The 72,089-nt window shown below is 33.0% G+C and overlaps 1 protein-coding gene across 1 annotated transcript; it reads left to right on the top strand.

Annotated features, from left to right (window-relative positions):
- The first annotated feature begins 22,533 nt into the window (after positions 1-22,533).
- On the top strand, positions 22,534-67,641 carry LOC100920607 (cytochrome P450 2C23-like). Its single transcript, XM_031956673.1, has 9 exons — positions 22,534-23,268; positions 31,812-31,974; positions 32,139-32,288; positions 33,035-33,195; positions 37,440-37,616; positions 56,076-56,217; positions 58,915-59,102; positions 65,009-65,150; positions 66,389-67,641. The coding sequence occupies exons 1-9, from the start codon at positions 23,089-23,091 to the stop codon at positions 66,574-66,576; spliced, it is 1,491 nt and encodes a 496-aa protein (XP_031812533.1). The 5' UTR covers positions 22,534-23,088; the 3' UTR covers positions 66,577-67,641.
- The last annotated feature ends 4,448 nt before the right edge of the window (positions 67,642-72,089 follow it).

Raw genomic sequence — 72,089 nt, 5'->3', positions numbered from 1 at the left:
GAGGAAGTGGAACCCCTTGCCAGGGAGACCCACCCAAAGGCTTTAAAACATGAATAAAAAGATAAAAGAACAATGACAGTTCTATACAGAAAAAGAGAAACACAAAACCAAGAGACCCCCAAACAGCAAAAAATCATCAGATGTCCTCCTTACAAATTGCTCTCTAGAAGAGACCTTAAAAGTCCTAAAAGAGAGTTAGAAGATAAATGGGGAAAGGAAAGAAATTTTAAAGAGAGCAAAATTCCTGAAAAGAATTGAAAAGTTAAAAAATCCCGGAAGTGCAGGGAAACAAAAATTTGAATTGGAAAATAAAAATTCAGAAAGAAGAATTGTGAATTAAAAAAAAGAATTACTGAAAAGAGGATTTGGAATTGAAAAGACAAAGAATTACAAGAAAGAGGATCCATGAATTGAAAAGACAAAGAACCAAAAGAAAGTAGGATCGTAAAAAAAGAAAATAACACTAAAAAAAAAAAAAAATTGGAAAAAAAATTCCACAGACCAAAACAATACATTCAAAAACCCAATTGAATATACAGAAAGAAGTAAAAAAGCTAATGAAGAAAAAATTTTAAAAAATTAGAATGAACAAATTGAAACTAATGATGCATTGAGACAGCAAGAATCAGTCAACAAACCAAAAAATGACAAACTGAAAACCATGAATTATTCTTAAAAATGAAGACTTGGAAAAAAGATCTAGGAGATAATTGAGGATTATTGACCCAAAACTAAGGAAAAATCAACATTTTACAAGAAATCATCAAAGAGAACTGCCCAATGTAAAAGAACAGAAGGAAATAGGATTGAAAGAATTCACAACACCTTCTGAAAGAAACCCAAAAAAAAAAACCCGGAATATTGGGCAAAATTTCGAACATGATTAAGGAAAAATTTTAAAGCCAAAAACCATTTAAATACTGAGTACAATAAGGATCACCCAAGATCTCGCCCACATTAAAGGAAAGAAGGGCCTGAATATGATATTCCGAAAAAAGAATGAGGCCAAGAATAAACACCCAGCTGTGAGCATTTTCTTCCAGGGAAGAAGATGGAGTTTAATGAAACAAAGAATTCCATTTGTTTCTGAAGAAAAAACCAGAACTAAAAAAAAATTTGATCTCCAAGAATAGAACCGAGATGCAAAAGGTAAAATAATCCTTGAGAATTGTATTTTGTTGTGTATACAAAAAATACATGTAAAATTTGATAAATTGAATAACAAAAAAAGGGAAGTAGAATGGAAAAGGGATGATGGCAGAAAAGGTGGGGAGGGAAAAGAGGAAACCAATCCCAAAAGAGGCAAGGAAATTATCTATCTGAGGGAATGAGAGGGGAGGAAATTGTGTGAATCTTGCTCCATCAGAGTTGGCTAAAGGAAAAAATAATTGAATTTGTTTTAGAAAAATTCTCCCCCCCATTAAAACGGGGGGGAAGGAAAAGGAAAGAAAAAGAAAGGGAAGGAAGGGGGAAAGAATTTGGGGGGAGGAGGGATTTATAAAGAGGAAAGATCGGATACAAGAGGGATACAGTTTTTAAAAGGGGGGGGAGGCAAAAAAGAAGCCAACTGGGGTTATTAGGATGGCAGGAAAACAGACGGTAACCAACCAAATGGAATGGGATGAACCTAAAGAGGAGGGAAGGACTGATTTCAAACCCCAAATATGTTGTTTACAAGAAACAAACAGGGGGGATAATATAGAGTAAAGGTAAAAGGCTGAAAAACTTTAGCTTCAGGTGAAGTCAAAAAAAGGGTGCCATCCTATCTGATCAACAAAAGTAAAATTGACAATTAAAGAGATAAGGAAGGAAACTACATCCTGCTGGGAATAAAAACGAAGCAATAATATTAAACATATATGCACCAATGGTATGGCACCCGTTCCAAAGGAGAAGTTAAGAGAGTTGCAAGAAAAATGAAACAAAACTGTAAAGTAGGAGATCTCAACCCAAATTTAGAATTAGACAAATAAACCACAAAAACAAATAAGAAAGAAATTAAAGAATAAATATAATATTAGAAAAAGGTATGTTGATCTTGAGAAATTGAATGGAGATAGAAGAGAATATACTTTTCCTACAGTTCATGAACCTATTCAAAATTGACCATATTTAGGACATAAAGACCCTTTAAAACAAGAAAGCAGAAATATAAAGCCTTTTCAGATCATGACAAAAAAACTACATTCAACAAAAAAGTTAGGGGAAAAGACCAAAAAGAATTGAAACTAAAAACCATCTTAAAGAATGATTGGGTGAAGAGCAAATTATAGATACAATTAATAATTTCATAAGATAATGACAATGATGAGAATCATACCAAAATTTGTGGGATGCAGCCAAAGGGTAATGAGGAATTTTATATCCTTAGAGGCTTACTTGAATAAAAAGAGAAAGAAAAGAAATGAATTGGGCTTGCAACAAAAAAAACTAAAAAGACCAAATTAAAACCCCAATCAAATACTAAATTGGAAATTTAAAATTAAAAAGGAGAAATTAAAATAAAAAAAAAACAGAACAAAAAAACTAAGAGTTGGTTCATGAAAAGCCAATAAAATAGATAAGCCTTTTGAAATCTGATTAGAAAAGGAGGGAGGAAATGAAATTAGGTCTTAAAAATGAAAAGGGAGAACTTTCCACCAATGAAGAGGAAATTAGAGAAATAATAAGAGTTATTTTGTCAACTTTACCAATAAATTTGATAACCCAAGTGAAAAGGATGACACCTAAAAAACAGACTTCCCAGACTAAAGAGGAAGAAGTAAATTGTTGAATAGTCCCATTTCGAAAAAAGAAATAGAACAGGCAATTAAACAACTCCCAAGAAAAACCCAGGACCAGATGGATTTAATGTGAATTTACCAAACATTTAAAGAACAATTCCCAAGTTATATAAATTATTTATAAAATAGGGAATGAAGGAGTCCACCAAATTCCTTCTATGACACAGACATGGTATGATACCAAACCAGGTAGGTGAAAACAGAGAAAGAAAAAAGACCAATCTCCCTAATGAATATTGATGCTAAAACTTAAAAAGATATTAGCAAAAAAGACTACAGAAAATCATCTCCAAGATAATAATAGATCAAGTAGGATTTATACCAGGAAATGATTGGTTCAATATTAGGAAAACTATCAATATAATTGGCCATGTCAAATTAACCAAATTAAAAAACCAAGATCATCCAATAGATGCAGAAAAAGATTTGATAAAAACCAACATCCATTCCATTAAAAAAATTGGAGTATAGGAATAAAAATGGACTTTTCCTTAAAATAATCAGAGCATCTATTTAAAACCATCAGTAACTAATGTAATGGAACAAACCAACCTTCCCAATAAGATCTGAGGAAACATTGCCCACCATCACCGTTACTATTTAATATTGTATTGAAACGCTAGCATAGCAAAAGAGCTGAGAAAGAGATTAAAGGAATAAGAATAGACAATGAGGAAGCCAAATTATACCTTTGCCGATGACATGATGGTATACGAGAACCCAGAGAAAAAGTTATTAGAAATAATCCAAATTTAGAAAGTTGTTGGTTAAAATAAACCCACATGTCATCAGCATTCTTATATATCACTAAAAAATCCAACAGTCAGAGTTACAAAGAGAAATTCCATTTAAAGTAACACTGATAATATAAAATATTTAGGAATCTACCCAAGGGAAAATGAAATTTATAGAAAATTACAGACCATTTTTCAAAAATTAAGTCTGATCTAACCAATTGAAAAATATTAAAGTTCTTGGATAGGGCGAGAAATATAATAAAGATGAAAATTTAAACTAATCTATTTATTTAGCCATACCAATCAGACTCCCAAAACATTTTAATGACCTGAAAAATAACAAAAAAGTTATATGGAAAACAAAAGGTCAAGAATTTCGGAATTAATGAAAAAAAAACAAATAGGTTTTAGGTACCAGATCTAAAACTATACATAGGAGCAGCAGTTACCAAAACTATTTTAAATTGGCTAAGGAATAGATTAGGATCATGGAATAGATTAGGTTCAAGGGAAAAACAGTCAACAAAATAGCAACCTAGTCTTTGAAAACCCAAAGATCCGCTTTGGGATAAGAACTTACTTTTGATAAAAAATTCGGGAAAAATTGGAAACTAATATGGAGAAACTAGGCATTGATCCAACTTAACGCCCAGCCACCAAGATAAGGTCAAATGGGTTCAAGGACCAGGCATAAAGAATGAAATTATTAATAAAAGAGGAACAAGGATAGTTTACCCTCAGACATGTGGAAGGGGAAGGTTTTTATGACCAAAGAGAACTAGAGATCATTACGATCACAAAATAGAAAATTTGATTATACCAAACTGAAAAGTTTTGACAAACAAACAAGCAAAAGATTAGAAGGGCAAAAACTGGGAAAAATTTTTTACAGTCAAAGGTTCTGATAAAGGCCCTTCCAAAATATAGAGAATTAACCAATTTATAAAAACAAGCCATTTCCAATTGAAAATGGTCGGTATGAACAGACAATTTCAGATGAAGAAATTGAAACATTTCAGTCATATGAAAAGATGCTCCAAGCTTATTAATCAAGAAATGCAAAAAGACAACCTTAAGATACCATACACCCGTCAGATTCAAGGACAGGAAAATAAATGTATTGTTGGAGGGGATGGGAAAAACGGGACACTGATTCATTGTTGGTGGAGTTGTGAAGAATCCAAACCATTTTGGAGAGTAGTTTAACTATGTCGTTACAAACTGTATACCCTTTACCAGCAGGATACTGGGATTATATCCCAAAGAGATTATAAAGAAGGAAAGGGACCTGATGTGCAGAATGTTTGTACCCTTTTTGTAGGGGAAAGAAACTGAATGGATGTCCACGTTGAGAATGGCTGAATAAATTTGTATATGAAAATTAGGAATATTACTGTTCTGTAAGAAATGACCAACAGGATGATTTCAGAAAGGCCTGGAGACCAACGAACTGATGCTATGAAATGAGCAGGAAGAGATCATTTATACCAACAAAATACTGATGATGACCAGTCCATGGATCAGGGCCACCTGCAAAGATCAACCAAATATTTCTAATGGAGCAGTAATGAACTGAACTAGCTATACCCAGAAAAAGAACCTGGGAGATACAAAACCATTACATTGAATTCCCAGTCCCCTTTTTATGCCACACCTGCATCTTTTGATTTCCTTCCAAGTAAGTAAAAATTCAGGTCTATTCTTTTGTACAGCAAAAATGTTTTGGTCATGTATACTTATTGTGTATCTAAGTTATATTTTAATATTTAAATCATTCATCCTGCCATTTAGGGAGGTGGGGGGGTAGAGGAAAAAATTGAACGAGGTTTCAATTGAATGCGTAAAGACCCATGTATATATCCTGTAAATTAAAGGCAAAATAAAAAAAAAAATAAAATAAAATAAAAAAAAAAAAAAAAGGAAAACAGAATTGATAATTTTAAAACATAAATTGAATGGAAACCCCCAAAAGAGGAAGTAGTTAGGAATGGAAAAAGCCGAACCTTAAATATGTTATTTAAGGAAAACACCTAAGCAGGGAGATACATGCAGAGAAAGGAAAAGGTTGAGAAACCTACTATGTGGTGAAGTCAAAAAAAGGAGGCATCCTGATCTCAGATCAACAAAAACAAAAATTGACTAATTAAAAGAGATAAGGAAGGGGCAATATCTTGCAAAGATAGCAAGATAATGAAGTTATTAAATTAAAATATATGCACCAAGTGGTGAGCATCTAAATTTTAAAAAGAAATTAATGAGCTGCAAGAAGAAATAGACAGCAAACGATAAAAGGGAGATCCAACCTTGAATTTCAGAATTAGATAAACAAATCCAAAAAAATAAGAAAGAAGTCAAAGAGGTAAAGAATACTAGAAAAAGACATATGATAGATCTCTGGAAAAACGAAAATGGAAAAAAAAAGGAGTAATTTTTTCAGCAGTTCAAGACCATAAAAAAAGACCATATATTAGAATAAAAAACCCCAAACCAAATGCAGTAAGGCAGAAATAGTAAATGATCCTTTTCAGAACACTGTGTAAATAAAAACCAAAAAACCCAGGGACAGTAAACCAAAAAATAATTGGAAACTAAATAACTTAATTAAATAATGATTTGAAACAGCAAACTAGACATAATTAATAATTCACCCAAGAAAACGACAGTAATGAGACATCATACCAAAATGTGTGGGATGCAGCCAAAGGGGTAATAAGGGGAAATTTAATTCTAGAGGCCTACTTGAAAAATAGAAAGAGAAAGTCAAATAAATTGGGCTTTAAATTAAAATGCTAGGAAAGGAACAAATTAAAACCCCAGTCAAAACTAAACTTGAAATTTAAAAATAAAAGGAGAGATCAATAAAAAATGAAAGTAAAAAGTATTGAATTAATTAAAATAAGAGTTGGTTCTATGAAAACCAACAAAATAGACAAACCCTTAGTAAATCTGTTTAAAAAAAGGAAAGAGGAAAATCAAATTGTTAGTCTTAAAAATGAAAAGGAGAACTAGCCACAACGAAGAGGAAATTAGAGCAATAATTAGGAATTACTTGCCCAACTTTATGCCAATAAATTGACAACTTAAATGAAATGGAAGAATACCTTCAAAAATATAGTTCCCCAGATTAAAGAGGAAGGTAAATATCCTAAATATCCTAAGAGTCCCATCTTAGAAAAGAAATAGAAAAGCTTATTAACAACCCCTAAGAAAAACCCCAGGACCAGATTTTTAAATTGAATTTACCAAACATTTAAAGAACAATTAACCCTAATGCTATATAAACTATTTGAAAAAATAGGGATTAAAACCTACCAAACTCCTTTAGACACAGAATGGTATGATATCAACCAGTAGGTGAAAAAGAGAAAGAAAAAATATAGATCAATTCCTAATGAATATTGATGCTAAAGTCTTAAATAAAATATTATCAAAAGATTAAGAAAATCATCCCCGGATAATACACTAAGACCAAGTAGGATTTATACCAGGAATAGGGCTTTCAATATTAGAAAACCAAATAATTGACTATATCAATAATCAAACTAAAAAAGCCATATATGCTCTTCTCAATAGATGGAAAAAGCATTTGATAAAACCCAAATCCATTCCTAATAAAAAACACTTGAGAGTTTAGGAATAAATGACTTTTTTCTTAAAATAGCAGGAGCATATTTTAAAACGTCAGTAAGCATAATGCAATGGGGAAAATTGAACCTTTCCAGTAAGATCTAGGGAGGAAGTAAGATTGCCTACTATCTCCATTATTATTCAATTTGTATTAGAAACAGTAGCCTGCAAAAGAGTAGAAAGAGATTAAAGGAACGAATAGGCAATAAAACCAAACTATAACTCTTTTGCAGATATTGATGGATACTTAGAGAACCCATATATTCTACTAAAAATAAAAATAATTTATAACTTTAGAAAGTTGCAGGGTATAAAATAATTCCCCAAAAATTCCGCATTTTAACATCATCAACAAAATCCAAAAAAGAGATAAAAGAAATTCCATTCAAAATAATTCCAAAAATTTTTGGGAATCTATCTAAAGGGAAAGTCAGGAATTAATGAGCAAAAAATAAAAAACTTTCCACAAAAAAAGTCAGACTTAAATAATTGAAAAATTAGTTTGATAGCACAAATATAATAAAGATGACAATACTCCCAAATAATCTATTTATTTAATGCTTAACAATAATTTCAAGAAAATATTTTCAAGGATCTCGAAAAAATAAAAATCATATGAAATAATAAATGGAGAATTAAGGAATTAATGAAAAAAAATCAAATGAAGGTGGAGCTTAAATTTGATCTAAAACATATTATAATCACAGTCACCAAAACCATTTGGTATTCTAAGAAATAGAGGATCAGTAGAACAGGAGGTTCAAGACAGAAATAACTTAGCAAATCTAGTGTTTGATAAACCCAAAGATCCTCACTTTTGGGATAAGAATTCATTATTTGACAAAAAACTGCTGGGATAATTGGAAATTAGTATCGCAGAAATTAGGCATGGACCCACACTTAACACTGTATACCAAGATAAGATCAAAATGGGTCCATGATTTAGGCATAAAGAACGAGATTATAAATAAATTAGAGGAACATAGGATAGTTTATCTCTCAGACCTGTGAAGGAGGAAGAAATTTGTGACCAAAGATGAACTAGAGACCATTATTGATCACAAAATAGAAAATTTTGATTACATCAAATTAAAAAGCTTTTGTACAAACAAAACTAATGCAAACAAAATTAGAAGGGAAGCAACAAACTGGGAAAACATTTTCACAGTTAAAGGTCCTGATAAAGGCCTCATTTCCAAAATATGTAGAGAATTGACTCTAATTTATAAGAAACCAATCCATTCTCCAGTTGATAAATGGTCATAGGATATGAACAATTTTCAGATGATGAAATTGAAACTATTACCAGAGTGTTCCAAATCACTATTAATCAGAGAAATGCAAATTAAGACAACTCTGAGATACCACTACACACCTGTCAGATTGAAGAGTTAAAGGAGAGTTTCTCCAAGGATTTTCAGAGCTTCAGGGTCCCCTCTTCAGTGCCTTTCTCCTTACTCTAACTTTCTTTGTTCAATCTAACTTGCTAGTTAGTGGCTTACTCCCACCTCATGGAGTATTTCCTTTCTCAGGGTTAATTAGGAATTCCCTGGGGGAATTTGTTTTGTTTTGTTTTGTTTTCCTTGCTAACTATATGCTCTCCCAACTTTATTTCATATTTTCCACTATTGGTTCCTATTTTACCTCCTATTTTTGTCTGTAACCTATTCCCCTAAATTCCTGTTTTTTGTCTATAACCTATCCCCTGCCTTTTGCCAATGAGAATGGCCATTATAAATTTGTATTTTTGTTTTTTTAACTAGATTTTTTTTTATTTTTATTTTGTTTTTTGAACTAGATATTGCTATCTTGACATTATCATTAACAATTTTCACTTTATGGATGAGTTAATTTCATTTACAATCAAAATTATATTTATTAGTTCTGTATTTCCTCTATTTCCTCATTATTTATTCTTCTCATCTAGTTTATCCATCCTCTTCATGTGTCTAATTTACTTTTAATCACAACCTTGCCCTTCAGTTCTTTAATCTACCTGCACTTCTGCACTTTTAAGAATCCCTTCCTTAACATTTCTGCCTACTTTAGAAAAGTTCCTCCCTTATCCTGACCTCTCAGATTCCCATTAAAAATAAATTTATAATACTTTTAAGACGTTATAATAATATTGTCATATTATCCCTTTTAAACCCAGCTATGATGTGAGTAATATTTCAGATTTGACTTGGATCATTGTATAGCTGAGAAAAGCCTCAGACCAGGCCCTCTATCTAGTATTAAAGCCGTTGTGCTTGACAGACAATTGTTCCAGGCCTTTTCTTCCTGTGTAAAAAGAGGAGTTTCAAGGAGATCCTTTAAGGTCCCTTCAATTATTACCTTCTCTGATGAAGGAGATGAGGTGAGATCAAGACAATTGTGAAAATCAGTAAGGCTTCATCTATTTCAAAGTTTGAGTAGGCCTGAAGAACTTTAAGCATCAAGTCAAAGGCATACTTAAGTTCCCTCCCTGCTATCCCCTAAGGGCATACTTAAGTCCCCTTGTTATCCTCCTATGACATCAGTGTCTTTCTGTTAGGTCAAATATGGGCAACTATGTACTTATTGGTCAAGTTCAATTTCTTGGGTAGTTCCTGAGTTTAGAATGTAAGATACTCAGCCAATAAGGATGAGGGTCAGTGGTGGGAGGGGGTATTTGCGTTAGGGATAAAAAGTGTTGACCCTGCCTCCTACAGTGCCTCCTCCCTTCGATTTTCTGCTCCATGGGTGGGATGCCCGAGAACATATAATAAACCTTGCTTTGCTTCTAGAGGATCTCTCCAGCGTTTTTATTAAATGCTGTCTGAACCACACATCTGACTACATTATTCTCCTTCTCTGTGAACAGAAATGAGAAGTTTACTCCTTAGCCAAGAGAGAGTGATGGCTATGCATTAGACTGGGTCCTATTATCCTAGAGAGGCAGGGAATTTGATAGATGATAGATAGATAGACAGACAGATAGATAGAAAGATACATAGACAGACAGACAGACAGATAGATAGGTAGGTAGATGATAAGTAGATAGAAAGGTAGAGAGATAGATGATAGATAGATAGATAGATAGAGATAGAGATCACCTTACAATGTAGCTATGACTATGCACACAAAACATTTCATTTTCCAAGTTTTTATGAAAGAATCCCATCCAACATTTGGATGTTGTTCTTCATTCTCAATGAGGACCAAAGTGAACTTGCTATGTGACTTATCAGACCAATACAACACTTTGAAGTCTCTACCACAAATTAGGCACAAATAACCCATATGAACATTTGTGGTTCTAACTTTGCACATCTCACATTTCTTCTAAGCTATTTCAATTTTGTTTTGCTCATAGAGCATAGTACCTTCTGTGATGAGGACATGATATGGGGAGTAATCTTATATCAGTGTCTCCCATGTAATGCAATCAGTTCTAAAATTCTTAAGAATATTCATGCGTCATTGTTGGTGGAGTTGTGAATGAATCCAACCATTCTGGAGAGCAATCTGGAATTATGTCCAAAAAGTTATCAAATTGTGCATACCCTTTGATCCATCAATGCTGCTACTGGGCTTATATCCCAAAGAAATACTAAAGAAGGGAAAGGGACCTGTATGTGCCAAAATGTTTGTGGCAGCTCTTTTTGTGGTGGCCAGAAACTGGAAAATGAATGGATGCCCATCAATTGCAGAATGGTTGGGTAAATTGTGGTATATGAGTGTTATGGAATATTATGTTTTGTAAGAAATGACCAACAGGAATACAAAGACCGTTGGAGAGATTTACATGAACTGATGCTAAGTGAAATGAGCAGAACCAGGAGATCATTATGCACGTCAACAATGATACTGTATGAGGATGTATTCTGATGGAAGTGGATTTCTTCGACAAAGAGAAGATTCAATTCAGTTCCAATTGATCAATGATGGACAGAATCAGCTACACCCAGAGAAGGAACACTGGGAAATGAATGTGGACTACTTTCATTTTTGTTTTTCTTCTCAGGTTATTTTTACCTTCTGAATCCAATTCTCTCTGTGCAACAAGAGAACTGTTCGGTTCTGCACACATATATTGTATCTAGGATATACTGTGACATTTTTAACATGTATAAGACTGCCTGCCATCTAGGTGAGGGGGTGGAGGGAGGGAAGGGAAAAGTCAGAACAGAAGTGAGTGCAAGAGACCCATGCATATGTTCTGTCAATAAAAAGCTATAATTTAAAAAAAAAGAATATTCATGCATCACTTTTCTAAGTGCTTCCTTTATATGTCTTTTTGTTTACTATTTTTTTACATTTTGTAAATTTACATTTACATTTGATATTGAGACAATGTGGACAATACAATGGAGTTTGTACTCTATAGTAGAATTTGAATTCTTAGCAGTTTAGTTAAAACAAATTACCTCAGTATCTGATACCTTATCTTTCCAGGTAATCTTTTGAACCTTTCTAAGACAATCCAAATGGAAATGATTCAGTTTCCTATATGGTACTGGTATATTGTCTGGGTTTTACAAGCTTACAACAATGAAACCATCACAATGACTCTGTAGATCTTCAATTTAGTAGTCAGTCAAATATCTCTATTCTCCCTCATTTTCCTTGGAAATCTCCCAAACATTTAGGCAATTGGCAATGTGTGTCTCAACTTCATTGTCAATGAGGACATCCCTGGAAAGTATACTTCCAAGTAAGTGAATTTATCCACAGCATTTGAAACTTCTCCATTTGCTGTAGTATTGTTATGGGCCAGAACTAGAAACAAGGTGCTAACTCAGTGAAATTGATAGAGACAATGGTTATTTAGCATGGCACTTAACAATTCTCTAGTTCAGTACATGTACTTAGTACTGACTACAGTTTTACAAGATTCACACCTTTAAGAGAGCATATATAAGCTAGGAGCCTCAACCAAGATTCATTTGGGGAGATTCAGAAGCCAGAGAAGGCAGGCTAGAGCTCTTGGAACCAATACTACAGAAGGCCTCTAAGAAAGCTAACTGGGCCACAGGAAAGGAGAAAAGACTTAGAAAGAGACAATAAAGGATTTGGACTTTAATGCCTGGCTGCATTTGTGGTGATTACTGAACTGCTCCCAGAAGCCCCCAAAAAAACCTGCTCCCAGAGAACATTACATTTTAGAGAGAATTTTACAGAATATCATACAGTATTATGGATAATATGGTGCTGGCTGATGAATACCTATGATTTCTTGGTGTTGTTAGGCAAAAATTAGCACAAGCAACAGAAAATCAATCAATCTTTTGTTGCATTTCAGCTTTGCAGCTGCATTGATTGCACAATCATCGGCAAAGAAAAAAAAAAAAAAAAAACATGTACCAGCATGCCCTTCACTTTAGGATTGTAGCCTTTTAAAGTTGAAGAATTTACCATCAGTGTAGCAGCTGATATTGAGGTTATGTTCATCCCCATTGAAGGCATTTGATATGGTTGAAAACATCTTGCTGAAAAGCATGAAAGCCAAACTCACAGACTTAGATCATTCTATTGATGACTGGAGAAATGCAAGAGAATTAGAATCCAGGCAAACATTCTACTGTGAAAATGACACACAATATTGACAAACAAAATTTTCCATAAGCCTTTGTAATTAATAGTGTCAATGACCTTGGTCAGATCTTCAAATGTTGCATGTAGATCTCAGTTCTTCTGGCAATTCTCCTGGAGTTGTTGGACAGCAAACACTATAGCAACAGTTTCTTGGCCCCCTCCGAATTCACACTGGCTTTCAGGTAGATAAATGATCTTCTTCCTAGTGTAGGATCAGCCTATTAGGAAGACTTTGGCAAGAATCTTACCAGTAGTGACTGAGAGACATGCCCTCCCCTCTCCCCATGATTGTCACAGGATGATCTATTTCCTTAACCTTTATAGAGATGAACAATGGAGGCATCTTTGAATTCTTGGGGTATAACCTCGTCTTACCATAAAATCTGGAGAATTTCAGTCAGCTTTTGTGTTGGCAAAAGATCTCCCACTCTGTAAACCTCAGCTGCTTTGCCACACAAAAGGGCATTCAAAACCTGTTCTTCAAATGAAACTCCTGCAAGGGAGGGATTGACTTCAACCTGAGATAAATAGTAAGTGGCTACAGCATTGATTGATGATGGTCAGTTAAGAACATTAAAAAAAAAAGAGTTCAACCCTTATTTTATAATTCTTAAAGTATTAATAATGATCACATGCCACAATGTGTTCAGTTATTCCCCAATTGATAGGAATTCCCTCAATTTCCAATTCTTTGCTCTGCAAAAAGAATTTTTATAAATATTTTTGTACATAGAAGTTCTCTTTTTTGTTTTTTGTCTCTTTATATATAGATGTGTTGCACTGAGAAAAACAAAGTGAGACTTAGTGACATTTCAACTGGAGTTTATTTACTGATGGCTGCAAGAGGCTAGCAAAATCAAACATCCTGGACAGCTGGAGCCAAGGGTGTACAAAGGCTAAAACCACAAGCTAGAAGGTCATTAATTGCATAAGCAGGAAGATACAGAAGCAAACATCAGTAGTTAATTATAATCTTATTGAGAGCAGGGGAGTTCTGAGAACAGGAGTACAGGAAGGGGTACTCAATCACAAAGCACAAGGACATTGCATTGGGCTTAGACCAAATGCTTAGACCAAACAGGAGGTGGTACAACAATCCCCATATTTCATAGGAGAAAGTCAAATCATTGACTCTATGTTACTTGGATCATTAGGATCTGGGAAGAAGTCCTGTAAAGGTCACTATCTGGGTCTCTTATGAGAAGGAACTTAACTGAGTTGATGAAGGATTGGATTATTTATGTCAGATGGGAAAACAGACAGGGTTCTACAGTAAGGGCAAGACCAAGAAGTAAAAGTGGGCCTAAAAGTGGAGACATTAGAGTAGTCAGCCAGAGGGATGTTCAGAAGAGGCTCTGGTATCAGTTCTCTGCATTTCCTCTCTCCTTTCACCTAGTTTTATTTATTTTATTTAATTTTTTATTTTTTATTTTTTTAGAAATAGAGTAGTTGATCAGTGGAATAGGTTAGGTTCACTAGACAAAATAGTCAATATAATCTAGTGTTTGACAAATCCAAAGACCCCAGCTTTTGGGATAAGAATTCATTAATTAATCAAAACTGTTAGGAAAATTGGAAACTAGTATGGCAGAAACTAGGCATCGACCTACACTTAACACTGTATACCAAGAAAGGTCAAAATGTGTTCATGATCTAGGCATAAAGAATGAGATTATAAATAAATTGGAAGAACATAGGATAGTTTACCTCTCAGACCTGTGGAGGAGGAAGGAATTTGTGAGTAAAGAAGAACTGGAGATCATTAATGATCACAAAATAGTAAAGTTTGATTATATCAAATTGAAAAGCTATTGTACAAACAAAACTAATGCAGACAAGATTAGAAGGGAAACAATATACTGGGAAAACATTTTTACATTCAAAGGTTCTGATAAAGGCCTCATTTCCAAAATATGTAGAGAATTGACTCTAATTTATAAGAAATCAAGCCATTCTCTAATTGATAAATGGTCTAAGAATATGAACAGACAATTTTCAGATGAAGAAGTTGAAACTATTTCTAGCCATATGAAAAGATACTCCAAGTCATTATTAATCAGAGTAATACAAATTAAGACAACTCTGAGACACCACTCCAAACCTTTCAGATTGGCTAGATGACAGGAAAAGATAATGCTGAATATTGGAGGGGATGTGGGAAAACTGGGACACTGATACATTGTTGGTGGAACTGTGAATACATCCAGCCATTCTGGAGAGCATGGTAGAACTATGCTCAAAAAGTTATCAAACTGTGTATATCCTTTGATCCAGCAGTGTTACTTAGATCTTAAGTGTTACTTAGAGATCTTAAAGAAGGGAAAGGGACCCACATATGCAAGAATGTTTGTGGCAGCCCTTTTTATAGTGGCTAGAAAGTGGAAATTGAGTGGATACTCATAAATTGGAGAATGGCTGAATAAAATGTGGTACATGAATGTTAAGGAATATTATTGTTCTGTAAGAAATGACCAGCAGGAGGGTTTCAGAAAGGCCTGGAGAGACTTACATGAACTGATGCTGAGTGAAATGAGCAGGATCAGGAGATCATTATATACTTCAAAAACAATACTGTATGATGATCAGTTCTGATGGACATAGCCCTCTTCAACAATGAGATGAACCAAATCAGTTCCATTTGTTCAATAATGAAGAGAACCAGCAACACGCAGTGAAAGAATTCTGGGAAATGAGTGTGAACCACTACATAGCATTTCCAATCCCTCTGTTTTTGTCCACTTCATTTTTTATTTCCTTCTCAGGGTTAATTTTACATTATTTTAAAATCCAATTCTTCTTGTGCAGCAAAATAACTATATGGATATATATACACATATTGTATTTAACATATACTTTACATATTTAACATGTATTGGACTACCTGCCATCTGGGGGAGGGGGTGAGGGGAAGGAGGGGAAAAGTTGGAACAGGAGGTTTTGCAAGGATCAATGCTAAAAAAAAAAATCCATGTATATATCCTGTAAATAAAAAGCTATAATAAAAAGCTGTTATTTTCAAAACATATGCATGGATAATTTTTCAGCTTTAACCCTTGTAAAACCTTGAGTTACAATTGTCCCTCCCCTTCCCCCATCTCCTCCCCTAAATGACAAGTAATCCACTATACGTTAAACATAATCCAATATATGCATACTTATTTATACAATTCTCTTGCTGCACAAGAAAAATCAAATCAAACAGGAAAAAATGAGAAAGAAAATAAAATGCAAGCAAACAACAACAAAAAGAGTGAAAATACTCTGTTGTAAACCATATTCAGTTCTTACATTCCTCTCTCTGAGTGTAGATATTTCTCTTCATAACAAAATCATTGGAACTGGCCTGAATCATCTCATTGTTGAAAAGAGCCACATCCATCAGAATTGATCATCATATAATCCTGTTGTGTAAAATGATCTGCTGGTTCTGCTCATTTCACTTAGCATCAGTTCATGTAAATCTCTCCAGGCATCTCTGAAATCATTTCTTATAGAACAATAATATTCAATAATATTCATACACCATAATTGATTCAGCCATTCTCCAACTGACGGGCATCCACTTATTTTTCAGTTTCTTGCCACTAACAAAAGGGCTGCCACAAATATTTTTGCACATGTGGGTCCTTTTCTCTCCTTTAAAGTCTCTTTGGGATATAAGTTCAGTAGGAATACAACTGGGTCAAAGGGTATGCACAGTTTGATTACTCTTTAGGCATAGTTCCAGATTGCTCTGCACAATGGTAGCATCCATTCACAATTCCACCAACAATGTATCCATGTCCCAGTTTCCCCACATTCCCTCCAGCATTTATCATTATCTTTTCCTGTCACCTTAGCCAATCTGACAGGTGTGTGGTGGTATCTCAGAGTTGTCTTAATTTGCATTTCTCTGATCAATAGTTGTAACGTCTGTGCTAGCTTTCTGGCGTTCTCTGAACAGGCCTTCATCTTTAGTTGGAGGTCTTTATCAGAACCCTTAAAAGTAAAAATGTTTTCCAAGTTTATTGCTTCCCTTCTAATCTTTTCTACATTAGTTTTGTTTGCACAAAAACTTTTAAACTTAATATAATCAAAATTATCTATTTGGTGTTCACTTATGAGTTCCAGTTTTCCTTTGGTCACATACTCCTTCCTTCTTCACAGATCTGGGAGGTAAACTATCCTATGTTCTTCTCATTTGCTTACAATATCACTCTTTATATCTAAATCATGAACCCATTTTGACCTTTTCTGGGTATATAATGTTACATGTGGGTAAATGCCTAGTTTCTAGCAAGAAGATTATAGCAAAATATCACAAGAATCATATATTATGCCAAAGTGGAATTTTATGCCAAGCATGTAGGACTAGTTCAATATTAGGAAAATCATCAGCATAATTTACCATATTAATAACAAAACCCACAGAAATCATGTGATTATCTCAATATATAAGATGAAAAGCCTTTTGACAAAATACAGTATCCATTTCTTGTGTCAAACACTAGAGGATATAGGAATAAATAGAGCTTTTTTAAAAAAAAATCATAAATAGTAGCTATCTAAAAACATCAGCAAGCATTATCTGTAATGGAGATAAGCAACAAATCTTCCCAATAAAGTCACATGTGAACCAAGAATTCACATCATCACCATTCTTATCCAATAACATACTAGAAATGTTAGTTATAGCTATAAAAAAAGAAAAAAATAAAGGAACAAGGTATAAAAATTGGCTGTAGTAAGGATTAAAATAAGAAAGTAGAGGACAATAGATCTTTCAAGAAGAGATTCATTTCTTCTGCTATTTTGTACCTGGGGAATTTTTCAAGTTATCACTACATAACTTCATTGCAATAATCCTATCACAAGATAGTTATTTGTTGAACAGAGAATCTAGCACTCTAAACCCCTACTGAAAAGAACTATAAGCCAGTTTTGAATGTAATATCCATCACTCATGGAATCCAAACAGAGGGCTCTGGAAAAGCTGTAGTGGTGACCTATTGGACTCTAACATAGAGCTCTTTTACTCCATGGAATAACAACAATTTTGTTAACATTTAATCAGCTAGAACTTGCACCTGAATGTTGCATTTGTATACCTATCTCTATGATAACAGAGGGAAAAAAAACAAACAAAAATGATGTGTAAAAGAGGCAAAAGTCAAGCTTTCTCATTGATCCATTGCAGTCATGACACTGAGGTCATTCTGAAACTCACATACTGAAATGTGATAGATAAGTTAAAAAAAATATTTATCTGAAAAATAACCTTTATTTGGGGTTGAAGCATGTAAATGTAAATTAGTTATTATTTTAAAACATCTCCATTTCAGGTTATAGAATAAAAATAATCAAACTTGGTGGCAGAGGACCTGAGAAAATAAATCTCCATGTCCTCTTTGCAGAGTGGAGACCATGGATGAGACATAATAGTCTGACAAATAGAATTGACATATTGACTGGTCTTGCTCAACTTTTTCACCCTTTCCTTTTGAAAAAAAAATGTATTTACTAGAAATGGTTTTCTGTGACATGGAGATGTGTGTGTGTGTGTGTGTGTGTGTGTGTGTACATACACAATCCATATGTGCACGTATTATGTATAAATACATACATATATATTCAATGTGCAGATATGTGTGTATGTGTATAAATCTATGTTTTGGGCATATAATTGACATATATATATATTTGAAAAAAAAAACAAAATATATCAAAATGAACTTTTTTTTAAAGGCACCTAAGTCAAGAAAACATAAACAGAATTAATTGTGTAGTAGGTGGATCTGAATGACTGAAGAAACACTAGTTTAAATTTCAAAGCATATTGATTTTTTAAAATTTTCTTTCCGATGATCTGATGCTAAGTGAAATGAGCAGAACCAGGAGATCATTATACATAGCAACAGCAAGATTATATGATGATCAATTCTGATGGATGTGCCTCTATTCAACAATTAGATGATTCAGGCCAGTTCCAATGATCTTGTGATGAAGAGAGCCATCTAAACCCAGGGAGAGGACTGTGGGAACTGAATGTGGTTCATTACATAGTATTTTCACTCTTTTTGTTGTTGTTTCCTTGCATTTTATTTTTTTCAATTTTTCCCTTTTTCATCTGATTTTCCTTGTGCAGCATAATTGAAGAAATATGTATAGAAGAATTGTACATGTTTAACATATATTGGATTACTTATCTTCTAGGGAAGGGATTGAGGGGAAGGGAGAGGAAAATTTAGAACACAAGGTTTTATAAAGGTGAATGCTGAAAATTATCCATGTATATATTTTGAAAATAAAAAGCTTTAATTAAAAAAATTTCTTTCTGAAATCAGCCTGTCCATCATTTTTATAGTGAAATATTACTACATCATATTCATTTGCCACAACTTGTTTAGCCATTCCCTTCCATTTCTAGTTCTTTAATCAAGGGACTTTAAAAAGTCTTCTATAGCATCACAATTCAAAAAAGTTGCTTCAGTGGCAGTCATCTGAATATCTGAGATTAGTGAGAAAAAAACAAAAAGAAAAAGGACCTCTATGTACAAAAATGTAGCAGTTTTTTCTGAAGACAAAGAATTGAAAATTGAGGGGGTGACCCTCAATATCATGTAGTAACTTTCTATGGTCAGATTATTTTATTGTGGTGATGGTTTCCTCATTTTCTAAGGCTATTTTTTGACATTTAATTTTGTTTTATCCACAATACACCCAGTTTGGAGGAAGCACTGTCCCAAATTTCAGAGTTTTATGCAGCTGTTTTCAAAACTAATTCTGGAAGATCTCAAAGTTGATCATTATTTTAAGATGGTATAGCATAAGGAGAGATGTGTTTACTATTCTCCTGGTTTATGCTCTGGTTTTCCTCCTTAAAAGTGACCACAAATGAAGGTGGCTTAGGTGTACCAGATCTAAAATTATATTATAGAGCAGCAGTTACCAAAACCATTTGGTATTGGCTAAGGAACAGATTAGTTGATCAGTGGAATAGGTTAGGTTCAAGGGACAAAGCAGTCAACAACTAGAGCAACCTAGTCTTTGACAAATCCAAAGACTTCAGCTTTTGGGATAAGAACTTACTGTTTGACAAAAATTGCTGGGAAAATTGGAAACTAATATGGCAGAAACTAGGCATTGATCCACACTTAACAGTACATCAAGATAAGGTCAAAATGGGTTCATGACCTAGGCATAAAGAATGAGATTATAAATAAATTAGAGGAACACAGGATAGTTTACCTCTCAGACCCGTGGAAGAGGAAGGAATTTATGACCAAAGAAGAACTAGAGATCATTACTGATCACAAAATAGAAAATTTCGATTATACCAAACTGAAAAGTTTTTGTACAAACTCATGCAGACAAGATTAGAAGGGAAGCAATAAACTGGGAAAATATTTTTACAATCAAAGGTTCTGATAAAGGCCTCATTTCCAAAATATATAGAGAATTAACTCTAATTTATAAAAAAATCGAGCCATTCTCCAGTTGAAAAATGGTCAAAGGATATGAACAGACAATTCTCAGATGAAGAAATTGAAACTATTTCTAGTCATATGAAAAGATGCTCCAAGTCATTATTAATCAGAGAAATGCAAATTAAGACAACTCTAAGATACCACTACACACCTGTCAGATTGGCTAAGATGACAAGAAAAAATAATGATGATTGTTGGAGGAGATGCGGGAAAACTGGGACACTGATACATTGTTGGTGGAGCTGTGAATACATCCAACCATTCTGGAGAGCAGTTTGGAACTATGATCAAAAAGTTATCAAACTGTGCATACCCTTTGATCCAGCAGTGTTACTACTGGGCTTATATTCCAAAGAGATACTAAAGAAGTGAAAGGGACCTGTATGTACACGAATGTTTGTGGCAGCCCTTTTTGTAATGGCTAGAAACTGGAAACTGAGTGGATGCCCATCAGTTGGAGAATGGCTGAATAAATTGTGGTATATGAATATTATGGAATATTATTGTTCTGTAAGAAATGACCAACAGGAAGATTTCAGAAAGGCCTGGAAAGACTTACATGAACTGATGCTGAGTGAAACAAGCAGGGCCAAGAGATCATTATATACTTCAACAATACTATATGATGACCAATTCTGATAGACTTGGCCATCCTCAGCAATGTGATCAACCAAATCATTTCCAATGGAGCAGTAATGAACTGAACCAGCTACACCCAGTGAAAGAACTCTGGGAGATGACTAAGAACCATTACATTGAATTCCCAATCCCCATATTTTTGCCCACCTGCATTTTTGATTTCCTTCACAGGCTAATTGTACTTATTGTGTATTGAATTTATATTTTAATACATTTAACATCTACTGGTCATCTTGCCATCTGGGGGAGGGAGTGGGGGAAAGAGGGGAAAAATTGGAACAAGAGGTTTGGCAATTGTCAATGCTGTAAAGTTACCCATACATATAACCTGTAAATAAAAGGCTATTAAATAAAAAAAAAAGTGACCATAATCCCTGTTCACTTTCAGCCATGATCACTAGTATACTAGTGCTTCTCCTCAATAGGTGTATGTAAAAGTGTGATTCTTAACCCTCTATTGCCAATGCAACAGATTCTTGCTTTCAGTGCCAGCAAAAGGTCACTTGTAATCTCATTCTGTCCATTTGTCTGATCCTCCCTTCTATCTGTGGGCTGAGTTCTAGATGTCCACATCATTACCTTCTGCTTGTTTATTGAGGCATAGATTATTCTGCACTTTGACTGGATGACCCATCCACAGATGAAGATGTATTCACTACCTTCTGTTGGCTTGCAAGGTATAAATTATTCTGCACTGTGATCTATTTCTACTCTATGTCTCTAAGCAACAGATAGAGATAATCCAGCTTCCCAGTCATGATAGTGAGGTTTAAACAATGAAATAAAGTTTTCTTATAATTCCCATATAAGTAAGTTTTCTCATGAGACAGAAAGTAGACCAGATGTATAATAGAATAGAAAAGAAGCAGAGCTTACTCCAGAATCATTTAACAAGATAGGGCTGGTGTGGCTCACAAAATTTCCACAATTCTCTATTGTTTCCTTTAGACCAATTTTCTGCTGCCAGTCACATACCTACCTTTGGTCAGTCACCACTCTAGAATCTATTCCTTTATTTAGAAACCCAATTTCTTTTTTTGCTTATTGCAATTGGGGTTAAGTGACTTGTCCAGAGTCACACAGCTAGGAAATGTTAAGCGTCTGAGGCCAGATTTGAATTTGGGTCCTCCTGACTTCAGGGGCTGTATCCACTATGCCATTTAGCAGCCTCAAGAAACCCAATTCTAAATAAATGTTGAGTAATTTATTACATTCCTCACTTTGTCTTCCACTAACAGATTATTGGGTAATAGAAAGAACCCCTGTATTTGGAAGAAAAAGACTAAGGTTGGAGTATTAGGTTTTTCACTCACTGACAGTGTTACATAGGATCAGACACTTTCTTCTTTTGGTCTAAGATTAAATTAGATCATATCTAGGGTCACTTTCAGAACTAAATCCATAATCCTATAATCCTATTATTCTATGATCACTGGCATATCTTCAATCTCTACAATCTAGGAAATTATTTAATAGTCTTAGGGCTGAAAGACTGAAATTACATAACTGAAAAATTAAGCCCTATAAAACACTAAACACACTTAATTGGAGTTAGGAAATAACTTTGTTATTCCTTTGTTTCTCAAAGTCTTTTAGCCAAGGGTCTATTCTGAATAATTCCTGTTCCTTTTTATTTGAATTAAAAACTTAAGGTCAAAGTCTATTGGTCATGAGTGTATTTAGAAACTTGCAAATCTATTTTGTGGATTTGGTCCTGGTCAGAATAATGCTTTGCAATAAAATGTATCAAACCAATAATGAGGCCATTCCACTTGAAGTTTTACAAAGAATCTTTCCAGGGTCACTGGATTGTACTCTAATTTGCTGGGGAAAATTCGAATTTCACCCTTTCATATTGCACTCTGATTGGCAACATCTACTCTCCTTGCAGCTGAATATAATTCAGGCTGGATGCCATCAAGAATAGACAACCTCAACCAAAGAGAAAATGTAGAAGAAATGTGAAGGATAAGAATCAAATAAGACAAATGAAATTCTCAGGAATCCTTTGAATTCTCTATCCTGCTCCATATAAGTAGCATTCAGGGAAAAGCAGGAGATTTCAGGGATGGTTGCCAGACTGCTGAAACTGGATATTGCTCAATAAGTTCTATTGCTCGCTGCAATTTGAGTTCTGAAAAATGTGTATTGTTTCTTGATAAGACTAGAGACCCTTATTTAACTCCACTCCCATTTTAAAAAAACAAAACAAACTGATTTGGTATTTTAAGCTTGAGTTTTTGAAGTGGCTCTTTTAGCTGTGGCCAGATTGCTGCAATGGAGTCCTGGGGATTTACCTCTCTTACCCTCATTGTTTGTATTTCCTTCTTGGTCTTTTTTTCACTGTGGAGAAAAGACCCCAAAGGAAGGAAGCTACCTCCTGGGCCACCTCCTCTCCCATTCATTGGGAATATGCTACAACTAGACCAGAAGGACCTCTCCACATCTCTTTGCAAGGTAAGGGGACTGAATCTTGTGATTGAACTCCATCAGGTGTAATGTCCATTATAAAGTCTTCTAGTAATGACATCCTATGGCTTTTCTAATATGATTGAGGATTAGAAATAAAGTTCTCAAAAAGTTTTTTCTTGATGTAATGAAAAATAGTGGTTGAATGTGGGCTGGAGCACTAGATCCAGAGTCAGGATAATGTTGCCTTAAAGACCAAGCCAGACAATTTAAAAGACTAAAATTGTAGACAAAACCAAATACCAGCTCTATATGTATGTCTGCATGTACGAATATGCTTGTGTGGGTATACCCATATATATATATATATATATATATATATATATATATATATATATATTCATATATATATATGATTGTATATATGTGTATATGCTTGTGTATATATAAACATAAATCTGCAAGTATATGTGTGCTTGTATATATATAAACAAAGGTATAAATACAAATCTGCATGGATGTATATGCTTGTACATATAAACATATATATATATATAAATAAATCTGTATGGGTGTATATGTTTTTATATACAAACACACACACATGCAGGTATGTATGTGTATATATATATATGTATATATATATACACTCATACATACCTATACACATATATATGAATATACGCATATATGTATTATATTTATGTGTATATTATATAAATATTATATATATTCATAGTTATACTTAAGTCTCTGTATCTATAGGCTATCTCCAAACATATGTTCATTTCAAAAATAAGCTTCACTTTGAAAATTTTTGTTTACAAACATAAAAATAGCATGGGAGACACCTGCATTTTTGATTTCCTTCACAAGCTAATTGTACAATATTTCAGAGTCTGATTCTTTTTGTACAGCAAAATAACGTTTTGGTCATGTATACTTATTGTGTATCTAATTTATATTTTAATGTATTTAACATCTACTGGTCATCCTGCCATCTAGGGGAGGGGGTGGGGGGTAAGAGGTAAAAAATTGGAACAAGAGGTTTGGCAATTGCTAATGTTTTAAAGTTACCCATGCATATAACCTGTAAATAAAAGGCTATTAAATGAAAAAAAATAGCTGGGAGAAATAGGGGTTAGCATTAGCAAGTGTGTCAATTGCACTGGCAAATGTTAAATATAAACATTAATATTGATTTTATTTTACATTTATTTTAAATGCTTGTGTATTTAAATAATACAACATAACTTTGCATGCTTGTTCTACTCTAGTGTCTGCTTTGAAGCTGTGTTGCTATTCTTTATAATTGTTTTAAGTGAGGGACCAGGAGGAAAAGAAAATGATTGATAAACTATGGGAAATCCAGCTCTGTTAACCCTACCACTCATCTTAGAGCAGTATAAATGAAGTCTTGGCCAGGCAATCAAGGCAATTCAGTACTCAGAACTTTGGAATAAATTAATCACCAAACATCACAGTTGGTAGTACTTTGTCTCAGAGTCTATGTAGAGCAATCTATTTTTAACCTTATACTCATTATACTCATAGTAAAAAGGATGTTCTAGACCAGGGATTCTTAACCTAGAATCTATGAACTTTCATGAGTTAATTGATAATTTTTTTAAAGATCCATGAACTTGGAAAGGAAAAAAAATCATATTACTCCTATAACTCTCTAGTTGTAACTTGTCATTTCCATCCAATTATGAATTTTTAAAATATATTATTCTGAGAATTAATTAGTAGATTTCACCAGATTGTCAGTGGTCTATGACATAACAAATTTGAAAGCCCTTTGTTAAATAGACATTACCCTTAGATTTGGGGTAAAAAGAAAAATTGGATTCATATCCTAGATTTAATACTTAAAATCTGTGTATTGTTGGAAAAAATAACTGAAAGTCTTCATGGTACAATGTCCTCATCTTCAAAATTAGGGTGGAACAAAATAATCTCAAATTCACCTCAAGATATACAAGTGAAGGGGATACTCAGTACTTCCTGGGGAGATGCCTCATTCTACTTTTAGATAGATCTAATTGTTAAGATTTATTTCTCTTTATTCAATTGAAAACTGACTCTTTCAGCCTCTGATCCAATGCTGATGGGTTCTGTTTTTTGTGGCCCGGAAAAATAAATCTAATCCCTTTTACATATAATAGCCCTCCAAATAAATGGTTATCATATTCCTGTTAAATCTGTTCTTTGAGATTAAAAATCCTTATTTCCTTAAATTAATCTTTGCACAGCTTAGTATTTGAGACTCCTTATCAACTTCACTAATCTCTCAATATGTGCCAATTTAGGAATGTCATCCTTAATTGTGGCACTCAGAACTGAACATGAAAATTATCCAAAAGCATCATACCAGAATAGAGGATATAATCACCTTTCCCATTCAGGATATCTTTCTTCTTTTAATGTTATCTAATTAACTCTGATTTAAGGCATAGAAAGCTATTCTAGTAGACTTGAATTCAAATCCCACCTCTGGTATTTATAGCCATGTGGCCTTAGATAAGCAATTTAATCTCTCAATATTCGAGGAAGCTCTTTAAAACTATAAATTGCAGAAAAAATACCAATTTACATTGCAAACAACCATCTTATTAGGAGTTCCTATACAAATATAATCCCAAGTCTTCTCCTACTCCCTTAAAAATAAAATAAATCACAAGCACAATAATCATAATGCTTCTTCAATATACCAGTAATACTATGCTCTCACTGATAGGGGTATTTCCCTCAATAGTATAGATTGCAACCCAGAAAAGTTTTATTAAAAGTAAATCTTATGCATGTTCTTTCTTCATTAATCAGCTACAATATGTTTATCCATGCTATCTACCTTTGCTCTAGGTCAGAGAGAATTTGTAGTCTTAAAGAATTAGTGTTCTGGGCTAATGAAAAATTAAGTCCGATATGCCATTTCTTCTTTAAAATTTTCATTCCTTGACAACTTCGATTTTCCCAAGTTTGTGGTTCTAAAATGTTTTTGCAAATACGAACATTATCCCAAGGAGAATATTTACATACATTAGTAAAGGCAGTTTCCTTAAGAGGAGTTCCTATACCAATGAAATCTCAAATCTCCCCCCCTTTCCTTAAAAAATAAAATAAATCACAAGCACAATGTTTCTTCAATATATCAGTGTAACTATGTTCACACTTATGTAGGTGTTTCCTTCATTATTGTAGAATGCAACCCAGAAATGTCTTCTCAATCGCTGTAAATTTTGTCCATATTCTCCTATTTATCCATGATATGGATACATATGTTGAAGGCCTTCCTCCAGGCTAGGGGCTTTTAATCTGGGCTTCCTTGATCCTTACTTTCAGCAGATTCAGCTTTTTATCAAAAAAAAATATATATAACCATGGTTCAATGTATTTGGTTTATTTTATAATTATGCATGTTTTATTTTATTAATTTTAAACCATTTACCTCAGTAAAAAGGACCATAGGTTTACTTCACCAGACTAGTCCCCACACATAGAATAGTCTCTTTCTTCATCACTCCTCACAGCTTTCCTTGAAGATCTCCCTAAAACCCAATATTCTATGAGAAGTTTTTCTCTTAATTCCCCCACCTTAATTCTATTTATTATCTCCAAGTTATCATATGTATGGTTTGGGGGGGGGGGGCTTGGTTTTGTGTTTTTATCCAGACAATAGATTTATTCAGCAGTGCTTGCAGTTGCAAAACAAATCCAGTGCAGTGATAGCACAAGATGCCCTGAACCCTGGGTTCTTCCCAGTTAACATACAATTTTTTAATTTGTAATCTTTATTTTCTTGAGTCATTTTGGGTAGAACTACAACATTCTCCTTTGTTTAAAAGCAATAAGCTATAGGTGCTTTCCTAGGAAATATTGATAATGATGATGATGATGATGATGATAGCTGAGAAGGAGATAATTCTAAAGATGCAATCATCAGATTATTTTACCTTTAAAAAAAAATCTCAGCACTTATGGCAGTGGTTAGTATATAATGATGCTTAATAAATGCTTATTCATTGACTTATGGAATATTCAATTTTGTATCTACCTCATTCCCTATCTGCAGGTCTTCTCCAAGTTATTTGAACTAAATTGTTAAGTCAATGAAGCTTGTTTTCAATCATGTGTCTTTATTTGGACAATAAATATTTATGATCCATTAAATTTTTTTTAATGAATCATTAGGTTGATATCTTGAAGAATCATGTCATACAGAAGTGGTTTTCTAGTGTTCTAGGTTTGATTTAATTAATGAATATTATTACCAAATAGAACCATCTAGAAGATGTCACCATTTATAGGGAATTATTTCCATTTGAGTTCAGTGTAGAAATCCTTGGCTTCCATTCAAATGGAAAGTCTTCAAAACCAGTAGAGAGTACATTTCTCCTTGACATGTCAGTCTTTTGTCATGAATAATCAGAAGGTTGCTAAAGAGATATTTTACTGTATTTTCACTTATAAAGGAATCTTCCTTGTACTCAATTTGTGAATGAGCAAATGCTTGCTGGTGTTATTCTTCCCTATGATCTCCCCACTTAGCTAAGTGATTCAGTGAATCAAGTCTTGGGCCTGGAGTAAAGAAGACTGGAGTTCAAATCTTACATTTGAAAAATGTGATTTTGGTTACATCACCTAATCAATTTTCCTTAGTTTCTCAACTGTGAAAGGAGTCAAATAATTGTAGCACTTTCCCAGGGTTGATATGAAGATCATATGAGAGAAAGTTTATAATGTGCTGAGCATACATAATAAGCACTATATAATTGCTGGATATTATTATAATTATTCCCATTAAAATTTCTGTAATCATCATCAGTACTATTTTTATAGTTCTACTTACTTTATTTTTTATCACAATTGTTTCTATGATTTCTTGCATACATCCCTTCTCCTCTATATTGTATTACTGCTGCAGAATATAGAAATACTTCTATATTCCTATATCTCTCTTTGGCAAAAATGTCATATTTATGGGCTAATCTGGTACTGGGCTCTTTGGGCTTATTTTGACAGATCTAGTTTACCCCAGTTAAACCTACATAAAATGGATATAATCAAAGTTAATAACACTGCTTCTGTTATTTCCTGTTTTTAGGAAATAGTTTTTATCATCCTTCCTATAATATATAAAACTCTATAAGTTGTATCTATTTCTCATTAAATTTCCAAGTGATGTTGACTTTTACTGCAATGATTTTAATTGCTTCATTGAACACAGTTGAACATTTCCTAATACAATGTAGTAAATATACATTTTATATAGTTTGGTAATCATTAAATCCAGTGCCTACTTGCACTTTTTTTTAAATAAAAAATTTATAATATATTGGCATGAAGAAGTCCTAACTTTATTTTTCTTTATTTTCTCCCTCTGTTCCAACCTAATCATTAAAGTCACCAAGTATAAAAGTATGTGTTTTCATGATCTGAATGGCCTTGTCAGCTTCTATGGATTCCTCTACCTATTCTTTAACCACAACAGAAAGTATCTGCAGTTACTTATATGGTGCTACTTTTTGTCGTTATTGTTAGCATTGTGTAATAAGATGATCAAGTGTCCTAGTAAATTAGCTTTTTATTGACTCTGGAAACACTGAACTAAACTCTGCCTATTTCTTGTTTTGCTCTCTAAAGAAAACTGTAGGTCATCATGTCATTCAATTACAACTTTGTCTTTTTGTTTTGTTTATTTAAAGAATGTTAATATCAATAAGTCACTACTGTTCCAGCAGTGCAATAATTGAACCAAAATTTCATATTGAGGATTAAAAAACGTTTAATATTTATAGATGATCTACATGACTCTTGCCATCCTTTCCTCTATTTTCCATGACCACCCACACCATTACTAGTAAAACAAAAGAAGGTCATACTCAACTAAAATTCATTTTGACGCCTTTCTTCTTATGGGTCATCAGAGTCAAAGAATTTATTTCCATGTACCCAACTAACCTCTGATGATCTTCTTTGTGCTTAGCCAAGTTGGTCTATGAACATCAAAGTCATTCTGGTTCTGGAACCACACAGTCTTTTCTGCCTATCAGAATCTTTAGGGCTTCCATTCTGTTCAATAGTCTATGAGATCAAAGGATTATTTCCACATAACCAAAGGATGTTAGAGTAGGATTCAGTGGATCATCTGCCCATAATGGTTAAAGACTTTTTTGAGATTAAATGTAGGATACTTATCAATATTAGTTTCTATTTTCTGATTTCACCCATTCCTGAGTGAGGCATGATTTTTGTAGAGTTGAAACTAAGCAGAGCAGCAAATGAAAGGCTTAGTTAGAAAGTTCTGTGGAGCATATATGTCATCCCTATGCAAGATCCTATATTCCTTCAGAGCGAGAACTATATAATCCAAAAACCTGGGGTCCTCCATGAACTCAGGAGAAATGTATTGTATACAAAAATAATAGCAATGTTCTGGGATGATCAGCTATAGATGACTTGGCTATTCTCAGCTGTACAATTCACAACTTCTCTTAAGGACTTATGATAAAAACCCTATCCATTCCCAAAGAAGGAAGTAACTGTGTCTTGATAGAAATTGAAGTATTCTCTCTATGTGTTTCTCTCTCTTTCCAAACCTCTCTCCATCCCTTCCTCTCTCTCTTCCTCCTTCCTTATCTTCTTTCCTCTTTTGTCCCTACATCCCTTCCTCCCTTCCTTTTTTCCTTGTTCCTTCCTACTTTCTCTCCCTCTCTCTCTCTCTTATCTCTCTCCTTTATTTTTTAGGGATTTTTTAGGACAGGAAATCTATGTTTTCTTTCAAAACATGACTTTTGTTATATCTAACTTCACATGAAATTTCTAAATGAAGACTGGGGCTGAAGATAAGGGGAAATTTTTGAAATTCAAAAGTTTTAAATAAAATTTTAAATGACACTGGGCAAAATTTTAAATAAACAAAATAAAATTAATAATAAAAAGAATTTTACAATTTAATATGTTAAAAGATCTGAGATATTGTTATGGGGATTGCCTATACCCATAAAGATCACCAATCACCAAGACTTTAAGAAATACTTTTATGATTATCTCCAACAATTTTTATCTCATGTTCAATTTTATTAAGGTTAAGTCACTTTGAACTCATGTAAACTAATATTGAGTTAAAGAATAAATGAACAAAATGAGAAAAATTTAAGAACTTATAATGTTCCTGGAATTGTGTTAAGACTTGGGAATTCAAAGGGAAACATGCAAGACCATCTCTATCATCGATGAGCTAACATTCTATATAAAAAGGAGAAAATTCAGAAAGGGGATTTTTGCAAAGCAGTGAGAAGTGATTCTATGACATGAGACTGTAGAGCAGTAATATGGAAGATGATTTTTTAAAATTTTTTTAAAAAATAAGCTGAAAGGCAGTGTTACTACTGGGATTATATCCCAAAGAGATTATAAAGAAGGGAAAGGGACCTGTATGTGCACGAATGTTTGTGGCAGCCCTTTTTGTAGTGGCTAGAAACTGGAAACTGAATGGATGTCCATCAGTTGGAGAATGGCTGAATAAATTGTGGTATATGAAAATTATGGAATATTACTGTTCTGTAAGAAATGACCAACAGGATGATTTCAGAAAGGCCTGGAGAGACTTACACGAACTGATGCTAAGTGAAATGAACAGGACCAGGAGATCATTATATACTTCAACAACAATACTAGATGATGACCAGTCCTGATGGATCAGGCCATCCTCAGCAACGAGATCAACCAAATCATTTCTAATGGAGCAGTAATGAACTGAACTAGCTATACCCAGAAAAAGAACTCTGGGAGATGACTAAAAACCACTACATTGAATTCCCAGTCCCTATATTTATGCACACCTGCATCTTTGATTTCCTTCACAAGCTAATTGTACAATAATTCAGAGTCTGATTCTTTTTGTACAGCAAAATAATGTTGTGGTCATGTATACTTATTGTGTATCTAAGTTATATTTTAATATATTTAACATCTACTGGTCATCCTGCCATTTAGGGGAGGGGGTGGGGGGGGTGGGGTAAGAGGTGAAAAATTGGAACAAGAGGTTTGGCAATTGTTAATGCTGTAAAGTTACCCATGTATATATATCCTGTAAATTAAAGGCTATTAAATTAAAAAAAAAAAAAAAAAATAAGCTGAAAGGTCATCTGTCAGTGCCCAAAATTTCATGGATAGAATTCAGGGAAAATACACTAATATTTCAGTCAAATTTAATAATTAAATACCTACAGTGTATTTACATATTTTTTAATATATTAAACATATTGGAGACAAATAAAAGAGAAAATTCTTGTACTCCAGGAGTTTGATTCGTAAGGGATGAAGGGAATGTATAACAATGCACAATTATGGAAAAACAAATTATAGAGAGAGATGGGAGAGAAAATTTAAAGGCATAGAGATAACAGGGAATCAGGAAAGTTCTTTGAAAGAGATCACTGTCTACTTAGGCATATAGGAAGATTCTATTGTAGGACAAACATAGCCATATGACTTCAGTTTCTTAGCACTTGTGATAAAAGTCCAGATACATTCATTTTCATGTTGAGCACTGTTCATTCAGTTGCTTCTTATATTTTTCCCAGCTATCTGAAAAGTATGGCTCTGTGTATACTGTGTATTTTGGGTCTCAACCAGTCGTGATTCTACATGGATACAAGGCACTGAAAGAAGCTCTGATTGATCAGGGAGACATTTTTGGAGGCAGGGGAAAATTACCAATATTTGATGACATTTACAAAGGACATGGTAAGTAAGTTTCAGGTTATTTCAGCAAAAGTGGTAAAGATGGAAAGAAATAGGACAATTAAAAGATGATATTCAATCTAGCTAGAAACAATGATAAAAATTAAAATTTGGCTTTAAGCAATTTAGAATTATTAATTCTATGCTTGGTTCATTTTTTCCCCTAGGAATTATTTTTAGCCATGGAGAAAAGTGGAAACAAATCCGCAGATTTTCCCTGACAACTTTGAGGAACTTTGGGATGGGGAAAAGGAGTATTGAGGAACGTGTCCAGGAAGAAGCTCAGTTCCTTTTGAAGGAGCTAAGGAAAACAAATGGTTGGTTGCGATGACCGCGTATTTTAAAATCAGCCTGAGTCAGGAATTCAGGTTAAGGGAAAATGTTCAATCTTTATTCTCAGTAGAGGTGAAGAAGGATCAGAGGTAAAGGGGAATTCACAATAGCAATGTGTGCGGCTAAGTCAAGAAGCCAGCCAGACCAGAAGCCAGCCAGCATTCTTTCCTCGCTTCTCTTCCTGCCCCTCTGCCTCCACCCATCAAAATAGTCATTTCCTATACAACACATCAGGACTTACACAAAGAGTGGGCGGGGGCCATTCTTTCTCCAAGCATATATATTAATAGAGTATGGTCCAATTACTATTTAGCCTCACATGCTTGGGACCTCAGTGCATCAACTCAAGCTTCAGCCCATTACAGATGGTTATCATTAAATATTTCTTGAACACATGGGTCCTCTATAACATCACTGATTTTAAATTTCTTTGTATTGAGAATCACTGTATTTAGCATTGTCCACCTCTTTGACCATGTGGAACCTATATGGAGGGAAGTAAGGCAGATCAGATTTTTCCCTTGGTCACGTTTCATAAACTGTTTCTGTGTTAAATATAAAGAAGGAAAATGGTCTAGCTGAGATATCAAAGATCAGTTTTAAAGGAACTGAATCCCACATTCAGATCAAATCTTAGTAGAAGTCTTTTCCTTGTTATCTTAATGCTGGTTTGCTCAAAATATTATCATTAAACATTTTTTTTCCATTTTGTAAATTATTTATCATTAAGGTCATCCCTTTGACCCAACCTATATCCTTGGATGTGCCCCATGCAATGTTATTTGCTCCATCCTCTTCCATCAGCGTTTCAGCTATGATAATGAGAACTTTCTTTCAATGATGAGGATTTTAAGTGAAAACTTGATTCTATTGAACTCACCACTTGCTCAGGTAAGGTCAGAGTCATCCTCTGGTTGTGTACTTGGTCATCAAATTTTTCCAACACAAAAGGGGAAGATTCTTCCATAACGCCTCCTACCAAAAAATTTCCACACAATCATAATAAACCTAAATAAGATTAAAAAGGCCATAATGTGACAGTATGAACTTATTGTTTCTTCAACCACATCTTATGCAAAACTCTATAAATAATCATTTTATCTATAAAATTATAAGCACTAGAAGTGAAGGCAGCTTTCAGAAAAGAAAGTGAAATTCCCAGAGTAAGATCTCATGTTCATATAGCATTTGAAGGCTTATAAAGAAATTTAATTAAACAAAACTATATTTTAGGCAATGTAAGCACAATTATACATTTAACACCTGGGGTACTCTTCATCATATATGAGAGCTCTCAATACCCCCTCCCCATGAATAACTATGTCAGAATAAACATCTATATTCTCTGCTTTTACATTTACTTAAAGTCCTAGCTTAAATGTCATCAATAATATTTAATTTTATTAGTTATTCTTAGAAGACAATTAATTCAAAATAAAACATTTAATGACATAAAAGTTGATAAATCTAGTGGTAAAATATCCCTTGAATAAATCTGAGACACACTTACCTACAAAAACACATAGCAGCAGTAGAAAGGAAGGGATTGATAGCAATCATGCATAAATTGAAGAGATGTAGAAAATATGGGTGACCAGAGCACATTTGTAGGCAGTTCACATACAGGGTATATAGGCAGTCAGGAAACATACAGGTAACAAATCTTTGATACTTCAGGATAATTTATTTCTTCTAGCAATGTCATCTCAGTGTTCTTGTTGGGTATGCTACTCCATGAATACTGTTTACTGAACTTATTTTCCCACTGGTCTTGTGGAAGTACCTGGTACATAGCAAACACTTGCTATATATTTACAGTTTTTTTGGGGGGGGTGTTGTTCTGGTGGTCTTTTCAGGATTAGTTAGTGATCATTTCCATTTCTATATGCCAAGTGTACAGACTAGAAAGTCTCTCCTTGAAATGAGCAACAAAATAGCTCTTTTATCATATAGTTAATATTAGGAGCCACTCTTAGCAGAACCAAACCTAAAATTATATTATAAAGCAGCAGTTATCAAAACCATTTGGTACTGGCTAAGAATAAAGTAGTGGATCAGTGGAACAGATTAGATACACATGACACAATAATCAAGGTCTATAGCAATCTAGTATTTGATAAACCCCCAAACTTCAACTTCTAGAATAAAAACTCATTCTGAAAAAAAATTGCTGGGAAAACTGGAAAATAATATTCAGAGACTTGGCATAGACCTATATCTCACACTACATTCCAAAATAGGGTGAAAATGGGTGCATGATTTGGGCATAAAGGGTGATACCATAAATAAATTAGGAGAACAAGGGATGATTTACCTTTTAGATCTTTGGAGAAGCGATGCATTTTATAACCAAAGAAGAACTAGAGAACATTACAAAAGACAAAATGGACAACTTTGATTACATTAAATTAAAAAGAGTTTGCACAAACAAAACCAACAGAAACAATATTAAAAGAGAAGTACAAAGTTGGGAAAAAATCTTTACAGCCAGTTTCTCTGACAAAGGTTTCATTTCTAAAATATACAAAGAACTGTATCAAATTTACAAGAAAAACTGTATCAAATTATTCCCCAATTAATAAGTAGTCAAAGCTTATGAACAATTTTCAGATGATAAAATTAAAGTCATTTATAGTGAGATGAAAAAATGTCCTAAATCACTATTCATTAGAGAAATGCAAATTAAAACAATTCTAAGGTACCAACTCATACCACTCAGATTGGCTAAGATGATAAGAAAAGACAATGATAAATGTTGGAGGGGATGTGGGAAAACTGGGACACTAATGCACTAATGGTGGAGTTGTAAAATAATTCAACCATTCTGGAGAGCAATATGGAATTATGCTCAAAGAGCTATAAAACTAGATATCATTTGATCCAGCAGTGCTACTACCAGGTCTGTATCCCAAGGAAATCATAAAGGAGCGAAAAGGACCCACATGTGCAAAAATATTTGTAGCAGCTTTTTGTGTTAGCAAAGAATTGGAAAATGAGTGTATGACCATCAATTGGGGAATGGCTGAACAAGTTGTGGTTCATGAAAGTAATGAAATTATATAGTCTATAAAAATGATAAACAAGCTGATTATAGAAAGACCTGGAAAGATTTACATGAACTGATGCTGAGCAAAACAAGCAGAATCAGGAATATATTGTACAAAATAACAAGAAGAATGTTTCATGATCAAACTTGGTTCTTCTCAGTGGTTCAGTGGTCCAAAGCAACCTTATCTCAAAATAGTGTACATATCAATACTATATTACAGCAGAGTAGAACCTAACTAAGAATTATTTGAAAGAGAACAAATCTTCCCTTCCCCCCAAGGATGAACTTCACCCAGTTTATGTAGCACGCAGATGTCAGGACCAGAAATTGATTTGTTGTCCTGATAAACTGAGATTGAATTTTGTCATTCAATGTCTGTGTGATCCTGAACAAAGTATTGAACATCCCTTTCTCAGTTTCTTCATTTGAAAATGAAGTTAATAATAGTGTCCACATCACAGGTTTGTTATCAATATCAAATGAGAAATACAAAATTAAGTGATTTACAAACCTTAAAATATTGCATATATGTTAACTACACAGTTATCTGATGCTGACCCAAATTTGTAAATTCTTTGGTTTAGGAAATTCTGAGTGAGTAAACAACCAGATTAGCAACTTCTCTACAATTTATAGATTTAAAGAATTATCTAGGGTTACTGAGAGGTTAAGGGATGTGGCCAAGGTCATACTTCCAATATAATACAGTACAATACCTACATAAAAATTCATTTCAAATGTTCCTAACCATCAGAATGGCTCTCTACCAAATATTAGTTTTACTTTGTTGTGATTATTATTTTTTTGCAATTTATTATCTGAATATGGAATGTCTTTTTTTTTGTTTTGTTTTGTTTTCTAGCTAATTTGTGTTTACAAAACTTAGTTAACCTGTCAGCCCTTTAAAAGTAAGAATGCTATTTATTGCCTTCTATGTCCATGTACCCAGTGGCTTGTATAGTACTGGAAGACAGATTCAAGATACTGGATAAACTTGATAATTATTGATTGGGCTCGATAATAATGTCAATTGCACAGGGAAGCCCATAACTTCTTGTGGTGAACTTTCTTTTCCCAAGAATACACATAGACAAGGAGGTCTATTTGGTGAGAAAAAAGCAAGAGTTTATAGAAAACAATACTTTGTAGATGACACTGAGCTTTGCCTTCCTAATATAGCCAGATTTTCTAGGAAGAGGGTGCATTAAAGTTTTTTTTTTCTCTCCATGACATATGAAAAAACACTACTCACCCATACTGTAAAGATATTTGTGTTATATAGTTTAAGATAAGGGTAACTGCAGAATCTATGATTTACTGATATAGACAACCCCTAAATGAGCAAATTTGTTCTACCAAAGCAAATCAGCAATTATTTTGCAAATTATAATCTTACAGAATTATCTAGAATAGTAGTGTACAACTCAAATAACAATGGGAAGCCAATATTTCATACACAAAGATGCCTGCAGATTGCATATTGCCTTAGAAAACCACATATTGACATTATCTATGTTCTATTTTATTTTATTTTAAATTGTATTTACTGTTAAATATTTCCCAATTACATTTTAATCTGGCTAGGCCATTGGCCATTTTTGACACTTCTATGGAGATTCAGGGAGATTAAGTAACTTGACCAGTTTCACAAAGCTAGTGTCAAAAATAGCTCTTGAACCCAGGTTTACCTGGCTTTGAGGTCAGGTATATAGACCCTATTTTAGCATGCTATTAAAAAAATCATTATATAGATTTTCAAGAAATTATTATTTTTAATATTTAAACAGATGCTGTGTTAAGGATTAAACAGTATCTTGCACATTTCTACTTAAGATTTTAGCATCACTTCCCTAAATCATAATGAATGCCTTCTTTTTCCTGATTTCCACAAACAATTATTCCTAAATATTTCTAGGTATAATACTCAATAGCTTTCTAATTAATTACTACTCTAAACTACCCTGTTTTTAAAGGGGACAAAACCAAACTAATATAATGTTAAACAATTGAAAATGGAGACTGTGTAAGATATTTTCTCTATATTAAACTCATATATAGTACTTTTCTCTCTCCTCCTTTTTTATAGCTTTATAATAATGTCCCTTGGCTTCTTCGCTATGTTCCTGGACCACACAAGAAATTTTTTTCAAATATCAAGACACTTAAAAAGTTTATTTTGGATAGTACAAAGAAACATGAAGAGATCTTGGATCCTAACAATCTTAAGAATTATATTGACTGCTTCCTCTACAAAATGCAGCAGGTATTGTACACATTGGAAATGGCTTGTATGGAAAATTGTTATGTCTACTCTTTTAACAATATGACATTGAAAATCTTTATTTTCTCATTAAAGTTATTCTAGAAATTCTTTGCCTTTCCTAGTTAAGTTTTGAAATAAATGAAAAATTGTCAATTATATTCAGAATCTGTCTAACAAGTATTCTGCACTTTGACTCTAATAAGTAAAGTAGAAAATGGTTCATTACCAATTCTTGGGATGATTAGTGATTTTTCAGTTGTGTGTCATTCAACTTCTATTTAGTGATCTTTTTATTTCATTTGTAATTGTCTCTATTGTTTATATTGGTTCTATTAATTTTACTCTTTATAAGATCATACAAATCTTCTCAATGTTCTTTTAATAGCCAATAATATTCTACTACATTTGGACATCAAAATGCATACATTTATTCTATCTTTTCTCAGCTGATGCAATTCATGTTTCTAATTCTATTTTTCTAATGACATGAAACCATGATCACTAAAGAGATAAAATATATGTTGTATATACATAAATGTACATACTATACAAACACACATTTAATATATCTGTATGTGTGTACATGTTTTATATGTCCATGTATGCATATATACTTATTTACATAATCCTTTATCTTATTGAAGTATATGCCCAGCAATGCAATTCCTGTAATAAAGAAAATGAACAGTTAGATATTTGTCTTGTATAATTAATAATTGAACTTCAGGATGATTGCAACAATATCCAGCCTATCAACAGACTATTAATGTGCATGTCTTTGAAGTGAGGTAGGAGACTGACAAGAGTGGGGACAGAATGAGAGTAAAGAATTAGGGATACTTGAGAAATGTTACTAAGATAAAATTGACAGACTTTGGCAAAATATTACATATAGGGATAGGAGAGTGAGAAATTGAGAATAATTTGGAAGATGATGGTGCCATTCACAATAATAGAAAGATTTATAAAGAAAAAAAACTTGGGAAGGTGGAACAAAAAGATACTAAGTTCAGTTTGAGATATATTTGGTTTAAGTTTACAGGACTAATTACTATTTTCTAGGAAAGCCATCTTTTTAAAGGTTTTATCTTTTCCTTTGGCAAATAATTTATAAACTATGATACTGTTCTTTAAGATTCTTCTTCCTCATTGTGTATGTTGAGTATTTTACAATTTTATGGAGTTTGGTTAGCACATGTGTACCCATTCATGTTTATTGATTATTTTAATTCAATTTTATTTTATACTGAGATTATTATTCTTTTTTTATAATAACTTTTTATTGCCAGAACCCATGCCAGGGTAATTTTTTTAAACACTATCCCTTGCACTCACTTCTATTCCGATTTTTTCCTCCCACCCTCCACCCCCTCCCCTAGATGGCAAGCAGTCCTATATATGTTGAATATGTCATAGTATATCCTAGATACAATGTATGTGTGCAGAACCAAACAGTATTCTTGTTGCACAGGGAGAATTGGATTCAGAAGATAAAAATAACCTGGGAAGAAAAACAAAAATGCAAACAGTATACATTCATTTCCCAGTGTTTTTTTTTCCTTTGGGTGTAGCTGCTTCTGTCCATCATTGATCAATTGAAACAGAATTAGGTCTCTTTGTCAAAGAAATCCACTTCCATCACATTACATCTTCATACAGTATCATTGTTGACGTATATAATGATCTCTTGGTTCTGCTCATTTCACTTAGCATCAGTTCATGTAAGTCTTTCCAAGCCTCTCTGTATTCATGCTGCTGGTCATTTCTTACAGAACAATATTCCATAACATTAATATACCATAATTTACCCAGCCATTCTCCAATTGATGGGCATCCATTCATTTTCCAGTTTCTAGCCACTACAAACAGGGATGTCACAAACATTTTGGCACATACAGGTCCCTTTCCCTTCTTTAGTATCTCCTTGGGGTATAAGCCCATTAGTAGCACTACTGGGTCAAAGAGTATGCACAGTTTGATAACTTTTGGGGCATGATTCCAGATTGCTCTCCAGAATGGTTGGAGTAGTTCACAACTCCACCAACAATGTATCAGTGTCCCAGTTTTCCGCATCCCCTCCAACAATCTTCATTTTTTTTTCCTGTCATCTTAGCCAATCTGACAGGTGTGTAGTGGTATTCAGAGTTGTCTTTAATTTGCATTTTCCGATTAATGATTTGGAAACTTTCATGAGTGGTAATAGTTTCAATTTCTCATCTGAAAATTATCGTTCATATCCTTTGACCATTTGTCAATTGGAGAATGGCTTGGTTTTTATAAATTGGAGTCGTTCTCTATATATTTTGGAAATGAGGCCTTAACTGTGAAGATGTTTTCCCAGTTTGTTGCTTTCCTTCTAATCTTGTTTGCATTAGTTTTGTTTGTACAGAAGCTTTTTAATTTGATGTAATCATTTTTTTTTTATTTTGTGATCAATAACGGTCTCTAGTTCATCTTTGGTCATAAATTTCTTCCTCCTCCACTAGTCTGAGAGATAAATTAACCTATGTCCTTCCAATTTATTTATAATCTCATTCTTTATATCTAAATCATGGACCCATTTTGATCTTATCTTGGTATAAGTTAAGTGTTAAGGTGGGTCCATGTGTAATTTCTGCCATACTAATTTCCAGTTGTCCGAGTAGTTTTTATCAAATAATGAATTCTTATCCCAAAAGTTAGGATCTTTGGGTTTATCAAACACTAGATTGCTATAGTTGACTATTCTGTTTTGGAACCTAACCGTTCCACTGATCAATAATTATTTCAGCCAAAACCAAATGGCTTTGGTTACTGCTGCTTTATAATAGAGTTTTAGATCAGGTACAGCTAAGCCACCTTCATTTGATTTTTTTTCCATTAATTCCCCTGAGATTCTTGACCTTTTATTATTCCATAATTTTGTTGTTATTTTTCTAGATCATTAAAATATTTTCTTGGGAACGTTGGATAGCACTAAATAAATAATTATTTAGGGGGATTGTATTTTATTATATTCATTTAGCCTATCCAGGGCACTTTATTTTTCCAATTATTTAAGTCTGACTTTATTTGTGTGGAAAGTTTTTTAATTTTGCTCATATAATTCCGACTTTCCTTTGGTAGATAGATTCCAAATATTTTATGCTGTTGAAGTTATTTTGAAATGGAATTTCATTGTATTTCTTCTGTTGGATTTTGTTGGTATGAAAAAATATGAGGATTTATGATTTATTTTATAACCTGGACTTTCTAAAGTTATGAATTATTTCTAATGCTTTTAGTAGAAATATGGGGTTCTCTGTATACCATCATATCATCTGCAAAGAGTGATAGTTTGGTTTCCTCATTGCCTATTCTGATTCCTTTAATCTCTTTTCCACTTTATTAATTAGTGTTTCTTATAATATTGAATAATAATTGAAGTGGGCAACCTTGTTTAACCGATCTTTTGGGAAAGGTTCCAGTTTTTCTCCATTGCATATGATGCTTACGATTTTTAAAATATGTTCCAACTATTTTAAGAAAAGTCCATTTTAATACTCAAGTGTTTTTATTAGAAATGTTGGATTTCATCAAATGCTTTTTTCTGAGTCTATTGAGATGAGCATATGGTTTTTGTTAGTTTGGTTATTGATATATAATTATACTAATAGTTTTCCTAATATTGAACCAGCCCTGTTCCTGGTATAAATCCATTTCATAGTTTTATCCTGGGATGATTTTCTGTAATCTTTTTGATAATATTTTGTTTAAGATTTTAGCATCAATATTCATTATGGAGATTGGTCTATAATTTTCTTTCTCTGTTTTCAGCCTACCTGGTTTAGGTATCAGTACCATGTTCGTGTTGTAAAAGGAGTTTTGTAGGACTTCTTCAATCCCTATTTTTTTCAAATAGTTTATATAGCATTGGAGTTAATTGTTCTTTAAATGTTTGGTAGAATTCACATGTAAATCCATCTGGTCCTAGGGATTTTTCTTGGGAGTTGGTTATAACTTGTTTCTTTTCTTTTCTAAGATGGGACTCTTCAGGATTTTCTTCTACCTTTGTTAATCCTAGGCAAGCTATATTTTTGAAGGTATTCTTCCATTTCATTTAAGTTGTCAGATTATTGCCATAAAGTTGGCAAAGTAATTCTAATTATTTCTAATTTCCTCTTCGTTAGTGGCTAGTTCTCCCTTTTCATTTTTAAGACTAACAATTTGATTTTCCTCTTTCCTTTTTTTAATCAGATTTACTAAGGGTTTGTCTATTTTGTTGATTTTTTCATAGAACCAACGTTTAGTTTTATTAATTAATTCAATAGTTTTTTTTTTTACTTTCAGTTTTATTGATCTCTCCTTTTTATTTTAGAATTTCAAGTTTAGTGTTTGACTGGGGTTATTAATTTGTTCCTTTTCTAGCATTTTTAGTTTGAAGCCAATTCATTGACCTTCTTTTTCTATATTTTTTCAAGTAGGACTTAGGAATGAAAATTTCCCCTTATTACCCTTTGGCTGCATCTCACACATTTGGTATCATGTCTCATTATTGTCATTTTCTTGGGTGAAGTTATTAATTATTCTATGATTTGCTGTTTCACCCAATCATTCTTTAGTTATGGATTATTTAGTTTCAATTATTTTTTGGTCTACTTTCCCTGGCTTTTTGTTGAATTTAATTTTTTTGCATCTGGTCTGAAAGGATGCATTTACTATTTCTGCCTTACCATTTTGAGTTTGAGGTTTTTATGTCCTAATATGTGGTCTATTTTGTATAGGTTCCATGAACTGCTGAAAAAGTGTACTCCTTTCTTTTCTCCATTTCGTTTTCTCCAGAGATCTATCATATCTAACTTTTCTAGTATTCTATTTACCTCTTTGACTTTTTTCTTATTTATTTTGTGCTTTGATTTATCTAATTCTAAGAGTGCAAGGTTGAAATCATCCACTATTATAGTTTTGCTGTCTATTCCTTCTTGCAGCTCTCTTAATTTCTCTTTTAAGAATTTAGATGCTACACCACTTGGTGCATATATGTTTAATATTGATATTGCTTCATTATCTATGCTACCTTTACAAGATATAGTGCCCTTCCTTATCTCTTTTAATTAGATCAATTTTTGTTTTTGCTTGATCTGAGATCAGGATGGCTACCCTTGCTCTTTTGACTTCACCTGACGCATAGTAGATTTTGCTCCAACCTTTTACCTTTATTCTGTGTGTATCTCCCTGCTTCAGGTGTGTTTCCTGTAAACAACATATTGTAGGATTCTGGCTTTTAATCCATTCTGCTAACCGCTTCCTTTATGGGGAGTTTACCCCGTTCATATTTATGGTTAAAATTACCAATTCTGTGTTACTTCCATCTTGTTAACCCTGTTTATGTTTTTCCCTTCTTTCCCCTTTACCTCCCTTCAGTATTAAACTTGTGAGCACCACTTGCTTTCCACAGCCCTCCCTTTAGTACCTCCCCAACTTAGAGTTCCTCCCCTATCTTACTCCTTTCCCTCACAGTTTCCGTATTCCCTTCTGCTTAGTTTATTCCTTTCCTTTTCACTTTTCCCTTCTCACTTTTCAATGAGATGGCAGAAGTTTCACCACAAGTTGAATATGTCTAAATTTTTTTCTCTTAAAGCCAATTCTGATGGCAGTAAAATACCCACTATATTCATCCACCTTCATTCTTTCTCTCAGATATAATAGGTTTCCTTTGCCTCTTCATGAGATGTAGTACCCCCACTTAACCCTTTTTCTGGTACAATGTCCTTTCCACCTTTAACTTCTAGAACAAGGTATACATGTATTCTTTATACCTCTTTACAGCAGAAATATAGTTCCCAAGATATCTTTTTACCTTTTTAGCTTTCTCTTGAGTTCTATATTTGTAGATCAAACTTCTTGTTAAGTTCTGGTTTTTTCATCAAAAATAGGTGAAATTCACTTATTTCGTTGAATGACCATCTTCTTCCCTGGAAAAAGATGCTCATTCTGGCTCAGTAAGTTATTTTGGTTGCATACCGAGTTCCTTAGCCTTTCAGAATATCATATTCCAGGTCCTTCGATCTTTTAATGTGGATGCTGCTAGATCCTGGGTGATCCTTATTGTGGCTCCTTTATATTTGAATTGGGTTTTTCTAGCAGCTTGGAGTGTTTTTTACTTCGTTTGAGGGTTCTGGCATTTGGCCACTATATGTCTTGGTGTTTTGATTTTAGGATCCCTTTCAGTAGGTGATCGATGAATCCATTCAATCTCTATTTTACCCTCTGTTTCTATGACTTCTGGGCAGTTCTCTTTGATAATTTCCTGGAAAATAGTGTCCAGGATCTTTTTTTCATCATATGTTTCTGGGAGTCCAATAATTCTCAGATTGTTTCTCCTAGACCTATTTTCCAGGTCTGTTGTTTTCCTAAGAAGGTATTTCACATTTTTCTCCATTGTTTGATTTTTTTGGTTTTGCTTGACTGATTCTTCTTGTCTCCTTGAGTCATGCAATTCCATTTGCTCGATTCTGATTTTCAATGAAGTATTTTCTTCATTCACTTTTTTTATATCTTTTTCTAATTGTCCAATTTGTTCTGTGGAATGTTTTTCCATTTCACCAATTTTATTTTTTAGAGAGCTATTTTGTGTTTCCAGTTCACTAATCCTATTTTTCGAGGATTTGATTTCTTTATCCACTCTGTCTTTAAATGAGTGGGATAACTTCTCCAGACTCTCTTGCCAAGCCTCCCTCTCCTTTTCCAATCTTTCTTCTAGCTTTCTTTTGAAAACCTTTTTAATTTCTTCTATGAGATTCATCTGTGCTGAGGAACAGATGATCTCCTCCTTTGGGGATTCACCTGGAGACAGTCTGCTTTCAGTCTCCTCAGGGTTTAGAGTCTGCTCTCTGTCCATATAAAAGCTGTCAATTGTTAAGGTCCTTTTCAATTTTTTGCTCATTTTGTCAGAGAAGAATCAGAGACAAACTAGCAAAACTCAAATGGAATCTTCTTTTTTGGGGGGGAGGGGCTGGGTGGTGTTACAGAGCTTCCTTTACAGACTGCGGGGGCAGCAGCAAGGCACTAGCAGGACTGTGCTGCGCCTGTGCTCTGAGACTCTGAGAGCATGCTGAGATGCTATGTGGGAGGGGTGGCCAGGTCCCAAGAAACTCCAGCTGTTTGGGGTTGTATTCTTCACCCCCCGTGTTTTTAGCTTCTCTGCTGGGCTCTGACTTGCTGCCAGGGCAATGTATCCAATCCTGTAGTGAAGCTCTCCCCGCAGAGACGGCTGAGATCACACCCCAACCCACTCCGGTCTGCTCAGTTGTGAGCTGCCTGCTGAGCTTTTGCTGCTGCTTCCTGCCCTGTGCCCGATCTAAAACCGTCCCACCCTGGAGCAAAAAACAGACCTTTCCTGGTGAATCTCAAGGATGTCTTCTCTTGGTAAATATGTGGTTTTTTTTTTTTCAGTCAGGCATTAATTCAGAGGCTTGTAATGAAATGGATTCTGAGAGAAAACAAGGAGCTTACATAGCTGTGTGCCTCCTCGTCGCCATCTTGGCCAGAAGCCCCAGATTATTATTCTTTTCCTCCCACAATTTCTATCCCCATACTGAGAACCTGTTACAAAGATGTATAGTCATGTAATATCAATCCCAAATTGATTTAGTTAAAATTAAAAGTTAACTCCTTAAACTACTGAATCCATCATTTCTCTCTCTGGAAATGGGTGGTAAGTTTCATCATAAGTTCCCAGTAATTCTGATTGGAGTAGTGAAGTATTTCATAGTATTGTGGCTTTGCAATAGTCTTGTGACAATGTATTTTTAATTGATTCTTCTTATTTCACTTTGCCACTTTATGCAATTCTACTCAGATTTCTCTGAAACCATCTCTTTTTTTCTTACACCACAAGAATATTCTATCACATTCATATCTTAGAATTTTTTCACCCATTACCCATTTGATTGGCACTCCTTAGTTTCCAATTCTTTGTCACCACACAGAAAACAGAAAAGAAGAAATAAATATTTTTCTACAAGTGTCCTTTTTCTTTTAGATCTCTTTGGAATTTAGATCTAGCAATAAAGTCACTTCATCAAAGATAATACACAATTTAATAGCTTTTGGAACATGGTTCCTAGTTGCCTTCTAAAATGGCTACACCAATTCACAGTTCTACCTCTGTTACCTGCATATTTGTTTCCTAGCTGCCCCTTCAACATTTGCATTGTTTTTCTTTGGTCATACTTGACTATCTGATTTGTGTGAGGTAATACCTAACAAGTGCTTTAATTTCTATTTCACTAATTGATTTTCTATGGCTTTTATAAGTTTTATATGGCTATTGATAACGTTGAATTTTTCCTCTGAAAATTGCCTATTCATGCCTATTGACCATTTATGAAATGGAGAATAATTAAATTACCACCCATTCCCAATATATTTTAGAAATTATACTTTAATGGAAAAAAATTTTATTTGAAGATTTCCCCCACCAGATTCCTGCTATGAGCAGATAGCATTTATACCAGAAATGAAGGACTGGTTCCATATTAGAAGAAAAAAATAGCATAATTTAGCTATTTTCCTACTGTCATCATCTTCTGAGTTTATGTTTTGGTCTTCACTCTGATTTTAGTAGGTTTTTATGGTCAAATTATTTTAAGTTATTTGCTCAGGAATCAAGACTATTTTTTTCCTTTTCTTTCTCCAAAATTCATTACAATTATACTTTACCATACAATTCAATGTGAACTCTTTTACAATAAATTCTGTGACAATGAAGTTCTATGTGAGGTATAATGGTGAGAGAGAAGATCAAAAGACAAACTCAGAAGAAGGCAACATTGTCAAAATCCCTACATGCAAAACCTCAAAAGGAAATATAAATTGTGCTGAAACTTCAAAAGCCTTCCTGGAAGAGCTCAAAAAAAGATTTTAAAAGTGAAATAAGAGAGACAGAAGAAAGATTAACAAAAGAAATGAGAAGTACACAAGAGAGAGTCAACATCTTGGGAAAAGAAGGTCAAAAATTAATTGAAGAAAACAATTCCTTAAAAACAAACAAATAAACAAACAAAAACAATTGGCTAATGAGGAAAATCTAAATGAAGAAAGCAACTCCTTAAAGAGTAGAATTGACCAAATGGAAAAGGAAATATAGAAGCTCACTGAAGAAAATTATTCCTGAAAAATTAGAACTTGGCAAGTAGAAATTAATGACTCAATGAGCCATCAAGAATCAGTCAAACAAAAAAGAATTTAAAAAAATCAACCTGGGAAATAGATAATATATAATAGAAATGGGATAAACCCTCCCATAAAACAGAAGCAGACAGCACAGTGAACTAAAAAAGAAAATCCTACAATATGTTTACAAGAAACACATTTGAAACAGAAATATACATGCAGAATAAAGGGGAAAAACTGGAGCAGAATATGTCATGCTTCAGCTGAAGCTAAAAAAAAAAAAACCAGTAGTAGTGATTCTGTTCTCAGACAAAGCAAAAGCAAAGATAGATCTAATCAAAAGAGATAAGGGAGCAAACTACATCTTGCTAAAGGGCACCATAGACAATGAAGTAATAATATCAGTACTAAACCTATATGCATCAACTGGTATAACATCCAAATTCTTAGAGAAATTAAGTGAGTTACAAGGTGAAATAGACAGCTACTGAGAAATTTCATTCTCCCCTATAAGAACTACATACATTTAATTATAAATAAATAAGGAAAACATAGAATATTAGAAAAGTTAGATATGATAAATCTCTGGAGAAAATTGATTGGGAATAGAAAAGAATATACCTTTTATTCAGCAGTACATAACAAATATACAAAAAGTGACAAAGTATGAAGGCATTAACAATCTCACAATCAAATATAGGCAGAAATATTAAATTCATCCTTTTCAGATAATGATACAATAAAAAGCGTGTGTAACAAAAGGCTATGGCATGATAGACTAAAAACTAATTGATAAACATTTGAATCCTAAAGAATGAGTGGGTAAAACAACAAATCGTAGAAACAGTCAATAATTTCATCCAAGAGAATGATAATAATGAGACAATATGCCAAATATGAGATGCAGCCAAACGAGTTCTTAGGGGGAATTTTATATCTCTAAATGCTTACCTGACTAAAATGAAAAAGAGATCAAAGAATTGGGCATACAACTAAAAAAGCTATAAAAAGAACAAATTTAAAATCCCAATTGAATACCAAATTAAAAATTCTGAAAAGTCACAGGAGATATAAATAAAACTGAAAGTAAGAAAACTACTGAACTAATAAATAAAACTAAGAGTTGGCTTTATGGAAAAAATAAAAAAGAGCTTTGGATTAGTTGATTTAAAAAAAAAAGAAAAAAAGAAAACCAAAATACTGCTATTAAAAATGGAAAGGTTGAATTTATCACCAATGAATAGGAAATTAAGAGAATAATTAGGAACTATTTTGTCCAATTGTATGCCAATAAAGCTAACAATCTAAATGAAATCAATGCATATTTATAAAAAATATAAATTTTTCAGATTAACAGAAAAGAAAAGAAAATATTTAAATAAAACCATTTTAGAAAAAAACAAATTAATATGTTATCAATGAACTCCTCTTCATATTAAAGTTATTATTTTTCTTGCTTTGTAATTTTGCTTGACATAGTACTGAATGTTCAAATCAACTTAGGTAGATTTATCAGTTTTATTATATTGGCTCAGCATGAGCATTAACTCAGCTCAATATGTTTCCAGTTGTTTTCATCTGACTTTAAATGTATAAAAAGTGTTTCATAATTATGTTTGTGTAGTTGTTGTGTATGTCTTTGCAGGTACACTCCCAGGTTGTTGAGAATTATTTTAAAGAATTTTTTCTTTCTGTCTCTTGCTGCTAGATTTTATTGGTAATAAATAGAAATGCTAATAATTTATGTGAGTTTATATTGAATCTTGCAACTTTGCTAAAGTTGTTAATGAGTTCAACTAGTTTTTTAATTGATTAGCTAGGATTCTCTATTTATACCATCCTATCATCTGCAAAAAGTACTTTTTTTAAATGTTTCTCATTGTGAAATTTTTAAAGACAAAAACTCTCCTGCTTCAAATTCACAGATTTGTCTATACTTTACTACATGGAAATATAAATTTCATTTCATATACATATTTTAAACATATCAATAGTATGTTTAAACAATACCATAATCTCATTGTTGACTATCTTTTTATCTACTTTTAGTTTAGTACATGTCAAATGTCCTATGTTCCTCTAGGTTCTTTTGAGGAAATGAGTTCAAGAATACCTCATTTTTATCAGTTAGACAAAACTTTACTTTCTAGTATGTCATATGAGTTTATCCTCTGGATTCTTGTAAATTAGTAATCCCAGGGTTCCCTGGAATAATAACAAATAGCTTTACTGACTACCTATAAATGTTTTTATTTTATATTGTAATTCTGAAGTTTGTCTACAATGATTTTTGGTAACATAAACTTGAGATTTCAATTCACTTTCTATGTGAACTCCTTCAAACTGAAATTTGACATTTCAGATTTATTTTCACAACTTTCCTGAATCATTTCCATTAAAGTATTAAATTTCTTATTCTTCACCATTTTATATAAAACTTATAGCATTTAGATTGTTTCATCATCCTATCTTCAAATTCCATATCCATTTGCAGAGTTCTTATATTTTCTTCCAAACAAGTTGTCATTTGAGGGTTTTCTATTTCAGTTAAGTTTCTTTCAGCCCTTAAATTTAGAATTCTAGTTTTGTTATTTTCTTGTGAGATAATTTATAAATGTGGAGAATCATTTTTCTTAATTCTTTCCTTTTTTGATTAATTCTTTGAGAAACTTTTCCCCCAATTGATTTAATATTTCCTTTTTATTCTTCACTTGATATTCTGAGATATTTCAAAGATTCTTTTTTAAAAAACTAATAATAGCATTTTATTTTCAAAATATATGCAAAGATAATTTCCAATATTCACTATTGCAAAAACTTGTATTCCAAATTTTTCTCCCTCTTTTCCTCCTATCCCCTCCCCTAGAAACAAATAATCCAATATATATTAAAAATGTACAATTCTTTTATACATATTAGCACATATATCATGATGCACAAGAAAAATCAAATCAAAAAGGCAAAAAAAAATGGGAAAGAAAACAAAAAGCAAGCCAACAACAATAAAAAAGGTGAAAATACTATGCTATGATCCACATTCAGTCCGAACAGTCTCTTTCTGGATGCAGATGCTTTCTCCATCACAAATCTATTGGAATTGACCTAAATCATCTCATTGTTGAAAAGTCATGTCCATCAGAATTGATCATTACATAATCTAATTGTTGCTATGTAAAATGTTCTCTTGGTTTCACTCACTTCATTTAGCAGTTCATGTAAGTCTCCCCAGGTCTTTCTAAAATCATTCTGCTGATCATTTCTTATAGAACAATAATATTCCATAACACTCAGATACCATAACTTATTCAGTCATTCTCCAACTGATGAACATATTTCTGAGACTCTTAAAAGTTTCTTCCTCATCATTTATGGGGGACTTGCAGAATTTGTTGTAATTCTTTAATTTTCCAAGGGAATATTTCTTATGGCAATATTTTATTTTGTTTTTGTTCTTGTTGTTGTCATCTTTCTTCTTCCTTGTTGATTTTAATCTCTCTCTATTTTCTATCCTACTTATTTTTCTATGGACATCATAGAAATCTGCAAATCTATTTCTTAACACAGATCTCTTCATTGTTATTTCTTTCTTCCATTTTTCTTGTGCCTTTGAAGTTTGATGAGATTGGTTGGCCCTCAAGAATCAAAAGGGAACAGGTGGGAGATTACCACAATGAAATTCTGAGAAGTCACAGTTTGGGGAACAATTAGGTACATGCCCTATCTTATTCTTCTAGGATCCACATTTCTCTCAGCAATTGCATTTTTTTCACTTCAGTGCTAAAGCTGGAGGTGGTAGTAGTGATTAACAAGGGAGACCACCAAATTAATAATTAAGGAAAACTGACAATTCAGTTCAGCTAATGCTGATTGTATATTCCCTCTTTTACTACATATAATAGTTCTGGCTATCCTAGGACATGCAGTAATATTTTCACTCTCTCCTCAGTTCTCTCCTTCCTGCCTCCACACCCTTCTGTATTTGCTTCCTTCCCTTCTCTTTTAAAGCTTGGGATTAATTTCATCCATAGTGTCCACATTACTCTGGGAATGGGATCCACTAAGACAATGATGATTGACTAAGTCTCAAATGAAATGATTAAAACTACAACTACCGCAAGAGATGTGCCATCATTAGGGGGAACATAGCTGCAGACTCTGAGGAGTGAAACAAATGTTTGAAGGAGTAGGAGCTATCATCATCAGTTTTTTATGAGAATTACTTTGAATTGAATTCTTTCAACTATTCATTTTTTACTGGCTGCTGCTTTGTTATATTTGAAAGTCATTTTTCTTGTATATTTAAAGTGGATGTTGAAAGTTGTGTCCCATATATTTCAATCAATTTAAATTTTTCCTGGTAATCTCATTAAAGTGATTTCTTTTTATAGAAAATTCTGTTTAATTCACAGTAGTACTTGGATAATAAGTTGAAGATGCCAAAAATTGCATCCATCCTACACTTTGATTTTTTTTTTAATTTTTATTTATTTAATTTTTAATTTATGGGATGAGATAAGCATACCTCTTTTTTTTTTAAAAAAAAAAAAAGGAAAAATTTGTTCCTCAGTAACAATGTTATAATTTGCCTGAAATATTATTTTGTAATCTTGATAATTTGGTTGATTTAAGATGGGTGTGGAGGAATTTGTTTTTACTAATTACTTGATCATATTTATTATATTAATTGTCCTTACCCCACCTACACACAATGTTCTACCCTTATGCTAGATGATTCTTATACTGGGCACAGTTTGTTTGCTGTGGTAGCCATACTGCTATAACCTAATTTTTCTGTATTTCCATCATACACCACTGGCTGACAAAGAACAAACCTCTTCTTTGGAAACTTGAACATTTACTCATAATCATTCTCTAAAACACTAATATTTAATACTATTTGGCTTCTAGTTTTAAGTGATGAAAATATTTATAAATAATGAGTGGAAAAAATATGGAGATGTATGGCATATTAAGAAGTTAATGTTATATAAGAATGATAGAGAATGTGGAATACATGATAGAGAATAATGATGAGATCAATAAAGATACACAAATAAAATATTACCATCCAATTATTTTGTTGTTGTTATTGTTCAGTTGGTTCACTAGTGTCCAAGTTTTTGTAAGCCCATTTGGGAATTTATTGACAAAAATAGTGTAGAAATTTCCTTCTCCAGCTCATTTTACAGATTACAAAACTGAAGCAAGCAAGATAAAATGACTTGCCCAAGATCACACAGCTAATAAGTATCTGAGTCCAGATTTAAACTTAGTAGATGGTTCTTTTTGACTCTAGGCTGTGCCTTATTTCTATTGCTCCAGCCAGTTATCCTTCTTTGAAATATAGTATAAATAAATGCTGTCAAACTAAAATAGAAATGGGACTGTTAAATCATTCATAAAGATCCCTGTGTACTCAGAAAACTACATATCAATATTATGTGCATTCTATTGTATTTTATCTATTGGATTAAATATTTCTTAATTTTATTGGAATCTTTTATGAATCTGTACTGGGAAGTGTAACTGCATGCAGTTACACATACAGGTAGACTGCATGTTTATCCTTCTGCTAGAAATCATCTAAAAAGGAAAAAAAACTTCCTTTGAATTTATTAATGATTATTTAACTGCTAAATCTGTTTGTACTCAAACCATATCTTTACCTCTGTGCAGCCTTTGACACAGATATTTATCTTCTTTAATTTGATACTATTTTCTCTCTTCGTTTATGACATTACCATCCCCAATAATTTTGCTGGTCATGTGGACTAAACTTGGGTATTCCTCAGAGCTCTGTCATAGACCTTCTTCTCTTTTCTGTCTGTTATGTTTTTTGGTGATAACATAACTTGCCATGAATTCAATCGTCTCATTGATGCTGATCCTTAAATTTATTTGTCATCTTAGCCTCTCTAATCATCTTTACTATCACATCCCTAATTTCCCACTTGAAATCTTGAATTCAAACATTCAAACTTGAAATCATAATTTAAGAAACTCTCCCTTATCAGTAACTTTCCAGTTACAATTAAGAGTACAACCACTTTCCCAATCACCCATGTTTAGAGCCTAGGTGTCATCCTCAAGCACTCACTTCAATTGTGAAGTGCTATCAATTTTATATTCACAGCACTTCTCACATACATTCCCCTCTCTTCTTTGTTGCTGCCAGTTACAATTAAGAGTACAACCACTTTCCCAATCACCCATGTTTAGAACCTAGGTATCATCCTCAAGCACTCACTTCAATTGTGAAGTGCTATCAATTTTACATTCACAGCACTTCTCACATACATTCCCTTCTCTTCTCTGTTGCTGCCATCAATGTACAGACCTTCATCAACTCATGGCAGCATTACCTATAATAGCCTTTTGGATAGTTCCCTGCCACAAGTCTCTTCCCATACCAATCCATCTTCCACTCAGCCATCAGAATGATCTCCCCAAACTTCTACTTTGACCTAGTTACTCTCCTAATTAATAGCTCTGTATTTCCTCAAAATCAACTATTAAGTCTCAAAGACCTTCATAGTCTGCCTCTCCTCAGATATTTCATGTCAAGATACCACTATCAGTTCTGTGATCCAATGACAATGATTTCTTGTCCTCAAACACACAAAAAACAAAAACACCAAAATTACCTCCAGCTACATATTCAATGCATTTTCATTGGCTGTCCTTTATGCCTGGAATGTACTTCCTCATTATCTCTTTCTCCTGGCTCCCCTGATTTCTTTCAGGTTCCTGATAGAATTCTGCATTCTACAGGAAGTTCTTCCTCCTGAACCTCTTAATTTTATTCCCTTCCTTCTGTTCATTAATTGTGAATTGTGTATATGATTTGTTTGCACAGAATTGTTTCATGTTATTTCTTTAATTAGGCTGTTAGCTTCTTGAAACCAAGAATTGTCTTTTATGTAGTATTTATTTTATGTATTATTTATTATGTAGTATTTGGTCTCCCTAGAGTTTAGCACAGTGTCTGCCTCTCAGTAACCACTTAATAACTTTTTTTTTACTGGCTCACTAAAGAAATAGGGAGTTTATGCAATATAATGCAAATCTGGAATAATGTCAAATGGTCTAATGAAAATGGCATTTTTATGACACCTAAAAAGTTGATGGGATCTTAGGTTGCATCAAAAGAGAGATATAATGTCCCAGACTAGAGAGCTAATAACTAAAGACAAAAAAAAGTATTTATTATGTGCTTCCTATGCACTCAAAATGGAGGCTCCAAGAGCAACTCACCAATCACAGTGGGACTCCAGACTTAAGTTGTCTTATATTATAATAAGAATATAGAGGACAAGGTACCTTGTTCTCTTGTCTTGTAAGAATAGGAAGGATGCTAGGACATAGAAGAATATAGTCAGGAGTAGATCTTGGTAAAATACTTGGTAAAGTAAATGACCTGATCACTTCTTCAATATGGCAACTTAAAAATATAACTAATCAGAAATTAAGAATGCAGAGGAATAGATATCTTCCAGAATCCAAGAAGACAATATAGGTGGTGACTTCTGCTAGGGTGACAAGACTGGTGCTATATACAAGTATGTTCAGAAATTCAAGAGTAAAAGCAGAGAGAGACCTGAGGGAGTGAGATGTGGTTATACTATTGTAGTATGATTTTTCCCTGTTCGTATCATATCTACATTATTATCTTAATTGTGTAGTAAATTTGAGGAAGGATATTAACTAGCAATGGAGCATCCAGAAAAGGATATGCAAGAAGGTAAAGGACTGTGAGATTATGGCATGTGAGAATTGGTTGGAGTTAGCAATGTTTCACCTGTAGAAGGAAAACTTACATGGAGGAAATGACAACAGTAAAATAATAATTAGTTTCTAGCAGTCAGACTTAGGAGCAATGCAAAAGTTGCAAATAGAAAGATAGGTTTGATAAAATGAAAAAGTTTATAAGAACTAGAGTTGGCCAAAAGTCTCAAGAGATAGTAGATTTTCCTCTCCTTTAAAAATTCTTAAACAAAAGCTCATTGACCAATTTTAGGAATGTGATAACAGTCCTTGACTCTGGAATTGCTTCTGTAGGCTAATATGTTTTAATCAGTGAATAAATAACACCCTCAACTAAGCTATGATCTGGCCAAAGCCAGTCTCAGATATTCACATCCAATTTAATTATCTTTCTCAACCATCTTTTCATCTGTGATGTGACTTCATAAACACTCCAACTCTTCCTTCTTCCTTCTACCTTTTGCTTTGCAAGGTTACAGATATAGACTTTCTGCTACCACTGTAAGATGAGGCTTAATATCTTCTGTATGACATTCAATGATATATTGACAGTCCAAGACAGTTCCTAGGCAAAAGGCCCTCTCCTAAAATAACAAAAACATCCTCTTTCCATTTCTTTACAGGTATTTTAGTAAGCATTATTGTGCCAGGTCTTCTTCAACATCCCAGTAAACTAAGAGCAAGTTCTGATGAGGAAGAGGTTAGGAAGAGTAGTGTTGATCACTGTTATGGACAGAACTATGTCCTGACTAGCAAGAAGCATTAGGTAAGTTCTCAGTCTCTAGAAAAGAGGCAATGGGAAAACTGGTTGGTCAAAGGGGAAGGAGACTAAAATCAAACTTCCTTCCTTCCAATTGTTGTCCATGATTGCCTTTATGGCCATTACTTCTTTCAATATGGGTTCTGTAATGATTATACTATATATTGGAACTTTCCTTCTTCACAGATAGCAGGACAATTGGATTACACAAAAATCAGACATTTAGAAGGATTTCTCAGTCTCAGAGCTATTTGACATACCAATGATCATTTGTGAACTCTAGTCAAATTGTACATGCCTGTAGTTGCCAGAAACCAAACAGCTCAAGGGCAGCCTTGAGCAACAGCTTAAGACCTTGCTCAGAACTTTCTAAATATTATGGTTTATTGTATTTATAGACATTCTCCCTTTCCACTTAATATACAGAATTTGCCCCCAAACCTCTAGAAAGCATAAACAGTTCAACCTTTCCCCACTCCCCTTTGAGCAGAGAACTGTCTCTGAAGCTGTTTCTGTCTCTGTCTCTCTATCTCTGTCTATCTGTTTCTTTCTCTGTGTCTCTCTGTCTCTCCTCAACAAAATTTCTTCTTACAGGCTCTTCTTTTCAGATGAAAAAAAATGCTTTGCAATCTTTGAATGGATGCTGTTTCATTTAGAATCCCTCTTTGTGGGCCCAGGGACTGTTTGTTAACACTTCTTAATTATTGAAATTCTATTTATTTATTCACCCATTCCTTTTTCCATCTTTTCATCCATCATTTGTTCATTTATTTGCTAATTTCTTCCTGAACTATTTGTAGGACCAAATAAATCCAGACTCCGTATTTGACCTAGAAAATCTGGCAACGTCAGGGATGGATTTATTTGATGCTGGAACAGAAACAACCAGTACCACTTTGAGATATGGTCTGCTTCTCATGGTTAAGTACCCAGAAGTACAAGGTAATAAGAAAATCTACATTGCTCTGATAGTAACTCAAGATTTTGGTCCAAATTGCCCAACTCAACTTTTTGCAGAAACTAGTCCAACATTTTAGCATTGTGTTTGAATGAATCTCAAACAAGAGTGCAGCTTATAGGATAGATTCCTATAATAGTGAGAAGCAGAAAAATGAATGAGGTGAGGGGAGGATGGAAAAACAAATATGAGAGAATGAACACAGGATTCAAGACACAGCAATTGACTCACTTACCACAACCACCACATTTTACACCAAAGTAACGATTCTAATTCTCCATGACCACAATGTGTTGGATTGTTCCTAAAGCAGATACTCCGATTAATGACTACTTACACTGGAATTGGACCCTTTTTTAGATGTTGTCCCATTTAAAACTGAAAAAGTAAAATAGAACATATCTGAAATGGGTTTCATTCAGAAGAATTAAGGACATTGAATGTTTTCTGTATGAACCCAATCATTTGATCAATGAGCATTTATTAAGCAATTCCCATACCATCAAGCATTGTGCTAGGTTTGGAGGGGATACAAAAACAAAGAATGAAATAATCTTCCCTTTCAAAGATCTCATATGCTAAGGAGAGCATCAAGTGTACATATATATATATATATATATATATATATATATTATTTAGTCATTTTCGGTAATGTCTGACTCTTCTTGACCCTTTGGGGGTTTTCTGAACAAAGATCTGAAGTGGTTTGCCATTTCCTTCTTGCTACTTTACAGCTGAGGAAATTGAAGCAAACAGGGTTTGGGTGGCAAGACAAGAGTAACAAAGCTATTATCTGTGTCCAGATTTAAACACATCTTACTGACTCCAGGCCTGGCATTCTACATAGATATCTTGCAAATATAGAGAGAATAAATTTAAAGAGTATTTATTGTCCTAGCTCTCTCTTCCCTTTTGTGGCTAAACTCCTTGAAAAAACAATCTATAATAGATGCTTCTAATTCCTTTCTTCTCTTTTGTTCTGCTTAATTCTTTGTTATCTTCTGAAATATTCATCCAATCAAAACTAGTTGAATTTTTTTACTTACCCTAAAATTATTAATGATATCTTAATTACCAAATCTAATGATTTTTTCTAATCCTTGTCCTTATTGATCAAAAAGTCCATTTCACTTTGCAACTAAGGATTTCTTTGTTCTTCATTGTCTGAAATCATCAATTTCCCTTTTCTCTTTAATACTCTTCTCTTTCCATATTTTCCTAACATTGCTCTCTGCTGTTTCCACAACTGTCTAATCTTGTTAGAACGCCACTTGAGCCTCACCCATTAACCATGAGCATCTCACAAAGCCTGTCCTGAGTCATCTCTTCTCCCGCTATAGCATTGTGGTGATCTCTTCAGTTCCAATGGTTTCAATTATCATCTTTATGCAGGTGACTTTCATATATACATGTCCAAACCTAACCTCTCTCTAGTCTTACAACTATAATAACCTATTAAATATTTCAAACTCAATGATTCCTGGACATATTAATTCAATTTGTCAAAAACTAATCATTAACTTCCCTATTACTAGCAAGAGTAGTACCATCTTCCTAGTCATCCTTGCTCACAACCTATGTATCATGTACAATTCCATACTATCTCTTACCCTTATTAGTCAATTGTCAAATATTATTATTTTTAATTTTGTGACTTCTCTGATATATATCAGAAATGGGTGGTTTAAAAAAAGGCATCATATAAAATTTGAACTCCCTTTGAAAAAAGAGCAATTTTGGGAAGCAGTAGAAAACCAGGAGTGCATTACCCATATGGGAATGCCCTCCCACAAAAGCAAAGCAATAAGGGATAGAGTGCCGTTCAAATGGATCAAAGAGAATACCCATTTCATACTTAAGCAATGAGGCTGAAAAACTAAGAGTTTTTGTTTGTGAAGAGCTTTAAAAGCTGAGCAGAGAAGTTTCCATTTTGGCAAAAAGGAGCCTCTAGAGTTTATTGAGTATAGAAGTAACATTAACAAATATTTTAACCGAACACTTGACTATTGAAGAACATTTTGGAGGGAAGAATAATGAGGTCTGAAGGTTACTCCCATTCTTCCTGAACTGCTGATTCCTACATGCTGTCAATTTATAAGGAGTCATGCAAATGATAGAAAACATGTAGCCTTTAACTCAGATGCTTCACTAGTTATAAAAGTGTAGCATTATATATTTATAAGACAGGAAACCACTTAGAGATTTTACTGGTAAAAAAAAAAAACAAAAAACAAAAAGCAAACAAACAAAAAAAAAAACAATATTGGTTGCCTGCATTATGGCTAAGTAAAGCTTAACACTACTTACTGTATAGTCATTATCAGATCAATTGTTCTAAGAATGTGAAAGCAGTCCTTTATCTTTAGGGAGAAAAGATGGAGTTTGTCCAGATTGACATAATAAAAACAATCTAAATTTGGTGTCTAAAGACTTGGGTTTGAATCATGGTTATTTTCTTTTGTTCTTAATTTTCCTATTTGACAAAAAAAGAATTTAGACTAAGGGATATCAAAGTCTTCTCTCCAGGTATAAATTATAGAATTCAATGAGTAAAAGCAAGATCTTTCTCCTAGTTTTCTAGAACTTTTGTTTAGTTTACTTTTCATTAACTTCCTATTCCCAGTTCAGTATTCCCAGTTATTTAGACAAAACAAAATTATTTGTTGTTTATGACAACACAGATAAAGTTCAAGAAGAAATTGATCGAGTTATTGGCCAACATAGGATTCCCTCTATTAAAGACAAACTGGAGATGCCTTACACAGAAGCCGTGCTGCATGAGATACAGAGATATTCTGATCTTGTCCCTTTAAGTTTGGCCCATGAAGTAACCCATGACACCCAACTCCAACAGTACTTCATACCTAAGGTAAGAATTTGGGCATTACAGAAATGTCCTTGCTGCATCAGAATCTATAACTAATACATGTAGAAATTTTAGCAAGGATCATTAAATGTGAACCCAGCATATATACCCTATTGAGTTTGTGATCTCTTGTTAATGACTTGGGGGAGGAGGAAGGTACTATATTAGAGATTAAATAACTTATTCTAGGTTTCATAGCTAATATAGAGAGAAATTTAACTCTAACTAATTGAGTTAAATTTCTCATCCACTTTAACATTTTGCACTTTGTTGGTTTGAATACATGGAAGGAATAGTGGTATAAACTTAATAGCTATAACAGAACACTTCTCCAAGTGGCTTTTTCAGTTAAGACAAAATCCATTTAGAGCACATCCTAGCATCTGTATCACCCTACTGAAATGGGCTTACATCCTTCTCATTTACATTAGCAAATTGAGTAATATTTTTCACTGTGAAATAAGTATACATTCCTTTGGTGATCCTTGTATTTCAAAATTTTGAAGAAGAAATAATTAAAGTCAAGATTTTATTGTTCTTTAATATCTATGGAGAAATAAGTAATAGAGCAGAGTAAATGGACAGTCTATCTTGGAGTTAGTAATCCTTTTATTAAAATCTGCCTCTGACTCATAATGGTTGTGTGACCATTGGAAAATCAGTTAACTTTCAGTTCAGTTTTATAAAGCACAACCAAGTTGATTTTGACTAGTAATTAGTGGGGTTTCCACACAGATGAACCCACAGGTACAGACTCCTCACCCACCATCAAAAAAAAAATATCTCATGTATTCTACCAATCATTTAAATTTGAAACAGCAACTTGCTGCTAACAATCTTCTCTAGCTACAACTAAATATATACTCGTCTCTAACTATACTTTTAACTTGAGGCACAAGCCTGGAAGAAACAATTTTTATCAATTCAAATTAATTTAAATGTTTTATTTAAAGGCAAAGGTGGCAAAGTTAACCAAGACCCTCTAAATTAGTCTCTCAAAAGCCACTTTACAATTATACCTGGAAATCTTGCTGCTAGTAAACAAAACAAAACAAAACAAAAAACAAAATCAATATTGTTTAGGGATTCATAGTTTGGGTAACAGTTGAAGTACCAGCTTACTTCAACAAATACAACTGTCATTTAACTTTCAGCAAATTTTTGGATATTTTTTCCCTAGAACCATTTAATAGCACTGACTAGTACTTCCACAAAATCTCATTTATACTCAGTCAAAGGTGAATTCAAAAAATATTACTCCTAACTGAAATCATTAAAAATTTCTTTTTCATAGTCTGATAACTAGTCAGGGCAATGAATGAGGAGATGAAGTGGGGAAAAACTTGAATGAGACTCTGGATTCTGTATTTGTTGGTGTTATCGTTTTGTTTTGTTTTTGTCCTAAATCATATTACTGCCTTTTATCCAGTTTCTGAAACTTTAATTATAATTCTTATCCTACTGCACACAAGAAGTGATTAAGCCATGCTAAAGGTTGTGTGCAATAAGGCTGGGGGAGGAAAGAGGCATGGTAGGAGAATGTTATTTTTCTTCCACACACTGAAGGGGGTTGAAATTGAAAAAATGATGTATGTATGGCACTAAATTTCATGTATAGACAAACAATTAGTTTATATCATAACAAGTGCTGAATTGGGTGTCACCTGTCAATATAATGGCATTATATGTTCAACCAGTTTTATAAGCAATGGAGGAACACAAAATGGAGGCAAATATCATGTATGATAGTTTACATGAATCAGACACCTTAATGATTTCTTTGGTGTAGTTTACAGTGATCTACAAAATGATCAAGGCCTCCCACACTAGATTCTGCAGCTAAAAAATATTGGTCCTCCTACAGAAATTTTGCCATTGACTCAAGGAAATTTTGAATGTTAAAATATTCTGCCTGCATAGAGAATATCTATAGTAAGCTCATCTTTGGAATAAGGTACTATTAGTCTACAGAGAGGGGGAAATTTGTGGCCCTCTGTAATTGAGGGAATTATTCAGATTGAACTTGTACTAGAGAATATTTTTGGACAAGAATGATTCTATGATGTGATATGGAAAAGGTAATCATCACTATCACTTACTTATGGTTAAGAAAAGAATTCATGATGACTTTGCTTTTTGGGACAAAATAAAATTTTGGAAATTTTAGAAAACTGGATCTCTTGACCTAGATGACAGAAAATATATACAGTACACCTCAGGTAACATCTGAACTTAGTGTGTTCATGGAAATATATTTTCAGTAGAAAATGGGATGATTTTTAGCTGCTTACTTAGAGGACATAAGGACTTTTGTGTTGCTGGCATATATTTCTTGTCACTGAAAGGAAACGTGAAGAATGCCAGCAACAGCATAATGGTGAGTACATATAGATTTATGGACCAAAAACTAAAGGACTTTCAATTAACCAAAGTATAATAAGGAAAGTATTTTGTATACATCTATCTTTCTGGGATTCATGTGGACCAAGAGCAAGATTCTGAGTGCAAGCTAACCAAATTGGTACTTAACCAAGCAGGAGTAAAGATACAAAATACTGTAATATTTTGCTTAAGGACACTCAGAAGCAGAGAGGATTTTAGACTGTATTCTTCATCTTCAGTACACAAAGAATGCCAAGTCCTGAGCAGAAACCTTGGCAGAAATAGCTTATGCCCTTTTAGTGCAGACCTATAATTCCTCCCAGAATAGAGTCAAAAGATTTACTCCATATAGGTCAATTTTTGCATGAGAGTCATGATTTGGTATTTATGTTGTGAAGTTTTGTGAACTGAAAAGATATATTAACTCAAAGTCACTGCTTAAGAGATCAGATTTTGAAACAGAAGCCTACTACTCAGTTATGACCTTTGCTTAGAAGAGAACAAAGAATAACATTATAACACTTGAATTTATGGTCACAAAATTGTCAGTAGATAATGTCATCTTAAACTTAGAAAACTATAACAAAGAACATTTGTAGGGAAACAATATTCCTCATTGTGATGAGACTAGATAATCAACTAGTCAAAAATAAATCAAACAAAGCCAGACAAATATGATGTATCATAAGTACCTATAATCCATAATAGTTTGTTGTTAGATTCACTAGTAACCAGGGAGTTAGGATCATAGAAGAGCCAAGAAATAATGCTCCAAGAATATACAAATGGATATAATGCATAAGAAGAGGATCTAGGTCAAATTATGGAAAATACACATCACTTGAAGTTTGAAGAAGATCACTGAGACTTTCCAGTTAGAGAATGTAAGCTGGATCATGTGTAAGAACCAAATATGGAGAAAATTATTTTCCTACTCAATATTCCAGCAGTTGAATTTCCAAAGAAACAGAGGCCCATGATAGAACTTTACTCCTTTGGAAATGAAGACAATATCTTTTTATCTATTCTTTCCACCAATGTAGAAGTTAAAGGTGAATGATATTAGTATAGGACCTTTCACTATGATGAAAATTAAGTTCTTATTCAGTGATCTTTGAAAAGGCTTTAAGACTCAATTTGATTTATGAAAATGCAGGGCTCGGACTGCAAGCCTTTGCACATATATTTAGAAAATATAAAGCCAGTAGGGCTTTTCTTAATGTGAAGAAAGTGAAAAAGAATAGTTCAGTTTTCTCACAAGTACATTAGCTAATATGGATAAATAACACCAAAACAATTCCCAACAAAATTAAAGGAAAAAATACAAGTGCATTTTGCCTGCCCAACTCCATGTAGAAAGATAGTAACAAATGATTGGTCTCTAAAGAAATGATCCAAAAGGGAAAATAAATCCTTCTAATCTCAATTCATAGAATTCTACTCACCCAATTAGGAAACCAAAGTAGCTAGTAAAGATGAGAACACAATTGTTTTACTCTGATCCTAAACCAGGACCTGGTTCAGATTTGAAGGACAGCAATCAATTGTCCAAGTATCCTGTTTTCTGTCACTTTTTTGTTTCTTTGGATTTAAAATACTATTTATCATATACAGGATGTCTCTCTTGGTAGGCTAGTAGAAGAATAAATAAAAGACAACAAAAACTGTTCAAAAAGATATTATAAATAAAAGTTCTACAAGAGGTGTTCTAGGATCTATAAATAGATCACATTGGTCAGCGAACTTAGATGGAGAAATTACGTCTTTGCTCCAATATAAGTGATTACATTTACAGTCCTGTGTATTTTATTTTATGAATTTGCAAATAGTATTCCAAGCTTTCCATAGAAATTGCAAGATTACCAAATAGGTACAACATACACAAGTGCAGAGAAGCTAAGAACCATTGCTATTGAGGAAAAGAATTGGAAAAGAACTAAGTACAGAAGGTACAGAGACTTCATCAAGCAGACTTCCTGGATATTAAATTGGTAAAATCAGGTAAATTATTTCATGAGTCAACAACTAATATCAAAACAAAATTGAAATTGAAAAATAAAATCGGAAAATGTAAGATATCTCCATGAAAAAAACTTAGAAAATATCTTGAAGAGATATCATCTAAGAATCAGAAGATGACCTGAAAACTTCAATCACAAAAAGAAGTAGATACTATATTTCAAGAAATTATAGATTAAAACAATAATGAAAACTAGAAAGTAGTTTGATAGGAATTGTTTAGATTAGTATCTCGTACCATATACCATAGTAAATACATACATAGGAACAAATTAATATATGACATAGATTTAAAAGTTCATATTATAAATAAGTTAGAAAAATGGAAAAGGTTATGGAGTAAAGAATTTATAATCAGAAAAAGAGTGTTGTAGAAGATAAAATGGTGAAAAATGAAAATATGATTTACTAATTTACATCTCTATGTTAACGATTCCTGGATTTATATAGCCAGTCCTTATGTGTTTCCTGAACTCCATCATACATTGCCAACTGCCAATTATCTATTTCAAATTGAATAAACCCTAAACATCTCAAATACAATAAGTCCAAAACTGAGGACATGTCTGTGGAATGTACAACCCGTGAAAATGCCAGAAATTAGACCAGCTGCTCTGGCTCTCACAGAGATTGTGAAAAGCATGAGAAAGAAAGAAAAAGACACTGGTGTTCTTCCAAAGTGAAGTAGTAACAAGAATAAAGTAGAGAGCTCTTTATTATCATTAATTGCACCCTTAAATGCTTTCTAATCACAATGTTCCTAAGAAAACACAAATGAAAACAAAAAGTGGATAAATCAGTCAGTGTATGAAGGGACTATGTGAAAGTTGGGTTCAAGTAGAAACTTTAGCATCCTCAGACAAACTGTCTCCCCCTTCTATCTGGGCAGGTGGCTTATCATTCCTGCAAATCTGTTCCCATAACATCTGAATACTTTCGAAGCTTCCCAGCTTCTCCCGGACTATGAGCAGACTGAAGTGGGGATTTGTGCCAGGTCAGAATGATACGATAGTGCAAACTGAGTGCAGATTGAGATTTCCCAGAATGCCTGGGAAAGTACAGCTTGGAAAAAGCAAGGTATAGACAGGCTAGGCAGGGTGATTACATCACCAAGGCAGGTGTGATTACCTGGGAGGTCACAACGTCTATTATATAAGGAAACTAGACAATAAGACAGGGGAAGAGCTAGTGGAAATGATCCACTGAGTGCTGTTTTAGGTTCTTAATGTGGTTCAGTCTTTCTGGATAAAAAACTTCATTGCATACATGTTCTCTAATTTGGGTGTCCTGAACAACTGAAATGAATCTGACATATGTGGAGTCCTCCAACCCCATCTGCTGATCAGTATTAAAATCTGTGATGAATTGTTAAAATTTTCTCTTCCTTCATTTAACTCTTAAAAAATTTGGTCATTTGATAGTAATTAAACATTTATTAAGCACTTACTACATGCTTTTCATTGAACCAAAATATTAATTCATTCACTATTGTTATTTCTCTTTTCTAGGGCACAACTGTGTTCCCAATACTCTCTTCTGCCTTATTTGACCCAAAAGAATTCCCCAACCCACATCAGTTTGACCCAAAGCATTTCCTAAATGAAGATGGCAGTTTTAAGAAAAGTGACTATTTTGTGGCTTTCTCTATTGGTAAATTATATTTCTCATGTTTACCTCTAAAACTGAAATGAATCTATCTTTATAACATTTTCTCCATTAGGATATTCTTATTGTATTCTGGATAGAAATTTCTGTATTTTTCCACATCACCAATGTTTACATGATTCAACTTTGTTTCTGTAACCAGTATGATTGGGTATAATCTCAGAACACTTCAGCAAGTTAGATTAAACCTGAAGAGTACTCATTACCTCAACTTCTTTTAAGACTATATAAATATTTGATGTGTATTTTCTATGATAGCAATGTCACAGAATAGAAGCTGAATAAATGCTTATTGGATAACTGACTCAAACCACACCATGGAAATTAGAGTACATGGGTGACAAATAGTTATATAATTAAGTTTTATTCACTCATATTACTAATCATAATTAAGTTTATCTGAGACAGATTTCCTTCCATTTTCTCTCATTACATTTATAGTAACATGTTTAACAGATTATCTTGGATTGTTTACCTTTTCTTTCCTTCAAATAACAAACATATTATAAAGCATTTCATAGAATATATATAAGTGGAGATAGAGTATAGTGGAGGGAGAGTCAGCTTTAATGTCAACATGTATTCAAGTCTTGCCTGTGACAGATGCAATCTGGGCAGGTTATTAAGACTTCAAGTCTGTTGTGTAAATGCTTAAAAGTATTTAAATGACTGCAAAGAAGTCATTTAATTACAGTAGAAGAGAATTCCTTATTAAGGAAATCCTCATATTGATAAAATTGTGCATAAGGGCAAAAAATTATAAGTAAAGGGCATTGTGCTTGAGACATAGCCTGTGATTTCTAAGACTATAAAATAATTAAGTAGGGTAAAGAAAACATGAGCATTTAAAAAGGACATTAGGAATTCATGAAAACTATGCTAATAACATTATAGTTTTAATATACCACTTTAAAGTTTCAAAGTGTTTGATCTCATTTGATCTTCACAACAGCTCTGGAAAGATAGGTGCTTTTAATTATTCCTATTTTTCATGAGATGGAAAGAAGTTTAGTGATTTGTACAGAGTTACATAGTTAGAAAATGCCTGAGTTCAGATTTGAAATCAGTTTTATAGGTTCCAAGTGTTGCACTATAGTTTAATATACTACCTAGATTTCTAATTAAGATATTAACAATTCAGGTAATCTATTTGAATGAAGGGGAAATGCCTCAGATATGATTTTCTGAGAATGGTGGTATTAAAAGATTTTTACATCTTTCAGGAAAACGAGCCTGTTTAGGAGAAGGCCTGGCTAAAATGGAATTATTTCTATTCCTGGTTACTATTCTGCAACACTTTACCCTCAAGAGTACCATTGATCCAAAGGAAATCAACATCAAGCCATGTTCTACTGGGATTATCACAGTTCCTCCAAAGTACGAACTCTACCTTCTTCCCCGCTATGAATGAAAGTCACCCTTCAAATCCACCATATTTTTTTCTTACCAAGATTCTAAATATCTTACCCCTTAAAATCAACAAATCATATTAAGGGAAAATGTAAGAGTTATCATTCTTTTAGTAGGTTTCAATTCTCATACATGTGTACAAGGAAAGGTAATGGATTAAAGAACTCCTTGTATACCTTTTTTGTCAGAGGGTAGCATTATAAAATGGCATGAAGAAGTACTCATCACCGTTAAGCTGTAAACCATGCTGCATGCTTAGCAAGTTTTATTTTAATAAAGGCTGATTCTTTATTCACTTTGAAGTTCACTGAGTACCATGATTCATTTTGTTCCTTAAGAATGCTATTTTGATATTAAAAGGAGAGAATGGCTTGAGGACTGAAAAGACATGCCACAAAGCAAATATATATTATTGTTCAGTGGCAAGTTTGTTTTTCAAAATAGAGATAATAACAATAACTAGTTATCACTTGAGTCAATATAAAATATATAAAATGGATTATCAAGTCAAAAAATAGTTCAAGCTGTAGTCCTGAGGCTAGGAATTATAAAATTGGATTACCATTGAGTAAAATCTTGTCTCTTTTAAAGAAAGCACATCATTCTAAGAGAGAGCTTGGCTAACATGGAAATGTTTTTATCCCTAGTAACCATTCTGAAAAACTTTGCCTTTGAGACTATTTTTGACATAAAGAAAATCAATACCAAGCACTACTGGGATTATTAATGTTCTAAAACACTACAAGAGAATTTAGAAAACATAACAATGGATTCAATTGAAATCACCACATGCCAAGAGTCTTGCCACCTAGCATTCATGCTTAGTGAGGCAACTACAGTGACTTTGTTGTGAAAGACCTGGTCATTACTAAAAGTGAAACCCCATGCTGATATTCCTCTCTCAAAGCTGTATAAAACCCCTATACTACTTTTGACAAGGTAATGGTGAAACTCAAGTGTCTATGATGCCAAGTATTCCATTCTGAATGACACAGAATATGGATTGAATAGAAAACCAAAGGAATCAACTTGGACTCAAACCCAGAGCAGATGAGAAGTTCAGGAACATCAGAAATTATAGCCAAAAAAAATGTTTTTTGGGCTAGGGCAATTAAGTGAAACTGGAAAAATCACTTACCATCTATTAGTCACAGTGTTCCTTGAAGTATAGTCAAAAATAAGAAAGTACATCATGTTTGGGGCATCATGGGCAATCTAATTTGGTTAGAGCATATCTTTAATGTAGGGAAGTAGAAGGAGACAAAATACATATGAGATACTAAAGTCAACTTACAAGATCCAAAAATAAGTATTATTTGCCAAAGTCAAAATGACATCGATAAAGCTTTCTGGCATTTCTAAGAAGTTATTAAACAGCAGCAAATTGAGTACCTTCTTTGGATTACTTTTTTGCTCAGGGATCAATCACTAAGGAGTAAGTGATATGAAAGACCTGAATTAGACCTGACCTTCCCATGAACAAAGCTTATGTCACAGGCCCCAACAAAGGAACTATTTCATTTAATTACTCCTTTGGGGACCACTTACAGCATGAAACATTGGACAGTTTCCCTAAATGTCCGCCACAAAGGATGGAGAATCTTTTCATAGAACATTAGATTCAGAAGGAAACTTACTTAAATGTGAGTTACTAGGCTTCACTGTGTTCTATGTACTTATAGGAGATTGTCAAAGAGATACAACATTTATTTCAATTCATAGCTATATCTGATCTGAATTTAACTGAGAAAGGAGCTCAAAAGTTCTGAATCATGGAGGAGTATTATTCAAAGGTAAATATGAATGATCTACAAAGATTAGTACAATAGATGTATAGAGAAATAATATGAATCCTATATTTTAAATATTTGCTTTGATCATATAAAATGTTTTCATGTGTCAGCAGATACTTGTTTCAAATTACATTTTTTATGGAATTGCAAGCATGTCTCATTTATAAATGCAATCAAATAAATACAAATAAGAAATCCAAAATCAATGTATTATCATTGAGTTTTATTTCAGATTGTGACAGAAACAGGTGGTTGGAAAGCCTTTTTTTTTTCTATTTTCTCATTTCTTGTTCTCATAACTTTGTTCCTGAATTCAGGGTAATGTATAGATCCATTGTATGGTGTTGGGAAGTTTCTGCCTTGGGGATCAGGACATCTGAAATCTGATAGTGAACTCTTTACTAATTCCTTTAGAGAAATTGTTGAGTTTCTGGAGCTGTCTTCTCAAATATAAAATAATTGGATTAGATGGTGTCGCAGATTCTTTACAGTTTCAAACTAATGATCCTGTGAATCTAGCAATCCCTTTACTCACCTGCCATCCAGATGCCACTTGAAGGCTACTAGTTCATAGGAAATCACTACTTCCAAAAGCAACTCTTTCCATTTTGGAAAATTTGGTAAGAAAAAATTTCCTTGTATAATTTTTTTATAGCTGAGTAAATAAGGAAATGATTCATAAAATAAATGCACAGGATCCTTGAAAATAAGGGAAAAAAACACACAAGACATTCCCTAAAGAAGAGAATCACAACTGAATCCCCTCATTTGAAAATACTGTGGACACTTTTAGTTTATCTTTCTATATGATGAATTTGAAAAAGGAAATAATTTTACATTGAAAACTCCTACAGAAAATTGTTCAAAGGAATGTGGGGAATGAACATCACTATGTTTGCTTCTGCCTTTTCCTTTTTTGCTTTGTTTGTCCTTTAACTGTTTATATATTTTTTCAGTATCTCTAATGACAATGCAATTTTAATTTGGCAAACTATGTAAATGGAAATTGTCATAGTCTCACAATCATTCACAATTAGTGTTTTTCAGGAAAGGTACTTTGGAGGCTATTATCCAGGTTAGCTAGTTTGTCTTTGGGGTCAAAAGAGTATCACTTTAATTTAAAACATTCTACCTGGATTGTAAATTAGTTAAAAAGAAACAAGATTGGGAAATACAATCCTTGTTCATTTTATATATTCAGTAGTTCTTTTTTATTTATTCAGTTTTTTTTCTATTCATAATGCTATTTTATAAAACAATTGATTCATATTCACATTATCATTCACTAAAATTCCCAAGCATTTTTCAGATGAACTGCTATATAGATATTTTTCTCTTACCTTCCATGGAAGATAAATTTAGTCTAAATTCTATAATTTCATTCTTCTGCATCTTTTGTATAAATGATTAAAAGTCCTGAGTTGAAATGTCCCATTTATTGCTTTCTATCCATTTTTTTTAAAATCAGGAATTATTTCTTCATAAATTTAATTGCTATATAATTAGGCACACATGTCTATCTTTGCTATTATCCCATTAGTAATGAAAAATTTAATCCTAATACTTTATTTTTTAATTCTTATTTTAAATTAAACTCTGTCTTCTATAATGATTGCAATTGTGATTTTATATATTTACCTGAAGAATAATTTGAGTCTTTCCTCTGTAAGAATTTGTTTAAAAAATTATATATATTCCCTATTGTCAGTATTGTTTGTGGGTTTTGTTAGTATTAAACTTTTAACACAACTAAATTCAATCTATTCATAATTTATATTCTTATAATCACTCTGCAGATGGAAATGTATCCTCTAATAATCATTATAGCATATTCTTCATTAAAGAGGGTCAGTCAACTAGCATTCTTTAAGGGATTTCTGATGTCATCACATATTATCTCTATAGAAATTTAGAACTGCTTTATTTCATTTATATATTACTTTTTTATTTTTGTCAGAGAAAAAAGTAAATTTTCCTATTTTTAATTATTAATTATTTAATTTCCTTTTAATCATTTATACAAAAGATGCAGAAGAATGAAATTATAGAATTTAGACTAAATTTATCTTCCATGGAAGGTAAGAGAAAAATATCTATATAGCAGTTCATCTGAAAAATGCTTGGAAATTTTAGTGAATGATAATGTGAAATGAATTTCTTTCACAAATTTCATACACAAAAGAAAACATATTCCTGAAAATTCAAAAATTATTTGTTTTGAAAAACTTTGTTTTTCAAAGTATTTTTGTAATTTTTCAAGTATTTATTTGAAATTTGTCAACACTATTCTACTCTCATTTATGATCTTTTTTTTCTTATTTGTATCATCCTTAATAAATTCTTAGATAATTTCCCTTTCATTAGTTAGTGAACAGTTTTAAAAGTTCAATTTATTAAATACATAATTTGATGGCCCATCGTCCCTAAGTTTGAACTATCATTGATACTCAGGTTAAAAGCTACTCCTATTTTAGGCAATTTTTCTATGAATTTCTGAAAATTATTCTGCTTTTCAATATTCAGCTCTTGTTTTCACAAAATAATTTTTGGCTTTACCTAAAAGTTAATTTCCTCCACATCTCAGAGTTAGGAGAGATATTAGAATCTCTCCAATTTGATTGAAAGTTTTGCCAAATTTCCATCTCTAAAAATGTTTGTTTTGAAGATCCTTAGTTAAATAGAATCCCCATTCAGTCCATTTCATTTTTGAATAATTCTACTCATTTGGTAGCTTTTCTTTACATGGCTTTATTTTCCTTTAAAACAAATCTATCTCTCTACATACCCAGTTCTCTTCCTACTTCTTGGCCTCTAGCTCCAAGCAGAAGAAAGAAAATACCTCTTTCACAATAATGCAAATTCTAAAAAAGTAAATAAATAAAAATAGCATCCTCCCCCCCTCTTCATGAGCATTTTTTCTGCTGTTCTGCCTGAAATATTTCCACTAGGACTGAACACAATCTTGTTGATGTACTATGAAGAATAGAGTATGAATAGCATTTCCCTTATTCTCAACACTATGCAGTTTAAGCTTATATGAATATATTTGTTTTTATGATGTAATTGACTTATCTTCACATTACCATTTACTAAAATTCCCAGGCATTTTTTTTCAGATGAACTGCTATATAGATATTCTTCTCTCATCTTCCATAACATAAATTTTAGAGCATAAATCAATATTTGATCAAAACATTCATTTTATTAATGAGGAAAACCAAGCCAGTATATTTAATGATTTCTCCAAAATTATACAAGTATTTTGTGGCAAAACTTAAGATTTAAGTTCAGCTCTTCTCATTATAATCCTTACATTTATTCAACAGTTGTCACCCTAAATTTTGTTGTGATTTGCATTTTTGAGCATGTCAAATTTTAAATTTGTTTTAGCACACCAGATTCAGTATGTCTCTTTGTTATTTAAACACTTTGTGTTACTGAACTAGTTATTTTAGCTATGTGATATCAGATATTCTAATTGTTTACAGGATCTTTTCATTTCTAGTGTTAGTTGAAGCTGAATAAAGATGTATGTTAATGTTCTCTGATTTATTTTATTTTACAAACTGTTTTAATTTTGTTTTTTCCACAAAATTTCCTTTTACAAGTTTTTGAAACAGAGAATAAAATGGCAGGTTTTTTTTGACAGCTTTTTAAAGTAACACATAATTCTAACACTTCTCTTGATTGGTCTTCAAGATCTACTTCATGTCATGGCTTT

The sequence above is a fragment of the Sarcophilus harrisii genome, chromosome 2, assembly GCF_902635505.1.
Source record: "Sarcophilus harrisii chromosome 2, mSarHar1.11, whole genome shotgun sequence".
Classification (NCBI taxonomy): Eukaryota; Metazoa; Chordata; class Mammalia; order Dasyuromorphia; family Dasyuridae; genus Sarcophilus; species Sarcophilus harrisii.
This window is presented reverse-complemented; position numbering and strand designations above follow the sequence as displayed.

What these genes read in the sequence shown, in the direction of transcription:
- LOC100920607 (XM_031956673.1), top strand. Translation starts at nt 23,089, where the DNA reads ATGGAGTCCTGGGGATTTACCTCTCTTACCCTCATTGTTTGTATTTCC. An exon ending in TGACATTTACAAAGGACATG is followed by an intron (nt 31,975 to 32,138) that starts GTAAGTAAGTTT and finishes TTTTTCCCCTAG; the next exon opens with GAATTATTTTTAGCCATGGA. An exon ending in AACAGTACTTCATACCTAAG is followed by an intron (nt 59,103 to 65,008) that starts GTAAGAATTTGG and finishes TCTCTTTTCTAG; the next exon opens with GGCACAACTGTGTTCCCAAT.